This window comes from Sturnira hondurensis, unplaced genomic scaffold (genome assembly GCF_014824575.4).
Source record: "Sturnira hondurensis isolate 20B ecotype Veracruz unplaced genomic scaffold, ASM1482457v3 Scaffold0013559, whole genome shotgun sequence".
Classification (NCBI taxonomy): Eukaryota; Metazoa; Chordata; class Mammalia; order Chiroptera; family Phyllostomidae; genus Sturnira; species Sturnira hondurensis.
Genome location: NW_028086190.1, coordinates 4,636,844 through 4,708,932, shown reverse-complemented (window position 1 = coordinate 4,708,932; position 72,089 = coordinate 4,636,844).

The window sequence follows — 72,089 nt, the reverse complement described above, 5'->3', positions numbered from 1 at the left end:
GTCTTACTTCAATGAGTTCTTCAACACAGATCTCCTGTCCATAGTGAGGCCTAACCGAACAGGATAGATGAGTTTTGGTGGGAGGGAGAGTGTGGGGTACTTGCTGAGTCACAATAGTAACTGAGTCCTGAGGCCTGGAGGGTGGGGGTTCTGGGGGAGGTGGGCAGTGCTTCAGGGAAGACGGAGAATGCTTGGAAAGGATGAGGGAAAGGCCATATTTCTCCCTGAATCCATCCCTTGTGGAGGAAGCCTCAACCCTGAGTGGCACTTCAGGGCCCTGGGAGTCCACGGAAACAGCCCTCAGACATGTAGAGGGGAGATGGGAAAGTTTCATAAAAATTACCCTGAGAATTTGGACTTTAACGTGAATATAACCTCTGCCGGGGTTACAGCTTCTTTGCCGGGCGGGTGCTTACCTCTCGCAGAGCCACTCATTCCTGTCTCAGCCCTCTTGTAAGAGCCTGCGCAAACCCCAGAGCCCGTCCTGGTCCCACTAATGCCAGTGCTGGCTTCACAGCTCTTCTCTCCCAGTTCACGTGCCACATCTCAGCCCCTTCTGCCTGAACGTTCCCAGGGCTGCCCTGGCTTTTATTTGTCTTGGTATCTTGTGCAGCACCTTGTGTCTTGTGGCCTTTTTTTTTCAGCTAACATTTACTGAGTGCTCACAGTAAGCCAGGTGCCACAGGCTATTTATGGGAACCCACTCCTTAATCCTCAGTCCTCTGGTTCATCTCCGCCCCCAGCCAGGGCGAGGCTCTGCAGGCCTGTCCTGAGAGGGTGGGGCCGTCTGCTGCGCGACAACCCTGGCCCTCTTCATCCTGCTCCCTCCTCTTCCCTCAGACCCTCGCTGGAAGTAACCTTGTTTCCCCTGCCAATAGCACTGTGCCCTCAGCTACTTCTGCTGTTAAAAGATGTACCAGTTCCTATAAAGTTTTTAATGGAGGAAATGACTTCATCATGAGGCTCAGGTCAAGAGGCAAGAAAACAAGGGTCCTTGTAAAGGCGCATTCTAAGAAGAGGGCCCACTGAAATGGGTCCCGAACAGCCCCAGGGAGGAAGGCCTGATTGCTGAGCACCCACACGGCCGGATGGCACATCCGCTCTGGGAGCGGAGTTGCTTCTGAGGGGCGGAGCTAAATATTTAGGCATCTGACAGACCTGATACATGGTCTCTGCTTTGCCACCACCTCACTGTGCTGTGTGACCTTGAGCAATCAGTTAGTGTCTCTTAGTCTCAGTTTCCCCATCTGTAAAATAGGACCTTCATTCAAAAAGCTCCCACCTCATAGGTTTCTCTGGGAACACCATGAGAGAACTCACGTAAAGCACTGTAGGGGTTCAACAAGGGAGATTTAGAACAAGAGACCGGTTACGACTGTTCCGGAAGGGCTGTTAGAGCAAGACCAGGAAAGCAATGTTACCCAGAGAGATCAGCTACTGCAGGAAGAACGGGCCCTCTGGGACAGGAAAAGCAAAAAGGGAGGTGGGATTAACCACAGCTCGAAAGCTCTGTCCCACGAGGCAGCCGAGTGCCACCGCTACCCCTCCTGCTGGAGCCACCATCATGGCAATGAAGAGGAGGCCAGGAGCCCGAGCCCTTGGCTGCAGCTGCAGGGGCCAGGGCGCCCAGCAAAAACCATGCTGCACTCACCAAGCGCGCTACAGAGGCCTGCAGTGAGCTTCCACTGCCTGCTGCTGCCCTTCCCGCCCCAGACCAGGCACTTAGTTAAAACAAGACCTAGGGACTTCTCCTTGTTCCTATTTCTCAAATATTTCTCTGTGGCTTCCCAATGACACAACCTAATGTAAGCTGGCCACAAAGTCTGGGAAATATAGCTTTCAGGCTTCCAACCCGTGTATACAGAGAAGAAAATAGAATAGTGCGTGTGGAGCTAGTAAATGACTGAGAAATCATCAACACGAACACTACAATTCAAACACTTGATTATGTTCACTCTCATCAGCAGCAGCATCCTTGTTACTGTGATTTCTGCAACTTACAAGTAGTAGGACCTCGATTGAGTCATTTCACCTTTCCAGACTTTAATGTCTTCATCTCTAAAGTGGAAGAGTTGACCTGCATGAGCATTGGGTTTTCCTACAAACTATTTTCTTCTTTCCCTCATTTGTTTAATCAACAAATATTTGATGAGCACCAAGCCTGAGCCAGGCACTGAGTGGGCAACTGTGGGTGTAAGGCCAGCAAGGTGAGAGGCGTGCGAACAGGGGCAGACATGGACAGATAGTTGTTGAGTAATCTCAAGCTCATCCAGCTGGCTGGGCTTGAAACAAACTGACTCCTCACCCAGTGCTCCTTCCCCTTTCTCTCCTTACCTCCCTAAATGTTCTAGCAAATGCCACAGTCAGGGAAAATTTTTTCTTGCACCTTTAGGTGTGCATACAACTGGCAGTCCCTTTCACCAGTAAGCTCCACTTCCCATTGTCCATCATCTACCCCCACCCCAACCTGGGCCTCAGATCATCTCGTCGGTGGTGTAGCAGGGAGATGAGCTGCAGAGTGGCTGTCAGCCTGGGGCCTGGTCAGCACCTGCAGAGCAATCAGGGTACTAAGGGATGTAAAAATATGAATGCTCTGGGTCTCCATGATTTCCCTGTTTGCCCAATCCATCACTCTGCTACCCACGGATTTCCTTCTATTGCCTATGACCCTAATGTGGGGTGGGAGACCCGGTGTATCCCATCTCTCATTCCTGCTCACTTCGAATGCATTTCACATATTGCCACGGAAACGTCAATTCCCCAAGCCAAGAAGACCCGTGTTTCCCAGAAGCCACTTCTACAAACTCTAGAATATAGATGAGCCTGGCCCAATCACGCTCTCCATCTGGACCCAGCGGATTTGCAGCACACCTGCATTGGAGGTAAATCGATTGGTGCTTCTTAATCCTGGCTACTACCAGGCAGGTTCTCTCCTACTCATTGAAGCTTAGTAGCAACATGCCCTTCACTGTAAAGAGAATTTTTTGTCCTCTCACTTGGGACTAAAGGTCAAAGTTTAAATCTATATTTAATGCCATTTTCTGAAAACTGGATTTGTGATTCCCTTTATGTTGGTATTACATATCTTAAGGGATTTCTGGGGAGAAGTCTGGGAAGCCCAGTTTCTGCAAGTGACCTTTACTTTAAATGTGTAAATAGGATGGAGCTTGTGTTTCTGCTTTTTAAACCTTCTAATTGTGCTTCCAAAGACAGTTCTGGAAGCAGGGGCTGTGCTGAGTGGTTACACAGGAGCCACTTTGAAAAGAAGAGACTTTGATTCTTGTCTTACACAGCTGAAAGGCCGAAGGTTAATGGCGCCTGCTCCGTGGCCCTGATAGGGACAGTTCCTCCCGCAGCTTTGAGCATTGAGCTGCAGTGATCCTGCATTAGAATATGCAAATAGTACGGCCTTTCACTGCCTCAGAAAAGGGAAAGTTCAAATTTACTTAATTCTATTTTTCCTCTGAATTTTATAAAACATTATTGAAGTGGTATCAGAATATCATTTAGAATGTCAGTTTTAGAATATTTCAAATATTTACCGAAAGGTTTTTTTCAACGGCGGCTTTCACAGTCTGAATGTGGCACGAAAGACAGATAGAAAATTGACTTTGCTTGCACTTCATAAGCTCAAACTTGCATATTTAAAATGTAACAATAGGGATTTCTCAGTTTGCCAAGTGTCTCCAGGCATGGTCAGATAGATTAGATGATAGATAGATAATAGATAGAATTGCAATATTTACTAAATATGCCATGATAAGCTATTTGTTTTAAAAGATGGATCCTCACATTATTAACACATAATTCCCAGCACTCAGCCTCCTAAATGTTGGCATCTGCTATTCTGAAACAAGGAATCATTGGTCTTGTATGCGTACATCAAAAGAAGGGTGACTTCGGAATTAGATTTTTCATTGCTCAACAGCGTCATAAAATCTGGCCCTGGGGAGTTCTCCGAGTCTTTCCAGACTGTTCTGCGTTCACACCTCCTTGCCCTGCAACTTGCCAGCCCCTCTCCAGAGCCTTCTTATCTGTACCAGGTCCATCTGTGATAACATTTGAGAGATCACTTTTCTATAGATGAGGAAACTGAGGCTTGGAAAAGGACATAACTTGCCCAGATTCAGTTAAAAGTGACCAGGTGTAAACCCTAAGTTTGACTGACCCAGAACCACACCCTCCCCTTGATTCCACTCTGCTGCGAAATGAAGTTCGCTGGGCTCTCTCCTTTGGAAAAAATATACATATACATATACATATACGTATATGTATACGTATACATATACACATGACTCTTTAAAAAAGACAGCCATTTCTTACAGCATTTATTTTACTTTATTTAATTTTTTTGCTTTCGTCGCACAGGTCCTTCCGATGCCTGCTCCCAGCCCCCTGCCTCCTCCATCAGAAAGCAAACTCACAGACAGGTTGTGGCAGATTTGGGCTGGAGTTTCAGTCCCTTTAATCGCTAGAGCAGGTCTCCCTGTGGTCGACACTAAGCTGGCAAGATGGACCAAAGCTGTACATGCCTGGGGCAAATTTGTTCATAGTTTACAGCCACAGAGCATTTCAGTTTTCAGGGAGGCATCACAACTGGCACTTTCCAATCGCCCCAAACACTCTTCTGCCTCCCATGGTCGTCTATGCCTTAACCGTCCCCCTCCTCCCAGCCCCTGAATAGCCCAGCAGTTCTGCCTGTGTCCCCTCATTTTCCTGCTTTCTTCATTCTTGCAAACTGGGCTCCTCCCACTGTCTCCCCATCTTTGTCGCCTTACCCCCCCCGCCCCCCCAAAGATGTCACCGAAACCTCTGTGGCTCTTGCCTTTCCAGAAGGCCGCCCTGGTCTGCCCTGCATCCTTTATTTAACTGTGCTGCCTTAGGCAAAGCTGATTAAACTGGCATCCTCCACTGCCACGCTTCCTCCCTGGGGCTTTGTGCTACCTCTGGCTTTCTTCTTACTTCTCCTGTGATCTTTCGCCTTCTGTTCTCTGAGCTCCCTTCAATTCTCCCTCTGCACTTTGTTTCTCTCTGACCTCTTCTGTTCCTTCACTTTTAACTGTAGCAGACTTCAGGGAATGTCTTTTAAAAAACACCTGAACACACGATCTTCCCTCTATTCACTACCGGATCTCTCCCAGCTCCTCCTTTCTCTTTTGAAGCAAGTTGCCACCATGTCAAACTGAAATCGAGTTTTATTGTCTTTGCCTGAGGCCATTTCCTCTCTTGTTCCCAAGTCCTAATCTCCAGGCCTCAGGTACTCACGTGGTTTCTCATACCGAGACCGTCTCTTCCTTTTTCCCAAGGATCTCCAGAAGTCATTCTTCCACTCCATTCTCAGCAGAAATGTCTTAATTCAAATTCTGTGTCTCTTACACCTTGGCTAATGAAATTCTTGACTTTTCCAAGACAAAAACACCAAGACCGTCACATTTGGGGCAATGTTGGATGGCTTGCATAATTACAAAACACCCAAGAGGTGCCCTGTTTATTGCAGGCATTGAATAAATATTGAGCGAGGGTAGAAATAGTTGAGAGCGTGATTTCTGGAGTCAGGCAGACAAGGGTGCTTGTTCTGCCCAGTCTCTTACCACCTCTGGGCGCCCAGGAAGTGACCAGACGTTTCTGAGTTTCATTTTCTCTTCTGTAAAAGATAAACTATAATACAAGTACCTATCTCATGGGCATGTTATAGGGACTAAGTGAAATAATGTGTACAAAGATTTAGCCACAAGTCTATTATTTCGCCACAAATATATAATATTATTCAAAAAACATTAGTTATTAAATAGTATTCACGGAACAACGAACTCTGTGGGGCAAGAACATGCTTCTCACAGCTTAGCTTCTGACTCTAATTTAAAAAAAAATATCTGCTTATTTCTAGGTTTACTTGAGCCAGAGTGGTTCCTGTTGTCTCCTAGGCCAATTTCCAGTTCTTGATTACAATGCACATTTTGGATGTGAAGATCAACAGGAATCAGGTAGCCACCCAGCTTTGTCTAAAAATCTCTAAATTTGCTTCTTCATTCTCTGCCGACACCCACTGTCCGAGAGCTCTGAGGTGCCTAGGGGTCATCCCGGTGTGGTGTATGCCTTAGGAAAACATTCTTCCTGGCTGTCTTGCTCCCCCACCCAGCTCTACACATGAAGCGACACGCATCCTGTGTCCCTTAAGAGGGGCCACAAGAAAGGCGTGGTACATTTCTTCCATGGGAGAGGTTGCACTCCTTTAATTAAATTGGCTAGTACATTCAGTATTTTAAAGAAGGACCCGTTCAATCAAAGAAGCTGGGAATTTAGTACAGCCTTATGTTTTGCTTTTTTCCCCCCTTGGTTATTTGTGGGTGAGCCACCATGGCAATTGAGACAAAATGGCTAGATCTGAATTGCATCAATCTACTTTAAAGCACTTTCAAGGAAGCTGCCTTGACCCGAGGGCTAAGAAGGCAGCATTTCATTACCTTCTCAGCAGATGGTAATTTTTTCATCAGCCCTGTAAAGTGAAAGTCTAAAGCCGAAATGTTAGCCGTTGTTCCCATGAAAAGAAAAGGGAGCCCAATGTCACTGCCAGAGTTGAGAATTGGAAGCCAGGACTCTGGGAGCTTTGGTTCTGAAACATAATTAATTCGCTATGAAGGTGTTTCCTTTCCCTCAACTTCTGCATCTGTATAATAGGAGTGAGTGGTACCCTGGAATGGCCCGAGATTAATAGGCAGAAACAGGCATTAATGAGGTGGCATATGAAATATTTGGTGAGATTCTTGGATAAAGAATTACCAGGGATTACATACTTGCTTTCCACTTCCAGATTTAACTAATCTGTTATGTTAGTGCATACTAAAAATTTAATAGCAAGAAGTCCAAATTTTATTTTGCAAAAAGGGCCTCAAGTATTGCCAGGTTGGAAATGTCCCCGTGCCCTTCCGGCTTCATCCTGGCTGGCTTTTCCAGCTCAGGCACTGACTGCAGGGGGGGGGCTCAGTCTCAGGGGCGCCCGCTCCACACCGCGCCCCTCCCCCAGCTTTGTGCTATAGCCTCCAATCTTATTTCACAATCAAAGATCACACAGCTGCCTTTTTGCTGCTAAGTCTCAAATATGCCCTGACATTAACCCTTTGGAAGCTATAAGATAGTGTCATTTTTTTTCAGTGCTCTTTCATTATTTATATAAGTGGGTCTTCTAAGGTGTAAGCATATCCACTTTTACTCCATAAGACTCCATAAAGTTATTTTCCTTTGAATGAGGAAATACGTGGGTGGGTTTTTTTCCTTGTATGAGCTGTTGATGAACAAAGCTGTGTGTCATTTGTCCTGCCCTGATATGCCATCATCCGTGAGACATCTTGTAGGGACAGCCCTCCCTAAACATCTCCCCACACCTCCCCCGGCCCCCTCTGAAAAACCGAAGGGGCATGTTGTAGTCTTCAGGCAATGAAAGGGTCTTGAGCCGTTGCCTTTCCTCAAAAAAGGTACCTGGCCTTCCAGCTTCCTGAGTCTCACCCTCACTCTCCTTAATGTCTTCCTTTGTCTTGTTTCTTAAAAGACAAAACTCGGAACGTGTGTGAAGCTGGCCTCTGGGGAGTAGCGAGTTCTCACCAGTGAACCCAACTGTGGGGGAGGCCAGACGTGGTCATGCCCCCAGACCCCCCTAGCCAGTCGTCAGCTTGGAATGTCTAAGGAAGGAGACTCTGGCAGCCCAGCCAGTTGCACAACCCCACAAGTGCGCTGGGCTGTGAGTCACCCGCTCCCTGTGAGCCCGCAGTGCTTTGGTGCGGCCCTTCTCACAGCCCGGTCACATTGCTGACATGCCTGCCGAGCCCACTCCCCTTGGGATCCAGGCAGGCAGCGCTACATTTTCTCTGTGTCCCTCTGTGCCTAGCACCATGCCTGACACTGGAAGCCCTCACTAATTGTCTGTCAGTTGAGTGAACACAGATAAAATATCAGTTGACAATTAACCTGCTTCAAAGGATGGAGAACTCTATTTCTGGAAACTGTATTGAAGTAATTGGTTCGGAGATTAAATCACTGAAGTGCTTACTGGACACATGAGGGAGTGACTTTCTTGGCACACTTCATAACCAGTGACACATCTTTGACTAGCTCCCAGGAACATGGGTTTTCTCATCAACTATTTTACTGAGACCCATCTATGTGCCCAGGACCATTCCAGTTCCCTGGGGGAGAGCTGCAGGCGAACAGAGACGTAAGAGATTGGTGAGACTCGTCCTTGTCCTCAAGCACTTAATTCTGGTGAGCAAGGGCAGATTCAGAGAGCTCTCTGCCGAACCCTTTCGCCATTTCGAGCTGGCCCCAGAACCCTGGACAAATTTGCTGGTATTTAGACATGGCTCAGCCAGATAGATTGGTTTCGGTCACAGTGTCTCAAGACCACATCATGTCACAATGGACTATGGTCACATCACTAAAACATCCAGACATGTGTTCAGCCGTCCTGCGGCCAAACCAGTGTCTGTGGGGAGATGAGTGTTTTCAGTACAATCACAAGTCTGAGAGCAGAAAAGACACATGGAGAACGTCAATGATCACACCAACTGGAATCGAGATGGTGAGGTGCCAGCGGTTCCCATCAGTGCTGCTGCTGCTGCTTCCTGCCTGTCCAGATTTCCTAACTGTCTCTTGCTAAGAACAGTGTGGCTCGTACTTGTTTTTTTGATAACTCCACACCTATTTCCCACCCCATTTTCTTTCACTCCCCTCCACTACAGCAGCTGAAAAAGGGAACCATGGTTTTTTCCCAGCCTGCCTTGTGGGGCAAGGTCGTCATTTGATCTTACTGGCCAAGGAGATGGAAACCTAAGTCTGCTAGAGGCTCCTGGGAATGTGTCTGCTCTCCTGGCACAACCTCTACCCAAACCCCCTTTCTGTCTTGAATACAGATATGACCCCTCAAGTTGGGCAATCTTGTGACCGTGAGCAAAAGTTCAAGATAAGAGACGTCGGCACTGATGCCAATGAACTGCCAAAGCAACCGTCAGACTTCTTGTTGCATGAGAAAAATCCAGTTTTGTTTAGGCCGTGGTTAGGTTTTCTGTTACTTGCAGCTAACTGTATACCTAACTGGATTAGAGATTACAATTTTTCCTTTATAGGAGGAATGGCGACCAAAATGGCTAATGTGAACAGCGAAAAGGGAAGAGAAAAACAGTAGCTGAGACACTGGCATCTCCCACACAGGCATTTGTGGGAGAGGAGCCCACAGTGTGGGTGTGTGAGTGGGTCCTTTTCTTGTTTTGCCAATAGCGCAGCATGGAGCCTTTTGAAATAAATATTATTTTAACAATAAAACCTCAATTAGTCAACTAACTATCCTTGAGTACCTAATTAGAACTCTGAAGTAATTGGACAAGCTCACATCATAATGACTAATATTTAGTCCGATGCTTTAAAGTGTTAGAAAGCACTTTTACATACATTATTTGGTATGATTGGCACAACCTCCTTCCGCTGCGTGGATGCAGATGGGCAGAGGAGTGCTTACCTTTGTTTAGAGGGGCAATTCTCGAATCCTCCAGGAAAGAGGCCTCTTAGCGTTTTAGTCACTTTGTGTTTTTAGTAAGTTCGTGTAGTCACTGTAGGGCGCTGGTTCATAGTAGCATTGCTCATGGTAGAAAGTGGAAATTACTAAATGTTCATAAACTAATGAATGGATAAAAATGTACTACATTCATACAATGGGATATTATTTGGCTCTAAAAATCATTTGAGTACTGATACATACTGCCACATGGATGAACCTTGGAAACATGCTAAATAAAAAAAACCAGACACAAAGGATTATATATTTTCTGATTCCATTTATTCTGTTTATATGAACTGTCCAGAATAGGCAAATCCATTGAGACAGAAAGTAGGTTAATGGTTACCAGGAACTGGGCAGAGAACAGAGTGGGAAGTAATGTTCATGGATATAGGATTTCTTTTGGGGGTGGTAAAAGTGTTCTAAAATTAGATGTGGTGATAGTTGTACAACTCTGTGAATATACTAAGACTCACTAAACTCTACACTTTAAAAGAGTGAGTTTTATGTTATGTAAATTATATCTCAATAAAGCTGTCATCATATATATGTGTGTGTGTGTGTGTGTGTGTGTGTGTGTGGTAAAAAAGTTCAGAATGTGGAACACAACTTCTTGGGTTTGAATTCCTACTCTGCCACATACTGTGTGATTTTGGCCAAGTTACTTAACTTCTCTGGGCCTCAGTTTCCTCATCTGTAAAGCAGACATAATAAGACTCCCTATCTATGGGACTGTTGGGAAGATAAAATTCATTAAAATTGGTAAAGTGCTAAAATCATTCCTTACACATACAGAGTACTATGGTGTTGTTGTTACTCAAACCTGAGTATCTTATTTGAAATAAGGACCATCATCTATACCAGGCTGAGGATAAATCTGTTTGAATAATAGATAATTTTTTGTGTGCAGATTTCGTTGCCTTTTCTTTATGCATTTACTACTTAAGTGGATTTGGGGCTTGGTTGCTTGTAGACACAAAGATAGTAATTTGGAGCACAAATAAATATCCCTCAGGTCTCAGTGGCTGGTGATCACACACACACAGAGCTGTGATTTTGAATCCCACATAGGCTGGAGTAGGGAACTTCAAGGCGCCCCTCCTCTTTCTCCCTGGAGTCCAAACAAGGAACTGACATGAGCCTGTAGCCTGCCAGTGGACATCCATAGGTACCAGGTGCCCACGTCCTTTCCCTCCGGCTTGGCTCCGCAGCTTCCCAAAGGAGCCCTGCTGTCCCTGGGGCAGTGAGCATCTCCGGAGCACCATTGCCCACTCAGGCTGCCACCTCCAAAGTGCCCAGAGCAGGGCAGAGGACCTGTGCGGAACAGACAGAATAGAGACCTCACCAGCCACATTGTCACCTGGGCCCCAAAGCAACAGGTCCCTGCCAGGACCTCAGTGTCAGGAGAACAGTGCTGTCATACCTCTGGACATGGGTTCAAACCCTGTTCACTAGACTTGACTTAAAATAGTTGTTCCTGCCATTTGAGCCAACTTCCTTTCTCTCCTGCCTTCATTCTTTATTAGTTGCCCACCCACCTGCCCCCCGCCCCAAATTCCCCGTGCAGTCGAAGGGACAGCCACAAACGTATGAGTAGAAGGTACGAGCAGGCCTGTGTGTACCAGTGGCACCTGGGACCCAGCTGGGCCAGCAGAAGGCTCCATCGCATTGCTGTTAGAGAACCGCCACCTTAACACTGCAATAGGGCAGTTTTTCAGAGGCTCAAGCGACAGACTCATTCAATAAATGGTAGGTGCCTGGCATTGAGCATGGGGTACCATAGTGAATAAACACAAAATCTAGCCTAAACCCACAGTTTCCAATGAGGTGAAATACGGATGAATTTGAACATGCTTTTTTCCCAGTGAACGTCAGTTTTTGCTATCAGATTTGGATGAGTAAGGCACATTCCCAGCCTGGACCCTCCAACTCCTTCCATAGAGAATAGAAAGATAAACATTCTTTTATTTGCAGTTGACATGGTTTTATTTTCATTAACTAGGAGTGGCCTTAATAGACAACAGGCTCTGCTCTCCAATTAGTGCCAGAAGGAAGAGCAACGTACAGAACATCTTTTCTGAAACAGTATCTCTGGACATTTAACCCACTCAGAGTCCACAGTCCTGTACAGCAAGTTACCTTTTAGTCTGTAACACAACTAGACACATTTCATACCTTCTAATCTAAATCTTCAGGACAGCACACTGAGAACCTAGTTCCTAGGTGGTCATCCTACAGTATTCCTCTAGGATAAAGAGAAATTCTCCTAGGACAGTTTGTATACTATTCATCTAAAAAAAAAAAGAATAAAACATCTTGGGCAGAATTTCAGCATGAGAGGTTTGAACAAAAATGGAGATGTCCAATTAACCCTCCATTGACGAGAATGTCCTTTACTTCTGAGAACTGACATCACCTTCCAGTCTGCATTGGTTTTAGGTTTCTTTTTGCCCACCAGCTTTTTACTTTCAATGTTAGCATCCAGGTCTATGGAAAATACTGTTTTCAAGAAAAAAAATAGACACAGGCATCATGCCAGATCTTTGCATTTTATTTACTAAACTGGGCAAAACAGCTTTGATTTGCCAGCTGTAAGAATCCTGATTAGTGGAAGTTTCATTATACTCTCAAAGATTTGTGGACACCCACTCAAAGTATTGCTTAGCAATCCTTGGGGGCAGCTTTACTGCTTGAGTGGTATGTGCTTCCACAGCTACATATACACCCCAAGGAAATGGAGACAGGGGCTCGAAGCGGTATTTGTACACAGCACATGAAGAGGCCCTCAACATCACTACTCACTAGGGAAATGCAAATCAAAACCACAGTGAGATACCACCTCATACCCATTAGGATGGCTACTGTTGAGGGAAAAAATACAGAAAATGACAAGTGCTGGTGAAGATGTAGAGAGATTGGGATCCTTCTGCACAGCCCATGGGGTTGTGAAATAGTTTAATCACTAGGAAAAACAGTATTGCAGTTCCTTAAAAAAACAGAAATAGAACCATCTAATACAACGATTCCACTTCTGGTTATGTACCCAAAAGAATTACAACTAGGGTCGGTAAGAGCATCGATCCAAACGTGCATCAGCAGATGAATGAGTAAACGACAATGATACATCCATACGGTGGAATATTACGCAGCCTAGAAAAGGCACGGCGTGCTTGACACACGCTGCCCATGGACGGACCTCGAAGACATGTGCTAAGTGAACTAAGCCAGACACAAAATGACAAATACTGTGTGATTCCGCTCCCATGCGGTACCTGAAATAGTCACACTCAGACAGAAAGCAGAACAGTGTTTCCCGAGGCTGGAGGGAGGCAGGCAAGGGAGGCGGCCGAACAACGGGAAGTCCAGGAGGCGGAGGGTGGTGACGGTTGCACAGTGATGTGAACGCACCCCATGTTATGGACTTGTGCACTGAAAAATGCTTGATTTCATGTTACTTAGGATTTACTACACTAAAACATTAAATAAAAAAAAAGAACAGTTATACTTAGAGTGTCACTGCATGTATGTGCAAGAACGATCACAGGCCATTTGTCCTCTTTAAGACTCTTCCGGCCCGTTGATGCGGCGACAGAATCCTCAGCCTTGGCCGCGGTCTCCATCCGCACCATCCAGTTAAGGAGTGTCCGGTTAAATGGCATTGCTGTGTCCACGTGTGACTTTCAGAAATAATATTTCATCTTCACCCTCGGTACTGTTTGTGGCCTGCACACTGAATAGGAATAATTTCAGGAGGTTCCAGCTGGCCTTCCTCAAAAGGTAAAGAAAATCCAACATTTTTAAGGTCTCTCTAATCTTTTGTTGTTTCAAGTGAATGCTTCCTCTAAAGGACTATTTCAGCATTTCTGGGATCTATTAAGGAGAGCATAATGAATGTTACAGAACCAGCCAACTTAGAAAAAGGGAGAGAAGAAAATATTGCCGACTTGCAGAAATCCCTCCTACCCCCTTTATACCAAAGGAGCCATATCTTCCTGCCATAATAAATGCAAACTTGGAAAGGCTCACAAACCCGCCTGCCTCTTCAGCTAATGACAGCCTCAATTATGGGGCCTAATCCTGCATTCCTGACACTCCCCTTATCCCTGCATAACTTCCAGGGGAGTCAAAGGGCCCTCAGCCCTGGGCCGGCAGGGAGACATTAGTTATGCAGGAGCAGTGCCTGGGGCATGCTGGCAAATTTAAGGATCTGTTCCTATAACGACACACACTTGGAAGCCTTAAATCCTCGTGCTTTGACTCTTCACCTCATACTGAAATAAAAAGCCACAGTAACTCCATTAAAAAATATAAAATTCCTCCACAGGAAATGAACACTAGTTTGCTTCCAATTTACATAGGTTTTAGGTTTCGTCTTCCCCACCCCCTTTTTTACTTTGAATGTTACTGTCCGGATCTATGGAAAATATTTTCTTTAAGGAAAAAAATAAACAGGTTATCGTGCTGGGTCTTTGCACTTTATTTACGAAACTGGGCAAAACAGCTTTGCTTTGCTGACTCTCACCCTTCAATAAGTCAGTGGGAATCCCCCACAAATGCACCCATAGGCTAGTCCCTTAAGTCACCCTAGGAGGGCACCTAATGACCTCTGGCTTATTGAGAAGTGGCCTTGTTTTATACTAACCAATTATCCATCCAGCTATATTAATAACAAGACGATAACTCATTTTCATCCTAGACACACGCTGTGCATTATCACTCTCCTAATTAATCCCAGGCAATTCAGGGGGCAGGTATTATTACTTCCAATTTTCCTCACTGCTCTTTATGCCGGAGACTCAGCAAACAGAGGGTCATGCTCTGTGTCCCACAGGCAGGTCCCCGAGTCCCAGCCCAGAGCCCACTACCCCACACACGCTCCCTGTGGACTGGGGAAGCCCTGGGAGCTAATCTCTGGGAGCTAACCACTGCCAATCTCTGAGGCGATGGGACTTCCTCAGGGGAGACAGAACCTGAGGTCAGCAGACATTAGCCAGCCTGCTTAACGGACAGAGTCAACAGCGGCTTCCCTGGAGGGGCAAAGTAAATTCAGAGCCCCCGTGCACTGCGTAGCTAGGCCTGTGCTCTGGGCCGCTGAGACTCTGCACGATCACCCCTAAGCCCTCCTCATGGGCACCTTTGTCCCTCCTGGGATGTAGCTGGGGGTGGCTCCAGGGCCCACTCCCCAGTGCCCAGTGGCTAGCTATTTGAAGCTAAGACCTTGGGCTCAGTGTTTAAACCTCTGCACCCCGTGTCCCCCTCCTCACATCTGCAAAGTCATAATCCCGAGGCCTTGAATGACACACTCTCCAAAACAAGACATTCTTAGATTCACTGGAAAAGGAGCTTGCTTCCCCTCTCAATTCCCTGGTTCTGAGAGTCTGACGAGGCAAGTGTTCAACCACGAGCACCTGTAAACTTCTTCAGAAGAGGACCAGCTCCCTACTGGGATGACTGGGGCCCCTGCGTACTCAGAAGCCTTCCCTGAATGCATTTGAAAGAACTTAATCTGGAGACCTGCGTTCAAGTGCTAACTCTCCCATTAAGCTCATGGTCACTTAACCTCTCCAAGCCTGGATTTTCTCATCTTTGAAATGGGGAAAATAGCCCTGGCTCAGTGGATTGAGTACCAGCCTGTGAAGCAATGGGTTACTGGTTCCGTTACCAGTCAGGGCACCTGCCTGGGTTGCAGGCCAGGTTCCCAGTAGAGGGTGCACAAGAGGCAACCACACATTGATGTTTCTCTCTCTTTCTCCTTCCCTTCCAGTGTCTAAAAATAAGTAAACAAAATCTTTAAAAGATAAAAATAATAATAAAATGGGGAAAATAACACTTGCACTGCCCCTTTCTTTGTAGGTCCTTCTTGCTCTCCAGTCTCACTCTCCCGTGTAAGTTTCTAACCAGGCAGTGAGTGACCTTGGAGTTCCTCAGCACAGGGGACTTGACCATCACCCCTTCTCGCTTTCCTGAGGCTATCTTGCCCACCCCAATAGTGACATGTCACTGTTTCCCCTGTGGGCCTTAGGTCCCATTTTAGAGTTTCTGTGTCCCACCCCACCCTTTGCTGGCTGTGGTTTGCTCTCACGGAACCTGCAGCTTCTGGAGGAGGGGTGGAGACTACTGCCCTGTGAGGCAAAGAGTGGGAAATGCCTGGGGTTTGTATCCCCAACCAGTGAGCTTTCTTCTCCGTGGGTTGGGGAAGCTATGAAGTTTAACTTTCTCAGAATTCCCCTCGGAGATCAGGCTGTTGCCTGTCTTCTTCAAGGATTTGCCCAAGGTCACATGCAGGCTCACCTGCTCACCTGTTCTTCCCTTCCTATGCTTCCTGGAGCACAACCTCATCAGGGAACTTGCACACTACCCCTCATCTCAGGGTCTGTTCCAAAGACCTCCCCTGATAATAAAACTCATGGTTCCAGGCAGACTTCTCTGAGCTCCAGACCCACACATCTAAATCGCTCTTCATTCTTCTTGAATTTCCCAAAGACAGCCTCAAGGTCAATACCCAAAACAGAATTCATGGTCCTCCCATGTCCCAAAGACCAGATGCCTCTCGGTGGTTCCAAGCTCACCTGCCTCCCATCCCTATCTGTTTCACAAGGTAGACACTGAGCAATCTCCCTAGACTCTCCTTCCCTTTCAACATGCCATCCCCTTCACCACCCCACCCTGACTTGATACAAGCCATCTTTAAGCCTCTGTTGATTTTATCTCCTGAATGTACCTAAAAATCTATCAAATTCTTCCCGTCAACTTCTACCAGCACCCTGTCCAGGCTACCATTCACTCTTCTCAGGACACCTGCAATTCCCTCTGATAGGTTTACCCATCTCCTCTCCAGGTTCCAACATCAGTGGTTGTTCCCAAATGCTAATCTAATCATATTGCTTCCCTACACAAACCTCTGGAGAAGGTCTTCATTGCTGGTAAGTACCAAACTCCTTACCACTGACACCAGGTCCTTCATACTGGGAACCCTGCCTCTGTCTTCACTCCCGCCATGGGTATTTGCCTCCTTTGTTCTTCTACCCAGACTGCACCTCCTTCCCCCTTCAGTCGTGTCGGGCCTCCCACTCAGCTCACGGTACCTCAGTCTGACCTCCCTGCCTAGGACAAGTTCCCTATTTCGGGTTCCGGCAGAACCACTACCAACACACTTGCAAGGCGATGCAGTCAGATGATTGCAAAGAGGCAAACGATGCCAAAGAGGCATCTGTGTGATGTGACTCTGCAGTGCAAGCCCAGCTTCCATGAGGCCAGGGCCTACCTCTGTTTGTCACCACTTTATTCTCAGTAGCACACAGCAGGCCCTCAGTGAACTTCGCCGTGACTAAACTTAGAAACTCCAGAACCAAATGAGGAGGATTTTAGGAGGGCTATTTCCTGCAATACGAGCGGGGCGGGGCTTGTTCTGTCACTGAGACCTATAGTTACCTACCGGGCTGGCTCAGGTGCCTCTGACCAGGGAAATCATAGGACTGCACTGTAAAACAAGGAGCTGTCCTCTATGAAAAGGGGGAGACATAAAACAGATTGTGGGTATCTGTTTTAAAATGTCAAGCTGGTATTATCAGGAAGATACCAACACATTTTAATCATTTAGCTGCCTCATTTTTAATTTCTCCAATTAAAAGGAGAAAGGCGTCATTATGGTGCACCTGCAAGAGCCAAGCTCCCATTTTGTTGTGGTAGCAACTCCACAAGGAAAGCTTTGTTAGATCCACTTTACAGACGAGGAAACGGAGACACTAAATAGCTCATCAAGATTGCTTAGCTAGTGAGCAGACAAGCCGGGCTTTCGTGCAGGGCCGCCTGAGTGCACCGCTGTTTTCTCGCCCTGTGTCACTCCATCCTAGACTCCAGTGCATGCCCTAGCGAATACCCGAAGGCTCAAAGACTTGAAAAAAATGTTCATCTGCGAGTGTCTAGTAATCCTAGACGAAGTGTGATCACTTCTGCTTTATTTCTTGCTGTGAATCGCCAAAAAGGCTTATCTCTTGACCAGCATTTTGAAATAGTGAGATTTGGAGTAGAGGCCATGAGTTTGTGAAGGACGAGGACTGGGTAGTATTTGTTTCGGTGATACCTTGAGACTACAAGGTTCTCAGTCAGCAGCGGCGACATTAAATTTGACTTCCCTCCCCTTGGACTAGTGTATTAGGGACAAAGCCATAGTATCTCCTGGTTCCACTTCTAGTTTCTCTCAGCAACAACATCTTTGGAAGTACAAGAATGAAGTTTGTGTCTTTAATGGCTCCATGACCCAATCAAAATCACTACAGGTCGGGAATGTAACAGAATACATTTCAAATAAGGCTGATGATTTTAAACAGAGAAGCAAATCCACGGGTCTTCATTTTTGCCCCATATTCACAGCCCAGGTCTTGTGCCTCTGGTCTGGGGTCTTAAGGGAAAGAAAATGAACTTCTGCCCCCAACTTGGGTCATGCTGGGTACTCTTAAAAACGAGCACCCATCAGGGATCATTAGATGCCCAGAGTTTGGAGCATAAAAGTCCTGATCAAACCTGAATCTGTTCCATCTATCAGAGATTAAAAAGCAACTATAAGATAGGCTTAAAGGCATAGCCTGAAACTGCCTCCCATGCCGCAAACCCTCGCCCACCCTCTGTCCCCTGGCCTTGGACCTGCCCGGCCTCCGAGTCCCTCATTCCAGGAGGCTCTGGTCTGGCTCTAGACTTTCCGCAATTTTTTTGACGTCCTAATTTCTTGATCACCTGTGCTGACACGATCCTGATTTCCTTCAATATGTCTTTTTTCCACTCCTGGGAAATTTATGTCTGCTCTGGCATATGTCCCCATCTTCCTGTGTGAAAAGAGAGGCAGGGAGGGGAAAGAAAAAAGCCTTTTAATATTTTTAGCTATGTCTTCCTGTTCTGTCAATAAATTACCTCTGCCAGCTTTTAGAGGCCCTATTGACTCTTGTACTGACCTCTTGCTCCTTCTGTACTTGAAAAATGCCTTATTATTTATCTTAGCCTCTCTCTCAATCTTCTTTTCATTCCTCACCTTTGCTTTCCTTATCGTGTTTTTGCACTTTCTTAACTTTGTACTATAATTTCTCTAGCTGAATCGCTGTTGGATTTTTTTTTCATACTTTCTCGCTTTCCTAGTTTTGATTACTTCCCCTTGCACTAGCACATCCTTTACAGAGCTATTTGTTTGGCCTATTTTCAGTGCTTCATGTTGCTAGGGAGCATGCATTTTCTTTGGGCAGCTTCTATTCATGCCTCTCTGATTACACTCTTCCATTGGTGGCTGTTCTTTCCAATCTCTTAGTGCCCTTGGATTTTCTCGGTAGGAGCTGACAACTTTTGTTCCTTCTGGATATCCTGCATGTCCTTCTAAGAGAGTCCTGATTCCTGCTGGAATGAGCAGCTCCCCCAGACACTGGGCTGCAGGTCAAGAGGGAGGGAGGTGCCTCAAGTTACATGTTGCTCGAGTTTTCCCGAGTCAAGCTGCCTGTGGGTATAAGGGGAATGCTTTATGGTGGTATTCTGCACACACTGGCAGGATCTGAACTCCCACCAAGGGCTTGCCCAGGTAATCGGGTGCATCCTGTGTGCCCACCGACAAGGCCAGTCAGGTGTGGATGGGATCCTGCTGGGGCCCTTAGCCACTGTCTACCTTCTGGATGCCTCTCTGGCCACAGGCACTGCTGCTAAGGCCGGGCACTGCTGCCTCCTTTGCTGCGTATTGTGACACTGACTGGTGCCATCGTTATCTAGCTGCTGCCAGACACTCGTTCTGCTGTGGCCAAGACGGCCGCTCTCGGTATCTCAAAGCCAGACTGTGTTTGGGTAGAAGATGGCTTCCTTCCCAATTACACTTTGTCCACAGGTGCCTTGGTCTTACAGAGCTTTTAGGGAAGGAGGGGTATCATTTTTGTTTCCCACTCCCCTTCCCTGACTCTCAGACAGGAGTCTATCTGTGCATTTGGGCCAGGTAAATGCAGACAATGTCTGCCCCTTTGACACTGAGGCAACATTGTCTATTCAATTCCATCTCCTTAGAGTAAGGCCTCCTGCAAGCACTTCTCAGTCACCTGCAAAAGGACTTAGGATGAACATACCACAGTAGTCACAGTTAAGGAGTCCCACTGCACATGTGCGGACTTGGGATCCAAGCAGGGCCCGGTTCTGCCGTGGTCCAGTAGAAACTCTATTCTCGGTTATCAACTTAAACAGTGTCCCCACTCGGTGTCCCTCCCGCCACGGGAAGCTGCAGGTAGCAGGTGACTGCAGTGAATGAAAAGTAGAGGATGAAGGTGATGGCGAATATGACAATCGATGTGAAGTGTACTTAGCCTTACACAGGCCAGGCGCTGTGCTGTCTTCTAGAACTACAGTGAGAAACACGATTCAAGTTTTTACCCTCATTTTAGAATTTACATTCTGGTGAGGAAGGGGTCCACATGAAGATAAATTTTAATGATAACGGTTTTGGTGTTAAGATGAGGGTTAGCAGTGGGGGTAACAGGAGCACAGAGGAGAAGCCAATAGTCCATCCTGGGTATTTACGGCAGATTTCTGGTACTTACGCAGCGTTTAAATGAGTGAACTCACCGTAGTACATATGCCAGTCATCACCTCTCTATGCACACCCACTCACACCTCCAAAGGGTGACACTATAAATCATTTTTTATAGCAATGCTCCCTTGGACTCCCAGGGATCAATCCACAAGTAGACATTAATCTGGGCCAATGGGACTCTCTGTCATGGGCTTTGGAATGAGAACGCTGAGAGACTGAGTCAGGTGGACCCACAGGATGATAGGCACTTAACCTGAAAGGTCATGGAGAATTGCCCCTGAGGTTGATATGAGAGCGAACCAGGGCCCCCTGTGAGGCAAAGGTGTAGAATTCCGAGAACACAAGGAAACAGAGAGAGATGGACTCCGAAAGACAGGCAGAAAGAGGAGCAGGGCAGGTACACAGTGCAGCCGCAGTCCTTGAGCCCACGTGGGGATTTACATCAGCTCGTGATCTCCTAGTGCCGGCTTCGTGAAGTCCAACAGCACTTATTTCCTCTTATTCTTCTGCAAAACTCTCTGTTGTACTTCTGTAGTAACACCCCTCTGAAGTTCAACTAGTTTAACTAGATTTTTGGCTGTGTAACCTGAGCCTTAACTAACTTCGCCAGCTACAGCTTTCTGGTGCAAGTTTTCCTTCTTGACTCAGTCATTGCTTGCTCAGTCTTCATTACCTGGCTTGCATGTTGCCTCCTCTCTGAAGCCTTCCCTGACAGCTCCTGCCCTCATAATCCCTTTAGGTCTCTGTTCATAACCACGACATTGTGATGTACTTAATCTATTTAAAAACATTCTACTCTCCAGACCACAAGGTCCTCAAAGGTAGAATTGTGTCTTACTGCCTGTTACCTAGAAGGTGTTGTCATTTTGCAGAGTTGCCTCAGTGGCTCTGAATGGATTCAGAAACTGGCCTGCCATTTGGCATGTCACACCAGCTGCCGCTCGATCTTCCAAGCACTGGACGGGCCCTGAGTTTATGCTGACTTTGCTCACTTCTCCCTTCACTCCCAGTCCCATCTTTCCTCAGTCCTCCCCAATGACCAGGATTGCTTGCTTGCTGGGTAGCGCCTGCTCGTGCAAACTCAGTACCTTTGGATCAGTGACAATGCCAGGGCGACCTCCCCCTGAGGCGGAGCACATGCAGTTTCCCAGGGTTCTAGAACTCTTTGCTGAGTTTTGGCTCCTCTTAATGGTTTTGTGTGGTTGCCTGGGGCCCGTGCTACCTGTGTGTCTGCTCATGACAGCCTCCCCCACCCGATCCAGCCATCTGTTTATTTTGGCTGCATTTCCTTCTTTATGCTCTCTCTTCTGAGAGATGGTGAATGGTAGCTACTTCCTTTAATCAGCCAGAAGCCCTCACTGCCTTGTCCATCATAGAAAAATTGTCTCCAGATCTGTAGCAGCTTTCTTCCATGGGAGAGAACATCGGCGTTCGTTTGCTCGGGGAAAGCGGCAACAACAAAAACCTCTTGCTCTGTTTAGACCGCATTTCCTTTATGGATGGCAGTGCCCCCCTCAGCAAACCCACCAGGTTTCCCTGCCAACCGCCAGCTATATATCCAAGCCCCTGATTCACCCCCTGTCATCCTGGGGCAGGGGTGGCGATGGGAGGGTTTCACAGCCTTGGGGGTTTTATTTGATTTACTTTCTGTTCTCAGGGACAGAATGTTTTGTAAGACGGTTTCTGCCAGCACACCTGATGTTCTAACCTCGGTACTGAGAGGCACAGGATCGCCTGGGGGATCTGGTGGTTTAAATACACCGAGGTTGCGACACCTCTGTGCCTCAAAGTTTCACTTTTCTGACCTCTGCTCTCGGCCACAAAGACAAGAAATTCGGACTCAGCTCAGCCTCAAGATTTTCAAAATGGACTCCCTTGCTTCCCTCTGAACCCCAGGTCTCTCACGCTCCCAGAAATGGCTTTTATACATTCTGTGACCTTCACATGCCTTGCACTGGAAATGGAGCCAGAACCCTTGGCTAAAATAACACCTGCTGGGGACATGTACCTAGGTGTTTCTGGTCTTCACGATGGATACAGGAGGTCCACTCAGGACGGGCCTGTGCCTGAGAGGGCTCCTCTTCACCTGAGGTTAGAGAAGCAGCATTTGTACGCCAGTGAACGCCCAGACTCCTGACCTTCTGACCTCTTGCTGTGGGGCAGGCGTGGAGTGAGAAATGAAGGTCGGTCTCCAGCCAGGCCGAGAGCCAGGGGTGGCTTGCAGGGGAGGGGAGGGGGCGATGCTTGTCCCGACTATCCTCCTCTCCACAACTTGCTTCCTTCTTTATTAGGAGATCTTAGCACATCAGAATGTGAGTTACAAAGATACTTTAATTTGAGGATGAAATCAATCTCCTTAAACCTTACTTAATAAAGACAGCTGGAAGTTGTTTGCATCTGACCATAAATTACCCCCCAAAGCTGCTCTTCTAAAGTGAAAACATAGTTCTGTGATTTGGGGCGGCCTAAATACACGTGTAACAGAAGAGAAAGAGAACTTAATGGGGGGCACGCACCTCGATTTCTAATGCTAGACTCGTCACTAAGGAGTCCACTTTGGGAAAATCACTCTATTTCTCTGGCTTCATTAGTGACCTCAGCTGGAGCAGTTTCAGTAGAAAAACTGACATTCTAATTGCCGAATCCATAGGCTAATTTTCATCCCTCATCCGACGTGACAACTCTATTGCGGAGGACTGCTCTTTCTTTCTAAAACCTGTCTCTGCCCTTGGCTCCTGGGACCCCGCCCCGGTGAATCCTCCTTGCACCTCTCTTGCAACCCTTCCCTCGCTCTTCCCCACCCCCTCCTGTGCCCTCCCCTGAGGCCCTTCGGTGGCCTGCCTGCCAGTGCTCCCAGAATTCCCCCCTCACTTCTCTTCTTACCACACATCCATTTCCAAAGTGATCCCATCCACCCCCATGGACTTAGCCACCCTCTCTTCACTAATAACTTCTAGCGCTCTGCTTCAGAACTCTGTCGGCCTCTCTTCTGAAAGCCAGCCGGCCTTCCCAGCTGCCCACAGGATGCCCCGTCTCATGTCAAGCCCCTCAAACTCAGCCTACCCTAGACGGCAGGACTTCCCCCTCACAGCACAGCAGCCTGACAGCCTCCCAGCTTACTCATTTCAATAGTTCATCTGTGCAGTTGCTTCAGGAAGCTCACTCGGAATCTTCTAAACAGACTTAGAAGTCTCTCTTTCTCTCTCTACAGACACCATGATCAAAAAGGTCCTAAGACTGCTCGGTGTGGAAGGCAGGGTCCCCAGACATGTAGCCAGCTGAGTTTTGCTGGAGATTTGTCATGGTATTGAGCGCTTGTCAGACTTCTGATAACGGCAATGCCATGTTTTTCCATAAAGCTAGCAATTCTTGAGTACAGACAGTGGGGTCCTGATGGGTGTTTAACAACAGGCTCCCTGGGGGTGGGGGTGGCTGGGGAAGGCACGCTCTGGCTTGTGGCGTTTACCAGTTCCTGTGGTATAACTATTCCCAGCACGACCACAGTCAAGCTACCAGCATGATGCAGCTGAACCTGGAGTTGGAAAGAGGCACGACTGGCTCTTGAGAGCCATCTGAGGTCGCTGCAGCACAGCAGCAGGAGGGCCCAACAGAGAGAAGGAGGCGCGATGAGGTCGAAACACCAAAACCACACTCAGAGCTTAGCAGCCATCTCTTCAGCAACATCTCCGAACCAACACCTCCTCTCTTCAAAATAAAGATTTCCTCCCCGTCAGCTGACATTGCGGGTTGATGATTCTTCTCAGACAGTGGTGTTTTTGACGTTCCTCTCTGGGGGTGAATGAGTTCACTTTTCCACAGTGTGCATTCTCTCAATCATTTACTCCACAAAAGCATAATGAGGACACTCCATTCCCTGACACCCCCTTGAATCTTCTCATTGAAGAGGCTGCCGCATCTTGGGTTACCACCAGGAGGCACTCTTCAGCATCAGGTGCAGAAAGAGAGCCTGAACAGCACACTGCATAGAGTAGGCGGAAGTGCTCACTGGTTTAAAGAATGAAGGAGAGAAAGAACTGATGCTGGAGCTCAACCTCTCCTCCCCGATTTGCTCAGCTATCTCCTACTTAACCATTTGGGGCTCAATTATGTGTTTCCTTCTCTAGGAAGCCCTTCTAGGACTACTTTAATCCCCACCCACCCCCAAATATGGGTTAAATGCCCTTCTTTGGGTTCCCATGACCTTTGTCATCAGCTGAAGTGATCAGTCTATATGGCTGCATTTCAGTTTTGACAGTATTGCCTATTGGACGCTAAGCTTCACGGGGGCGGGGCCCTCGTCCATGGGGCCTGATACAGGGAGGGCCCGGATACACTTGTGGGATAGGGGATTGAGAAGAATGTGTAGCACTTTCATGTGTACCCTGGGGAAGTTCAGTTTAATTTCTTTTGTCTTTGCCTTTTTCTTTTGCTGTTTTTACTATTGTTTTTCCTACAAATTCCTGCTTTCCATATGACACTACCCAAAGCGGGGAGAGAAAGAGAGAAAGGGGGAGGGGAGAAGATTTCAATGAATTACAGCTTCCAGCTGGTTATCATTATTTAAATTTGGGCTTTATCTTTGTGGGCAACTGAAGCCTATGATTTAAGATATCTCTAGCTGAGCAAGGAGGCCGGGTGCACGCCCAACCACTCATATTTCCAGAGTGCACTTTGCTGTGTCAATACACATTACTTGTCACATTGCAGAGAGTCTGAGGAGAAGTTTGATCTCCGCTGTTAGATTGTTGTCATGTGTCAAATCACAGAGCCCAGGGGGAATGAGTACAATGCACAGGAAAAGCCGACACTCAGTCGTGGTCAGACTGCCTCAAAGATAAACACTGTTTTGTAGACCAGGAAAAGAAAGGTCAAATAACAACCTGAAGCCTCAGATACTGTGAAGCTTCTTTGCTTTCAATTTCTCACCACTCCAAGCCTTCAATTTTACCAGCACGGGCAAGTGTGCATCTTTCACCTGACGGACCGGCCAGCTGATCCTCCCACAGAGGGGACTGGATAGAGTTGGTGGTCCTGTCCTTGGCGAAACAGGGCGGCTGACGAAACAAGGCAGGTGTGGTGACTACAAGCTGCTCCCCACCGTGTCCTGTGGAATGAAAGCCGAGAGAAAATGTGCACATAAATACACCTAGACCTAGGGAAGAAAAATCCACTTCCGGGAGTATGAGCTACCCAAGCAGGAAGGCTGGAATAATTGTTGGCTGCTGCTGATGATAGTTTTTCTTTCTTTCTCTCTAGTTCATTTGTCCTTCCTTCCTTCCAAATTGTCTAAAAAACAAAACGAAACAGAAAACACCAAATGAGTACTAGTTATTCCATATTAAAGGAGGACTGGGCCCAAGTCCCTTTCCACACTGAAAGACGCCCCCACCCTTGAACGTGTCCCTGAAAGGCACACCTAACTTACCTGGGATAGCACAGTACACTCGCTGGGCATTTTCGCGGCACCTTCCAAATCCCGACCCGCTGATCCCGAGGTATGACAGTGGCACACCACATTCACTGCACCAGACAAAGATTAGGGGAGTAAAAGTAGTCATGTATGTAAATTGTAATCACATTGGACGGTTGTATGTGCTCATTTAGGCATTTTAACAGTGTGTGATGCTATCCTCTTGGAAGGACTAATAAGCATTAGCCATAATGAGGTCAGTCAGTCAGTCAGGCATTCTCAGGGGATTTAATTGGGACATGGGTCTCTGCTGAAGTGAAAATTAATAACTTTTGTCAATGTTCTGGTGAAATGTTCTGTCTTATTAAACTATGAGGGTCAATTAGAAAGCATTATGTAATAAAGTCCCCAGCAGCAGAACTCAAATTGAGTTATACCACAGTCATTATTCCAGGGCGAATGCATTTGAAAATGGAAAACCAGAGCGCCATATGGAGGATTCGGGTCAGATTTACAAGCATCGCATGTTAGGGCTTCAACAAGAAGGAAACAATTAAATGTAATACTGGAATAAATCAGCGCGCCGAGAGCGTGCTGTGCAGGGCCCGAAGCCTGGGGCTGACTGCAGCCCTCGAGCTGGGACGCTGCGCAATGGCAGTGTGGGGGAGGGGGGCTCTTCGGTCCCCGCCGTCCCTGCAGACCTCCGAGGGCTTGGAATCTGGGGCACACCTGGATGGCTCGGGCCTGCACACCGCCTCTTATAAATAAGTCTTTATTGTGTGGCTATTAAGACGAGAGATTGCTTTTATTAAAGTGCAAGTTATTGTGGTACAGCAAATTAAAGAATTTTAAAGCATACTAAACAGACACGGAGAGTCCCCATTCGGTCATGTTTTATGGTACTTTAAGTGGGCAGTATATTGTTAGGGAGATGTAAAGTCTATGCCAAGGCTGAGTCTGACAAAGCAGCGTCCCAGCACTTCCAGTAGGAAGGACTGGGAGGAGTGGGAGGTGCTGGTGGGGACCGCAGTCACCGCCTAGGTGTGCTGTGGGCCGGGGGAGGGTGCCCTCTCTCCTCTGGAAGACAGGGGAGTGGTTCCTGTCTGCTGCATCTGGTAGAAAAGGTCATCTTCAAGCCAAACAGATTTTTAAAGAGGCTCTGAGGATGAAACAATTAGAAGATGGGAGGGAAGGAGGGCGGGAGATGCAAGCAGGCTCTGCACAGTTCCATGACTACCTCTTCCTCACCTGCCCAACCCTCTCGTTTCTGAACTTTCTCTTCTTTAGTGAAGTGAATTAGAGTCTGATTATTTCCCCTTTGATCCCTGATGTGGACTGTGTTTCTCATTAAAAACAAATTGTGACGATGCCTCTTTCTGGGCTCCACACTATCAAGGAGCCCAGCACATTCCCGTCTCCCTCCTCTTCACCTCAGCTTCTGCAGTCTGGGAACCCTGTCACTGACCCCCCCCCCCCGCCCCCCAGCCTCTTTCCAGGCCAGCCGCCTCCGTCATTTTCTTCACACCAGTCACAGTACTCTTTCTAAAAACACAGGTCTGGCCATGCCACTCCCCTGCCGACAAACGCTTGCAACACCTTCCCTTTACACATAGAATAAAGTCAAAACCCTCATCGCAGATGCGTCGGGGACTCCCCTGGAGCCACGCTCCCTCACACAATGGCTGCAGGCTTTGGAACATAGGAAGTTCTTGTGCTACCTGGAGTACAGCTCATGGACTTGCACGTGCAGCTCACTGCGTCTGGAACGCTCTTCCTCATGCCAGTGCGGCTGGCTCCTCTGAGCTTGCAGGCCTACCCTCGGGGCGGCCTTCCCGCCCACTCCGTCCTAAGCAGCCCTCTCCCGCTCTGCATCCCCGCCCCCGTGTGCTCCCGCACAGTACCTACTGCAGTTCGCAGTCTGAAAAGCCACCTTAACATAGTAAAAGTTCAATGAGCGTGAGCTATTATCGTTGTTCCTATTATTCCATTCACTGGTAAAAAGGTCTGTCTCTCTATGTTGTTCCCAACACTAAAGGTGGTTATGTCTGGGTGATTTAAAAACGCAATGACAACTTAGTTTTGGCCTACTCCTCTTTCCTCTAACACCTTCTGAGTCTGAGAGCTCCGTGATGGCAAAGAACATATCTGTTTTGGTTCCTACTAAATTTTAGCAACAGAGCAAAAAGCAGGTGCTCGCTATGTGTTGAGTGAGCGAACAGCTCATTGATTTAAAGGGGTTGCCTTGGACGGAAACCCAAAATTCATCCAACTCTTTTGTTTTATGAAAAATGTGTTTCTGAGGATGGTGAAATAATATTCTCAGGAAACTGCTGGGCGAGTTGGAATCACACCTGGTACCTCAAAATATTTCTTACTTTCTTCTGCCTAAACAGCTAGTCCTACCCGACCAGACCTCATCTTTACCCCTATTTGAGTAAACACCACCCTAAATCCTGTGGTGAATGAAACGATTTAAAAGCTAAAGCTGCTCCATTAATAAGGGGCCAGATGATAACTTCTGGTACATTCACGCGATGGAGTACAATGGAGCAAGGATGGATGAACCAAAGCTGCAGGCCTGCACGGCCGAAGCACAAACGCCTGATGTGGAATAACAACAGCAAGTCACAGAAGCGCGCATGCAGCATGAGAGCACTGACGTGAAGATGAAGCAGAGAGCAAAACTGAGTAACGTGTGGCTATTGGCTAAAACTATAATGAAGAAGCAGGGATAAGGGACTTAAAAATGATAAAAGCAGCTTTCAGATAGTGGCCACTGGCCCAGTGAGAGGGAGGGAGGATGGGAAGGGGCTGATGTGAGAAAGGGCACCAGGGTTCCTTATCTGCACTTAGGTAGCAGTTTCATGGTTATCCACTGGTTTCTTATGCTTCGTAATTTATAAGGTTGTATGTATTCAAAACTGATCAGTTTTTAAAATTAACAGTGACTCAGTTTCAGCCACATCCAATCCCCCAAAGAAGAGCTTCTTCCCCCTTCATCGGGGCGCCTCAGAGGGCCGCCTTTGGGTGCCACTCCTCGTTAAGGCTGACAAGTTGGAGAATCCTGGGGGCCTGTCCCTGAGCCAGGACAACACTGTGCAAAAACCACACAGTAACTGTGCAGACTGTTGGCAGGAGATGACTTGGAGGACAAGGAGTAGGGCCTCCCTGGTCCTTCCACTGTCAGCAAACTCTTCCTCCTTCTTTTAAGACTTTTCCACCTGTTCCGACTCCACATTAAAACGCAAGCACCCTTGAGAGCATCCACAACAAACCAACACCCTAAATGTTTCTGACTGAGAGCCGGTGGGACCCCAGGGCCAGCACTTGAGCAGGGGTGGAGGGAGGGGCTGGCAGAGGAGGAGAAGGGGAGGCCACCCCACAGACAAGCCATGCCAACATCACCTCTGGTTCTGGGCAGCCTTGTCTGGTTTTCCGCACAACCCCATTGATTTCACAGTCTTTTCATTTTTGATTCGAGCCCCGGAGTTGTCACTGGCACAGAATGCGGGAGATGGCCAGGCAATATGCCCCTGGGGACGCTGCCACATGTCGAGATTGTCCTCCTTGAGCAATTCCTCGTTCTAATGTTAGCGAACGGGATCTCCACCATAAGGCTTTCTGGTTCATTTGTGTTGCTGGGTCTCCCAGGCCCGCACTTCTGTGTCGAGAGAGAGCTTTGGCATTAGGCTCTTTCCAACATGTCAGGCTGAAAAGTGAATTTAAGCCAAGAGTTCTGTTGCTACATTTTGGTTATTTATGAGAAGCTGGTATTTTCTGCTAACAAAGATAATGGGAAATTTCAAAACCTAAACATTTTCAAAGTATTGGGGTAGTGGTGGAGAAATAGAAGTTGCAAAGTATTTCTCAATCAGTCTGAGCAGCTTGCCTTTGGTATTTTTTTCCCAGGAGTAATTACAAACAGAAATGCCACTTTTTGCTGAAAAGTATGAAGCTATTCCAAGAAGATTCTGGATGGAGTGTCCCCATCACCACACCCTCCTGTAGAAAATGCAGACGGCCTGCACCACCATCCTCGGCTACTGAACAAACGAAAGAAATAAATTGAATGAAACCACTCAGCCACACAGCTGAATGCCACATGTCAAGTACTTGTTATTCATGCATGACTGTTTTAGAATGAGGCCAGTTGTTTCATTATCTAAATAATGTGGGGGTTTCCCCTGATTATAAAACTAATACATATGCTAATTATAAAATGCTTGGAAAACACAGAAAAACGTAAAGAAAAACAGAAGCATCCATAACCCTACCCCACAGAAAGATCTTATTAGCATTGAGGTTTATGTCACCCCAGTGTTTTCTGAGCCCATAAATGTTACATGGCTGAGATCTTGCCATTTATACTGCTGACATCGATAAGACACAGTTCGAAGGTGACCCTCCAGTGTCCTACACTTGTGGTTAATTTCCTCCCCACCTTGAGTGTGGGCAGGAGGAATGTGTAAATATAAGGGGATATTAGTCCCTTGGTTAGGTTATGTTTCCTGGCACAGCTGACTAAGTAAAGGTTATCTCAGGTGGGCCTGACCTGATCAGGTGAGCCTTAAAAGAAACTGGGCTTTTTTTTTTTAAAGATTTTATTTATCTTCAGAGGGGAAGGGAAGGAGAGAGGGAGAGAAATATCAATGTATGGTTGCCTCTGCTGGGGACATACAATGTATCGTGTGTCCCCTGCCAGGAACTGGCCTGCAACCCAAGCATGTGGCCTGACTGGGAATCAAACCGCGGTCCTCTGATTCGCAGGCCCACACTCAATCCACTGAGCTACACCAGCCAGGGCATAAACTGGGCTTTTCCTGGAGACTAAAAGATGAAGCATGAGAAGGATCTGAAGCAAAAGGTGTCCTCCCTTGGTGCTGTGAAGGTAGAAACACGTGGGAAAGAGTGCCAGAAGCCTCCAGAAGTTAAGAGCAGCTCTCCACTAACATCCAGTAAGGAAATGGGGACCTTGGTCCTACGACCACACTGCCAACACTTGAATGACCTTAAAAGAAGACCCCAGCTGCCGATGATAACACATCTTGCCAACATATTAAATTGAGTCTTATGAGACCCTGAGCGGAAAACTCAAACCAGAACCTCCAGAACTGACATGAGATAACAAATGGGTGTTGTTTTAAGTGACTAAATTTCTAGGGATTTGTTATGCAACCAGAGAAAATGAATACAGCATTCTACTTTTTCATTCACATTACAATGTAAACATTTTCTTCTATTATTGGTAATGAAAATTTTACATCTAAAGTGTGTGGGTCATCACTGATGTAACCAGCCTGTACCATTGAGCATTTAGTTATTGGTATCATAGGCAGTAGAGGTTGGTCCTTTAACGATCAGGTGTTCTTGTTTCATTTTTTTTGTCCGTGTTCATACAGAGAAAAGATGAAACATCTTCCTGGTGTCTGCTGAGTTACACCTTCTCCGACAGAGTGAGAGAGAGAAAGAGAGAGAAATGTTAAAGGATTTACTTTGCTCCCAGATGGAAAGAAAAAGACTTTGGGGGAGAATATGACCCTTCGTATTGTAAAGGGAAGTTCCCCGACACCTGAAGGCTACTTTGTCCGAGGAGGGGGATGAAGGCTGCGAGCTGCAGATATTGAAAAGAGGCCGGCCCCTCTCAAGACAGGGAAGAAAAACAAGGGTCGGGCTTTGATGCATTACGGCACTGTGGCTCCTCTGAGCCTGGGGCCATGGGTGACCTCAGAGAGGGCCTGGTGTGGGGCTTAGGGACTGGCCCCGCCCACCACGGCCTGGAAGGCTTGGCCAGGGTGCTCAAATCCAGCTGTAGGTGGAGGAATTGAGAAATCTTCTCACCACCCTGGGTTAGTATTGGCTTCAATCAGACTCAATTTCACTTTGAAAAATAAAGAAATGTGGCATTTCATACCTTTCTGGGATGTGGGGCATTCTACCTGTTATGTAAATAGTACTGGGATAAATAGTTCTACATAAATAGGTATTTGTGTTACTACTATTTTATTTGAACAGACTTCTAGAAATGAGTCAAAGGATATAAACATGTTAAGGTCCTTAACATAATTATAAAATTAACAGGTTCTTAGATTTCTCAAGCTAAGGGATATACAATATAAAACACTAGATTGATAACAGCTTCCACCTTCAGCCTCTACAAGAGCCCAAGCCCACCTGAGCAAGCCCAGCTGCCGTGGAACTTCTTCTGGGAGAAAGGCAGTGCGCAGCCCGCGCGGTGCGACAGGTCTTGTGGCCTGGATACACACCCACCTATACCGGCGATCTGCTGTGTGACCTCGTGGGTGCATTTCCTGGGATGGCCACAGACTGGGTGGCATGAACAACATACATTTATTTTCTCACAGTTCTGGAAGCTAGAAGTTCAAGATCAAGTAGATGGCGCAGTTGCTTTTTTCTGAGGGTTGAAGGGAGAATCTGCCCGGGCCGCCCTCTGATCTTCTGGTGGTTTACTAGCGATCGTTGCCATTCATTGGCTTGTAAATGGCTGTCTTCTCTCTGTGTCTTTGAGTGACCTGCCTTCTGGTCCAATTTCCCCCTTTTTATTCGGGCATCTGTCACACTGGATTAGGGCCCACCCTAATGATCATCTCCAAAGACCTTACTTCCATGTAAGGTCACATTCACAGGTACTGGGGCTTAGGACTTCAACACATTTTGGAGGTTCACAAGTCCACCCATGTAACACCTTGGAGAGCAACACGCGCTCTCTAGAGCTCTGTTTCTGATCAATAAAACAGGAATGATATTGACCTTGTTTAGAGGATTAAATTTACATGATAAATGGAAGGCTAGCACATGGTAGTTGCTCAATGAGTATTGGTTAACCTATCAATTAAAATGTTTGCTCTTATGCTTTGTGGCACTCACATGGGTACACATAAACCCGTGCTCAATGGGGTGCAGATGTATACATATGTGGCTACCCCAGTGCCCTAAAAGAGAAGATGCTGCCTTGTTTTTCCAATGTCTTGTGCCTTTTCCTCGTCCAGCCTTTGCAAGCAGATTGTCGGCCAGACACAGACCTCACCTCTCTCACAAAGCCCACTTTGGAGATTGGCGCCTGCCTTCTGCTGCTAGTTTGTTGTTGAAAAAGTGCTGACGTCTCTCTGCATCCACGGTGCCAGGACTCTGTGCCAAAGCTGCCCACAGGGGCAAGGCTTTCCCTGCACGCCAGGGTTTCGGAAGGTGGACTTGGCACCAACCTAACATGGCAAGAGAGGCCCCTGTGATACCACACACACACACACATGCACACACAAGCCAGAGATCCGAGATCCCAATCCATACTGAAAGCAACTTCTAAAAAAAAATAACAATTGTTCAGTCCCTTTGATGGTATTCCAAGGATATTTTTTAACATATGAGAAAGCACATTCTAAATTCTGAACACATCTGGTGTCACCAGCTCTCCCCCTCCCCCATCTAAACCCTCTTAATTCTGTAATTTACAAGGTCTTAGGAGAGAAAGGGATCTGTAATTGGTGTCCTGCGTCATCTCAGCTGAATCTGATGCTCCTCCTCAGCCTGGAAACTTTCACTGAGTCAAAGAGGAAGGTCTGAGGATGTCCGTGGGGGTGGGGAGGTGGAGGTCAGCGCCCTGCCTGCACAGGCTGCCTGTGATGGGATTTCTGAGCTGCCTGCAGGACAATGTTTGCTATTCACTTCTCCCTGACCCTCTGTGAGAGGAGCACACTTTCTTTTGTGATGGGAGGTAATGTAATCTACAGGAAAATCAATGTGGGCTGACAGGAGAATCGCCCAGCTGATCTGCAGACCAGAGACACTGAATCACAGCAGGCTGTGGGCAGCACTTTAGGGAGGCACTTCTTGAACGGGGCGTGGAAGGCTCACACCCTGGGCTGCTCCTGGCTCTTCCCTAGCCTGTCGACCGTGTGCCCGGACTGCTAGGAATTGAGGGACGAAGTAGTTGACTGGCTATGGAGCCAAGGGGCAAGTGGGCCGCAGCCTGCCCTGCTGGCTCCCTGAGAGGAGTGACAGAGACCCTGAGACTATAAGAGAGACACGGAGAGAGGGATGCACGCACACATCCCCCTCAGTTTTAGATTGTCTACGTGAACCAGCATTGCTCTACTACTTTTTAAATTAAAAAATTCAGATTATGTGTACACTGTTCCAAAACATGCATTACTTCAGGAATCAGGAGGGAAAATGTTGTAAAAAATAATCAGAAAGACTTAACAAAAAGATAACTCTCGCCACCCCAAAAACATCTGCACATCTGCTGGGCCCCTTGGCCGGCCCAGTTCAGCTGACTTCAGCACCCGCAGCCTCGGCAGCAACAGCAGCAAAGTTAGCAGGTGTCACCCCAATATGGCTGCGAACTGCTTCCCGTGATCCAGAGACATAAATCAGGATAATAGGCCCAGGCCGTCCCCTCCCCATATGTCCCCTTTAGCTGAGCCACAGCCCCTGACAGGCTTCTGGCCCCTGGATGTTTGCTTTCAGGCATTACCCACACACACATCCATTTGGGGCTGGAGGTCTTTTCTGGAATGTGTTTAACCTCTCCGTATGGTCCGAACGCCCATGTGGTCTATTGTGTGAAGCATGTGGAAAACTGAACTCGGAAAAGTAATGGGTTGCGCACGGGGAAACCAGAGTGAGAGCCCCGGGGCGGGAGGCAGGGGTGCCCATCAGCACCCACCGCCAACTCCAGGAATCAGGAGGAAGCTGGGTGGCCCAGAATGGGACATAACACTGCCTCCCCGCACCCCTGTGGAAGAACGGGCCTCTTCTGCCTCACACAAACTTTTTGGCAAAGGCTTCCTGTTTCACCTACTACGTTTCTGGCACAGACTTTTAAAGCCAAAGAGGCAGGAGCCTCGAGCAGTCTTTTCAAAGATTTGGTGGCAATTCCAGGCCTGAACTGGTTCCCTTTCCTTTCCCCCTTCACAGTCCCCACTCTGCAAGGAGCTGACGGGGGCCCTGGACAGCGGGACAGTGGGCTCCAATAAATCTGAGACCTGTCTAGGTGCTTCATTTATCAAGAGGCCTAATTTACCCAGGCCCTTTAGACTAATTGCAGATTTGCAAAAACTGCTGAGAGTGTAGAACCGAGTATTGTGTGTGTCCCTTGCCATATTTCTGCTAATGTGTTTCATCTGGAGTACATAAAGAGGCAGGGATGCTGAGTTTAGACACAGCACTTTGGGGCTAATCCAGCTAAATGATTAGCCCTAAAATTCTGCAGTGATGTCATTTTCCCTACAGTGCTCTGCCAGTCGGCTTGTTTGCTTTATAGTGAGAAATATGTACTCGCAGACCCAGGCTAGCTGTCTTGGCATCTCAGGGAAATCTGCCCTCTGTGAGTTCTTTGGGGCAACAACACAGCCGTGGGTCTCTCAGTCTCCTCTCAAGATGACACGTGTTGCCAGCAAGACAGCAATAACGGAAAATGTAACTTCTTTAAGGGACTCTTGAATAAGCTCTGCTCTACTTTGTGCCCCACTAGGCATGTCTGTAAGTGGGTTCTGTCTTCCTGGAGCCTCCAGTTTCTGGGTGCAGAGCAGGGCGGGGGTGCTTAAGACTGGTGAGCCTCAGCTCTGCCCCCAGCTGTGTGGGCACATGGCAGTTCCACAACCTCTCTGAGCCTCAGTTTCCTCCTGTACAAAACACACATGAACAGTTGCTTTGCCCCATGTCTGAGGACAGCTGAAAAATACAAAGGAGGGAGCTCTTGTGCAGGGCTACGCAGGGGCAGCCCTGGAGAACGTGGAGCTTTGGGGTGAGACCCCTCAAGTTCCAGCTCTGTCATGTCCAAGCTCTGAGACTCCGGTTATGCAATCTCTCTGAGCTTTCAGCTCTTCCTGCGTTAGACACAGACGACGAAAGTAGCTTTGCAGGGACACTGGACTCAGTGTTCATTCCCCCTGCATCTGCCTCTGTGCTCCAGGCATTAGAGTTGCTCATAGTAACTCAGGTTTGAGTTTATGCATTTGCCCAATACTGGACCTATGTGTTTATTTCAGAAAGAACTGGGCTTCAGTAGATGAAAGAACTGGGTTTCTTTCACACTTTTTGCACCCTAAAAATTTATTTTCCCGATAAGTGCAAATAAGTCTGCATTTGGCACAGTCTTGGGGTTCCTGAAGTTGATTAGACTTTCTGGATTTCTTTGATACATTTTGAAGGACGGGTATATGTGTGTATATATATATATATAATTTCACATGTAGCCCTAACCTTCATGAATTCCAAACTGCAGATCCTTGTTAATATTTATAACAAACATTTATTGAGTATTTAGTATACACCAGGCACTGTAATATGAGCATTTTATACACAATCGCCTGTTCAGCCTTAACCACAGCTCTCCAAGGCAAGCAGTATTAGTATGTCCAATTGACTGATGAGGACAATCTTTGCAAGATTAAAGACTTCCCCCCAGAGTGTACAGGTGGTGAGAAGCAGAGCAGAAACTCAGACCCTGGTCCAGCTGCCCCAAAGCCGGTGCTTTATCCAGGACACCACACAGAGGCAAACCCACAGAAAGGGAAGCCTGCAAACACAGGCTAAACCCAGAAGTTGTTTACTAAGTGCCAAGTACTCTGTTTGGTACTGTCAACACAGTATTTCTCATCTCCCCAACCATGCTGCAAAGTGGGAAGTAATATTGGCCCCACATTACAGACGAAGAAAGTAAAGCTTGTTTAATTCCTCCAGGTTAGCTTGGAATTGGAGGAGCTGGGGACGAAATCCAAAGCCAGCTGCCTCTTTTTTCTTAATGTATTTTTTTATTCATTATGCTGTTACGATTGTCCCACTTTCCCTGCTTTATTCCCCTTTGCCCTGCAACCCCCTCCCACCCACATTTTACCCACACTTAGTTTATGTCCGCTGGTCATGCATACATGTTCTTTAGCTTCTCCTTTTCCTACACTATTCTTAACCTCCCCCTGTCTATTTTTGTAACTACCATTTATGCTTCTTATTTTCTTTTTTTTTTACAATACAATGTACACATGACGTGTTGTTGAATTGTACACCTGAAAATTGTATCATTTTGTTAGCCAGTGTCACCCCAATCAATTCAATAAAAGGGGGAAATTTATATTAATTATTTTTTAAAAAATAATTTTTTATTTAATTCTTGTTCAAGTACAGCTTTCTGTCTTATATTCCCAACCCTGCCCGCCCCCCGCCCCATGCTCCCCGCCTCCCTCCCATATGCTTCTTATTTTCTATACCTTTTCTCCCATTCCCCACTCCCTCCCCAGTGATAACCCTCCATGTGATCTTCATTTCTCTGATTTTGTTCCTGTTCTAGTTTTTTGCTTAGTCTGTTTTTGTTTTTGTTTTAGATTAAGTTGTTGATAGTTGTGAGTTTGTTGTTATTTTACTGCTCATAGTTTTGTTCTTCTTTTTTTGTAGATAAGTCTCTTTAACATTTCATAAAATAAGGACTTAGTGATGATGAACTCCCTTAACTTGACCTTATCTGAAACTCACTTTATCTGCCCTTCCATTCTAAATGATAGCTTTGCTGAATAGAGTAATCTTGGATGTAGGTCCTTGCGTTTCGTGACTTTGAACACTTCTTTCCAGCCCCTTCTTGCCTGTAAGGTTTCTTTTGAGAAATCAGCAGATGGTCTTATGGGAACTCCTTTGTGGGTAACTGTCTCATTTTCTCTTGCTGCTTTTAAGATTCTCTCCTTATCTTTCTTTCATCTTGGGTACATAATTACATCATAATGTAATTATTTTTTTAATTTTTAAAAAAGATTTATTTATTTAGAGGGGAAGGGAAGGGGAGATGGAGAGAGATATCAATGTACGGTTGCCTCTTGTGGGTCCCCTGCTGGGAACTGGCCTGCAACCCAGGCATGTGCCCTGACTGGGAATTGAACCGTGATCTTGTTCACAGGCCCACGCTCAATCCACTGAGCTACACCAGCCAGGGCCATCATAATGTAATTATGATGTGCCTTGGTGTATGCTTCCTTGGGTCCAACTTCTTGGGACTCTACGAGCTTCCTGGGAATCCTGGAAGTCCATTTCCTTTGCCAGATTGGGAAAGTTCTTCTTCATTATTTTTTCAAATAATTTTTTCATTTCTTGCTGTTCCTCTTCTCCTTCTGACACCCCTGTGATTGGGATGTTGGAATGTTTAAAGTTGTCCCAGAGGTTCCTAAGCTTCTCCTCATTTTTTTGAATTCTTGTTTCTTCATTCTGTTCTACTTGAATCTTTATTTCTTCCTTCTGCTCCAAACTGTTGATTTGAGTCCTAGTTTCCTTCCCATCACTGTTGGTTCCCTGTATATTTTCTTTTATTTTACTTTCCATAGCCTTTACTTTTTCCTCTATTTTTTGACCATACTCAACCAATTCTGTGAGCATCCTGATTACCAGTATTTTGAATGGTGCAGCTGATAGTTTGTCTATCTCTTCATCACTTGGTTGTATTTTTTTCTGGAGCTTCAATCTGTTTTTTCATTAGGGCCATATATATATATATATATTGTCTGGTTATGTTGTAAGGGATGGAGCCTTAGCTATCCCCAGAGCCGGGCAACCCACATCTCTGCCATTGTGATGCTGTATATGGGGGAGGGGTCTGAGAGGGAACAATGTCCCTTGCTCAGCTCTCCGTGGCTTTCAGTCACTTGCCCCGCTACCTACAAGCTAATTGGGCCCTTTTGGCCCTGATTCCCAGGTGGGTGGTTTTGTGTACATTCTAGAAACCTGTGGGTCTCTCCAATGGACTCTCCTGTGAGGCTAGGATTTTATCCCACTGGTGCAACCCCACAGGTTTTTACAGCCAGAGTTTTGAGGCTTTATTTCCCCACCCAGAACCCTGGGTTGCATGATCTGTCTTGCTCCCCACTTGTTCTTCTGAGTTATCCACTCACAAATGTGGGACCGCCAACTCCACCAGCCGCCACCTTGCCCTCTTCGTCCTCCAGGTGCCACCTTGCCGCCCATCTTCTCAGTCCCTGTTTCCTGTCTCTGCCCCTCCTACCTGTCTGAATGTTTCTTCTTTAACTCCCTGGGTGTCAGACTTCCTTACAGTTCAATTTTCTGGAAGTTCTAATTATTTTTTGTTTTTGAATTTGTTGTTGTCCTTCTTTTGTTTGTTCGAGGAGAGAAAGTGTACCTATCCACACCTCTATCTTGGCCAGAAGTCCTAGAATCTGCCTCTTAATCTCCGTGCTACTCTGGGAGAAGATGAGCCCTGAAACTGAACTCATAAAGCAGACACCCATAACGAAGTTGCTGGACCCATAATCTTTAGAAACTGGCTGTGGTTCAGTTGTAGAATGATCTTCACAACTTGGCCAGAATAAATGAGGCTATGTCTTAGCTACCTTCACAAGGCCCTCTGCTTGCCTAAAAACTTTATGACATGATCCTTTTGCCTATAGAATATTTAAATAACAGCCTGGGAGAAGCTGAGGGCAAAGCACTCCTCTATGTTCTGAGCAGCCGGGTGTTAGACATCGTATTAACTGGCCTGATGGTGGGAACGATCATCCTGCTGCTTCAAAGCTTGAAGCTGAGACACGGCAACCAACACCATGGAGGCAACGTTAGCCTTGCATCTCCCATCTCTGATTAAGAAACCAGGAGCATGGGCCAAATTGCATGATGGATTCCTCACACATCACACCATAAATTTACCCTTGAGGGCCAGACACCGTGAGTCTCGCCTGTGTCAGCATGCTACCACACAGCCTCAGAACCATAACATAGTGTTCTAGGGGGAGGCTGAAATTAATGAAACTCTGCCTGACATTTTGAGCACGCACACACATATCTCAAGATTATCCCACAAGTATATTTCTTGTGAAGAGGGTCGTTTTTCCGTATTAAAAGGTGGCGTTAACCTTCCATAGTCCATCACGTGCTTTAATCCTTTCCACCTGTAAATATTTTAGATAAAAATATCACCTTGGCTGTGCCTGTGTCTTACAAATGCAGCTTATATCTGGACATGGGAGAGATGAGAAGTTGAATTTTTCACTTGCAAATATTCATCAAAACTAGAGTCAGAAGGTGGTGGTGGAGGGACCATGGAATTTGGGGTCTGCAAGCCCTGGGCTGCAATACCGTCTTCTTCCTACTAGCCCAGGGACTTCAGGAAAGTTGCTTAGCAGGTCATCCCCTACAGGTGTGGCATTTCCATCCTGCAAAAAAGGGCTTTGTGTAATTGATCTGTCCAAAAGGGACAGAGTTCATCTGCCTGAAGGTGTGTGCCTTTTAATGCCTACACCAGCGTAAGCATAAGTTGCAGCCCTACCGCTTGTCTTCTTCAAAGCTCGTCAGCCTCTTTCATAAAATCAAGAGAATGCCTCCTTTTCCAGGTCCTGAGCTTAAGAGATGTGGTGTGTATAGGCCCAGTCCCATACTCCTACCATGAAAAGGAGGCCCGGTGTGTTCATTGTAGCTCATCAAGGGTCAAGAACTTGGTCAAGAACCACGGGTACAGAATGGCAGGCTGTGAGCAGGAGCTATTCCACTTATGTGTTTGATTTGGCTCACACAGGGTTTTAAAAACTTCTGAGCCAACATTTAAAAACTGTAAAAATTGGGAGGTTAGAAAAACTTTAGAAATCAGGAGATTTTTTCCCCCCATAAAAAACATACTTCCAGTTCCTTTTGGTGAATCAGAATGTCCAGACAGGCAGATGGCATTCCCAAAGAGCACAAAGCAGCAGGGCCTGTGAGCAGATACGTCCTCCAGACAGATGAGCCCCCACGGGCCCATGGCCCAGCTCTCAGCCCTCCCATGGCAGCCATGGCAGCCTCACCAGCCAGGCCACCCAAGTCCTTTCACCTCTGTTCCTATGGTCACTGCCATTTGACCCCAGGAGACTCTTGCTTCTCAGAGTGTGGTCTGAATCTCAGGGCCCCAGCCCAGACCTACTGAGTCAAGATCTACATTTTAACAAGATCCCCCAGTGATCAGTATGCATATCAAGGCTTGAGAAACCCTGGTCTGTGCAGGGGAGGCAATCTAGGGCCTGCCTGCCAAACCCATCCAGCTGCCTGCTTTTGTAAATTAAGTTTCATTGGCACACAACCACACCCAAAAACTCTTGAGATAAGCAGGTCTTTCACAGCGCTCTAGATTCACGGTGCTTCTGCACCAGCACTTTACTAAAAGAATGTCTGTCTCCCGTTAGCCCAACCTTGTGGGTGATGACCCCAGGAAACAGAAAGGGGAAAGGAGGCTGAGAAAGAAACTTCCAGCAGGCTGACAAAGTGCCTGGTCCACGGATGCCACTCAGTGAGGATACATAGTGGGTCCTCTTCACCAGTGGTCTCTTGCTGTATTTCTATTTCTTTACTTATCCGAAGGTAGAAAACTCTGGGAAATTCTACAAAGTGAAATCATTTTCGAGCCAAAAAACTGTCTAGAGCCACTCACAATTTCCATATGCGGGTATGATGAATTTTCAACTGACCGGTCAACAAAGACTCTTCATCTTCAAAGAGGAATTCAGCATCTCAGAAGGTGTGCCAGCCAGCAAGGTGTTCACCACATGGGGCGCGTCCACAGGGATCGGGAACTTCAGGTGGGCCTCAGGGTCTGCACAGAATATCTGGTGTGTCAGGCATGACCCCAAACCTCCCCTCACAGATGAGGAGACTGGAAGCTTCTGAGGCATAGGGCTTCACACAGGTTTTTAGGGTCCCAGTGAGGGGTAGGACCCAGACCTGCATCTCCATCCCACCGGTGCTGACTCTTTGCCTATTCAAATACCGTCCCATCAGGATATCCTGAGATCACTGTGCAAATCTCTTGTATTTTTGAAACAGTGAATGGTTTCACAGCCCTTTCCGGAGCTCATAACCATCCCTGTTGGGAAATGATTCTTAAGGCAGACTGAAATCCCGCTTGCCACACTTTCTGCTTTCCATGTGTTCTATTTTTCCCAAAGAAGCATCAGTTGCCATTCTCTCTTTAATAATCTTTTCATCTCAGATAATGGCTCCCCTACCCCCTCAGCTATCTCTCCTCCAAGTTAATCATCGAAGTTCCTTTCATTTTTTCCCATTAGTCCTGTTTTCTGACTCTTAGAAGCATGATGCTCAAGCCATTTTCAATTTCCATGCATCCCTAAAAACCTCCTTCCTGCCTTAAAAATTATATAAATATGTGTTTAGTAAACATATGAATAGAACACCTGTAGATGTCAAACCTCATCACATCATAACATGACCAGAATCCCTTCTAAGAATACGATCAAAAGTAGAGAAACTAGAAACCTAGAGCAGGCATTTTTTCATTTATTTGTTGTTTTGGAGTCATGGGATGAGGGAGATGGTTGACAAAGACCTACTAAGAAATAATAATAATAAAATCTATTGTTATAACAATGGCACTAAATGCTTATGATATCCAAGGCTCTGGAAACATACTATTTTACTTAATCTTCATAATAATCCTGGAAGAAAGCACCATTATTGTGCCTGAATTTCAAACAGAAAATTGAAGCACAGAGAGATTAAAAAACAGGTTCAAACCCCTCTTCTAGGAATGATAGGTGATCTCCCCCAAATGTTTCCATCTTGCTACAGAAGGTGTAGACTTTCCCTCAGATGCAAGAGAGACTGTGGGAAGCCTATTTGGGGAAGGTCAATCTTTTATTCCCCACTGGACCCCACAAAACCCAGCCAAGTGCCTGGTACATGGTAAGCGTTCTGCACGTTTGTGGAATACATAGATAAATGGACTTTGTTGCCAGCTTTGAACATGATGTCAAGGTTCAGTGTACAGCTGGAAGTGAGATCCAGGTGATAACACTAGTTCATAAAAGTGTTGCTATGGCGTGAGAAGGGGTTATCCGCCCTGGCTGTGCAGCAGAACCCTCTCCGCACCACACACAAAGCTTTGCAAAGATGCAGCTTCTCAGGGCCCATCCCATGTGCCTTCTGGAATCTCCCAGCAGCAGCGTGTAATCCACACTTGTGACCAACCTTTTCAGGTGGTCACGATGCAGAACTGATTGGTGACTATGTCATTCCTGCTGTGCCAGGGGAAGGGGGACGTTACCTCCCATCCCCACCTGTGCCATCCCCCCCACCCTCAGGCTTACCACTGGGTTCAGCCCTGAGGAGGTACCAGGAGGGGATCGGGATGTGGGAGAGTGAAGTAGTGATTCTGTGTCCCAGCTCCCTTCCCACCAAGCCCCAGGGTGACCATGGCTTCTTCTCTACCAAAGGCCGCAGCTCATCAGAGAACCCCTTGTCAGGCACAGCCCTCCCCCAATTTAGTCATGGCTCCTTCCCTTTTCCCTTCAGCCTTCTGGTTCTCAGCTGTCATTGGCCTAGGTGCTTCTTCAGCCCGTAACTCCTGCCCACACATCTAAAAATGGTCTGTCACTAACCTCTTCACTGGCTCATCATCTGTGAGGTTGTTAGGTCACACACACACACACACACACACACATAGACACAGGGTGCAGTATAAAGGGCACACCCATGAGTTCCTTTCTAGGGAGTCTGTTTACCAAACCACGCTAAGGCCTCTGTCCTTAGGCTCAGACGCAGAAACTACCAGCTGATAAGGCCTTCCTGGGCTCCAGCCGACAGTGGCAGCCCAGATATGATTTGTCATAGTTTGTGCAAAGTGGGGAGGGAGATTCTAATACTGACTTTTAGCGTACCAGCACAAGCCTAACATTAAAAAGCATATTAAAATAAAAATCATTCCCTTCTGTGGTTTCTGTGTCCAGATTATTGGAAGTCAGTCTCTTTGAGGTAGCTCTGTTCACTGACTTCCTGCGTCTTGAAAGGTTGGAGCAATGAATAAAAGAAGTATATGAGCCTTATGGGAACGAGGGCGGGAGGAGAGGGTCAGACCTTCCTCCAGGTGAAAGTCAGGTTCAGTCACTTTCCCCAAAACCTCAACATTGTCTGCCTAAGCCCAGTAAATTGGTCTGTTCACATATCACCCAGACTACTGTCTGCTGGAATAGGCTCAGGCTTAAAGAAACCCAGTCCGAGAAAGTGCCCTCTAAACCCAGTCTAAAGTTGGCGAACTTCGGCCAACCTCTCCCAAGTGCCTGGCCCAACACACAGGTCTGAGCTGGGTTTAGGGTTTCAGAGTGTCAGCTTCAAAGCCATCTCATTATTGCTGATGGTCAGGGCTTGCTGAGAGCAATAGTGTTTTAAAGCCCACTGAGAGGAGGGCCCCAGGAGCTATGGAGAATCTGCTGCCCTGAGCTTGAACAGATACCCATTACAAAGGTGGTGGAGACCACATGCTCAAATGAAGCTGCCCTAAGTGAAGTTGGCAAAAATCAGATGGCCAACTCCCGTGCTCCCAGGCAGCAGCCCAAAGATGGAGCAGGGATGCCCAGGTGTGGCCTCTGCAGCACTCTCAACTGCCAGGCAAGGAAGCCATGGGTGACCGCTGTGTTTCTGAGAGCAGGGTTTGGTTCCTCAGTGAGTTATCTGGTGCCTGCAAGATTACTATTGTCCCACACTAGATGTATGTTTGCCCTCACCCCCTGGGCCATTTTGGTCAGACGGAGACCTCATCTCCCATTCTTTACCAAACCCAACTTATGTACTGTCACCTCCTGTTCCTTTATTTCCTGGGTCACAGAAGTCCTGAGAAAAACTAGACATGGAGTTTCAGGAAACAGAAGCAATAATATTTAGTGGAGTAACCAATAGATTTCATCTCTGAATTTCACATTCAATCTTCACAGCAATCCTAGTGGGCAGAGGCTGCAAATATGCTCATGCCTATAGTTAAGAAGGCTGCCACTCAGATTTTTAGGTAAAAGTGGCATAGCTAACAAAGGAGTTCCGGCTTGTCTGGCCCAGCATCAGGGTCAACCCCACTGCCCTGTTGTGCAGGGTGAGGACATGGAGACTCATCGATAGCCCATCCCAGCTCTGCTTTTTCTTGTAAATATGAAAAATGACAAAAGTAGATGTAAAATCCAGACACATTCTCACCAGTTTCTAAAATACAAATAAATGAGGATATAGCAGTCCTTTGACTACTATAACCACATCCCTTCTTACCAGTTAGGAGGCTTCTGGCTGCAAGGAAGAGAGTACATGTGGCTTCTGTTGACAATAGGAAGTAGGATGCTGATTATCTTACGAAATGTGCAGCCCCGAGGTAGTGTGGTTCCAGTGCTGGTTAACTCAGCAACTCGCAACACTGACAAAAGCCCAGGCTCTGCCCTTCTTCCCTTTCTGCCATCCTCAGGGCCTGCACTTGGTCCTTGGGTCTGGGAGCCTCTTGTTTCAAAATAGCCACCATGGGTCCAGTGTCACATGTAGAACATCCACAGAAGACGTGACTCTGTCTTTTAAGAACAGAGAAACCTTTCCCAGAAGACAATCAGTAGACCCCCTATCACTCTCACTAGCCAAAACCAAGTCACATGCCCGCCCTTAACCAATCACTGAAAGGGAAATGGAACTGCCGGGATTAACATAGACTAGTCAGGATTCACCCCAGAGCTGGGAATAAGACTCTTTCCTTGAGGGGAGGAAAGCTGGATAAAGTTATGTTTCCATTAGGAAGTAAGACACATGCTAACCAAGGCTACTCCATTTACTGGTTTGTACATGACTCCCCCAAAGTCTGTACTGTGCAAAAAAAGAAAGTATGTGTGTTGCTGCTTTTTTATTAAAAGTGGGATGCTGTATCTTCTAGTCAGTGATGTTTTATCATGCTAGAATTTACAGCTTTAATGGGTATTTAGGACATTTCTAGGGTGTGGTATTAGAAACACGGTTTTGGCTGAACAGCACCACACGTGCATCTTGACCGCTGCACACTGTCATCTCTATAGGATAGCCTCTTAGGGTAAGCCATTTTTTAAATTTATTTTATTTTTTAAATATAGTTTATTGATTATGCCATTACAGTTGTCCCATTTTCTCTCTCCTTTGGTCACCTCTGTCCTGTACCCCTCTCCAGTACTCACCCACCGTAATTCATGTCCATGGGTTGTACATAGAAGTTCTTTGGCTTCTACATTTTCTATACTGTTCCTAACCTCTCCCTGTCTCTTTCGTGCCTACCATTCATGTTTCTTATTCCCTGTACCTTTTCCCCCATTCTCCCTATCCCTCTCCCTGCTGGTAAACCTCCATGTGATCTCCATTTCTGTGAATCTGTTCTCGTTCTAGTTGTTTGCTTAGTTCATTTTTGCTCTTGTTCTTGCTTTTTTTTTTAGGCTCAATTGTTGATAGTTGTGAGTTTGTTGTCATTTTGTTGTTCATATTTTTTGTTCTTGCAAACTGAATTAAACCGTACTTTCATCAGTACTGTACGAGAGTGCCTAATTGTCCATGCCCTTGCCAGCAATTAAAACTATCGTCAATAAAAGCAGTTAAGATGATTTTTCTTTGTTTTAAATGATATTTCTTTAGTGTAGTCAGATGCCTTTTCAAGGCTTATTGGTCATTTGCATATCAGATGTGAATTGCCATTTAAGTCCTTGCCCACTTTTTTCCCGTTGGTTCATTTTTCCTGGCCAGCGTGCAGAAACCCACTGTTGGGTTCAGATCTGGTTCCACGGTTGCGGCATAGTCATCAGAATGCTAAGATCCACCCCCACTGAGGGTGGTAGCTCTTCTACCCCAAAGAAAAGGCCTTTGGCCTCATGTATTAGTCAACCAGCACCAACATTGTTTTGTTAGCTTCACGGCAGGTTCTAGTGTGAAGACTAGGGATCCATGTTTACCCAGACACTGTTCTTAGGAATCATTTACACAACCTTCTGGTGATTCACAAGCTCCTGTAACAGAATCCAGTACAGGACCTCCTGCGCTCGATAGAGTGCAAGTTTTCCCAGTGGACCCCAGAACGGTGGCAACTGTGACAGGATTAGTGAACAGCTGTAAGAGGAAGGCAACTAAGGCAATTAGGATGCAGAATGACTTCCCATCATGCCTCCGTATACAGGGAGGCGCAAAACAGGGTTTGGTTTTGGTGGGGCAGCCAACAGATTTCCCTGAACCAGCCTCCACGGCACTTGATGCCTCCCTCAGGTTTGAAGGTGAAACTGAGTTTAAAGCAGCAGCTCAGGCCTAGTTGTGCCTCTACTTTGCCTGCCTCGCCCTCTTTCCATCACCACTGACCCCTGGACGATTTAGAGAAGGGACTGTGAAGCCACATGCCTATCACCTACCAGCTGTGTCACTTAGGACCAATTACTTAAATGCTTGTTCTCAGTTTCCTTACATGAAAATTAGGAATAATAACACCTTCTTTGTAGGATTGTTGTGAGTTATTATACATAAAGCACTCATAACAAAATCAAGCGTATGGTAAGCCCTTTGTGAGCATTTGACTTTGTAATTTATGATATTATCATTGAAATTTATTTATCATTCATTAAGATGAATTAGCAACGGTCCTCACCCTTAAGAAGTGCACAGTCTGAGAGGGAAGGCAGAAAAGGGAACACATAACTACAATGAAGCATCGGAAGTGCTTAGGACACCCACTGGGCACTGGGGCAGGGGTGGTTATTGTACGTACCTCCCCTGCTTCTGGTTTTACCCCCTGCTGCAGGCCCAGCACCCAGCCCAGGGTCAGTGTTCTACTAAATTGAAACTTAGGAGCTGAACTTGAAGAAGAGCTTCATAGAGATAGGAGTTAGAACTGACTCTTCTGACATTTCTAGCAGGGCAAAGGAGGGGAAGGAACAACCATGATCAAACGTGCCATAGCACGAAGCAGCTTGGAGCATTTTGAGCACTCCAGGTTCAGTGGGGCTGACCACAGGGTGGCCCAGGGGAAGCTGAATGGGGCCAGGGTGTGAATAATAAGACAGAACACCAGTTAGCGAGCTTGGTGGTAATCCTGGGGAGACCTAGTGAGGACCTGAACTAAAGCAGGCCAGAGAGGAGTACGGGGAGGGCTGGCCAGGGCCACTGTTGAGGAGGCAGTAAGGTACAAACTGCTGAGGGAGGCCTGCCTTGATGTCCCAGAGTTCCAGGGGACACACAGATGAGAAGTACTTGGGACCCTCATGAATGACAAGCTTTGGCTCAGATAAGGCAGCACACTCCATCTTCCAAAGTAACAAAATCACTTGGTAAGACATTTTGTTCTACCACGTGTTTGTTTGTTTGTTTGTTTGTTTTCAGAAGAAAAGAAATCACTTTATTTCATGTCCTGAAAGAGGAATGAGTGTTCAGAATCAGGGCTCTGCCCCTGCTCTTCTCTACCCAGGGGCTGCCTCACAGCCACCAGACCCCATGCTTCCCCTGCTGGGTGTGAGACCAACACCTCATGGCCTCAGGCTAACCAGGGTAGCCTAGGAAGTCAGACGTGAAGCCAACCCCTCAAATCCGTGCTTCCTTAATTCAATCTGTGGTTTGAGAAATGTCTCAGGATTTTAGAACAAATCTATACTGTCCCAGTGTTGCTACTGGTCGCTGCTGGCCAAGGGGACGTAGCTGGGTGGCCAGTGGAAGGCACCCATCTGAGTTCTGCACCACAGAGCAGTGTCCATGATGCCAAGAGAAATCTCCTGAGCAGACAGTAGTCTTGGGTTCCACCGCCAGTGGGCACATCTTAGAGCAGCAAATGCGTCTTCTTTTCTCTCTCTTTTTTAAAAAGAATTTTATTCATTTATCTTTAGAGGGGAAGGGAAGGAGAGAGGGAGAGAAATATCAATGTGTGGTTGCCTCTCGTGGGTCCCCCACTGGGACCTGGCCTGCCACCTAGGTATGTGCCCTGACTGGGAATCAAACAGTGATTCCTTAGCTCACAGGCCCGCACTCAATCCACTGAGCTCCACCAGCCAGGGCTCTTCTTTTCTCTTGGTTGTAGTTTTATCTGTTATATTTCCCCCTCAAAAATAGGTGAAAACGAGTGTCCTAGTATATCACCAAGCATCACAAATGAACAGTTAGGGGACAGGATTAGGTATTAGCAAGCTTATTTTGTCCATCTTCATTTGGATATGAATTTTTAATTCATAAAGCAGTGCACCATTATAACAATTTTAAATAATCCACTAAATTGTCCTGGGCACTGCCATCCCTGAAATGTTTTTAAAGTAATTCTGTTAGTGAGAGCCATTGAATCGCATTGGCAGCATTGATCATCCCACCCATTCATTACACTCCAACTGAGATGTCCTTCAACCAGTGCATGTGGCCAAGGCTATCTGTTCCTGCATGTTTGATGCTAGTACACGATGACTTTTGTTAAAAGAAACTAATGAGGCTGTTAAACAGCTGGGTTCACCTTGCTTCATGCAATATGCATTCTCCTAAAAAGTTGCACCGAAGTAGCACGTTTTAGTGAATTGTTTTGTATTTTATATTCTTTTAGAGAATAAAAACCAACACTGAAATCTTTTTTTATACATAAATTGAGACTTCCCACACCAAGCTTGCTGGAAGTGAAGTACACCTATAAGAATTATTTATAAAATTAGATAAACATACACATACATTTGTTTATGAGTTCATTCAACAAATATTTATTGACACCCATTGGGCGCCGAGCACTGCTCCAAGGAGCTGGGAGTTCAGTAGGAAACGAGCCACAGTCCCTTCCCTTGTGGAGATCGTGATCCACTGGGACAGACAGACTAAGCAAGTGAACGATTGCATAACGTGGTTTCAGGTAGCAAACGTGCTCTGAAGAAAAATAACACAGGAGGGAGGAACAGAGGGTGCTGGTAGAGAGTGTATTTTAGACATGATATAGCTTTCTATTGAGGCATAACAAATCTCCTCAAATTTGTGGCTTGAAGTGACAAAAATATACTATCTCACATTATCCCTTATCAGAAACCAAGGCCTACAGTTCACTGCGTTCTCTGCTTAAGTCTCACAAGGCTGTAGTCATAGAGTCAGCCAGGCTGGGTCCAATCTGAGGATTGGGGTCCTCTTCCAAACTCATGTGCTATTGGCAGAATCTAGTTCCTGCAGCTGCCTAACCCGGGGAGGTAGAGGGACAATGTCTGCAAAGTTCAGACAAAGTTCACCACCCAGGGTAAACTCCACGCAGACTCAAAGACTGGAGCCTGATCACGGGAGTCAGATCCTGCTGAATCGCAGGTTCTGTCTTCCCAAGGGTGGTACACTGGGGGGTTGGAGGTCATGGGGTCATCTTAAAATTTTACTTCCTACAATCAGAATTGTCTCAGAAGAATTTTCCATGTTGGTTACTTTTGAGGAAAGACCTGGAAAAATTCAGGAGAAGTCTGAGGAGGCAATGGAGCCCATGTGTAAGTGGAGGGGATGCACACAAGGGGAGCCCCTGCCCTTCCTTGCCAACTCATCCACCTACAGCATTTGGGAAGCCACATGGCACAGAAGTCCAGTGGATCCATGATGGTGAGAGCTCAGGGAGACTCGACATGAGTACAAGGTACACTGTTATGTCTACAACTAAGTCAATAGGGGTGCTGACTGCACTGAGAGCTGGCATCACTTTCATTTGAACCAGATACCTTTTGGGGATCCTGACAACACCTGCACCCATGTGGCTCAGCCCAGGGCTAGTGACAAGGAAGGGAGTGAGAGAGCACTGGGACCGTCCCTAGAAAACTGGAAATGTATCAGAACCCTAAACCAATGACTGGTCTCCAATGAGTCTCCCCAAAGAGCGGCACATGATTCTACTGGAGCTTTTATAAAACACTCCTCCTCGGAGACAGTACAACCAAGTGCAGTGTGTGATCTGGGACCAGACTCTGTGGGGTGAGGTCCCTCGGTTGGTTGCATGGGGATCCTACTCTACCAAATGCCACCTTGGCCACCGCCATGGCTGCCTGAAATGCTCTGGGGAGAGTTTCATTACAAAACTCGGGGGTTAGATAAATGTAAAATATGTGGGATGATATTTTAAGCTTTTATTTCATTTATAACTTACTGAAAAAACTAAAATTGGTTATTTACTGTTCACAAAACTTTAAGTAAGTCTAAAGGAACTTTAAGTTCTCTACCTGGGTTCCTGTAAATAGGATTTGAGGATATATGTGATCCTGAGTGTAAAGGTCCGGGCACAAGCAAAATTTACAGGTAGTATTTCAAGGTAGTGGACAAGGTGAGACCAAATAAAGGTCTCCAAACATTGAAGGGGACCCAGGTAATAGCTGGGTTACAGATGAAGTAGGAAGAGTATTCATTAAGGTAAATACATGGTATTTTAAAAAGCAAATTGGAAAATTGGATAGCAGAGTAAGGCAGAAGGACCTAGAGGCCCAAGAAGGGTGGGAGTGGGCTATGGACACACCCTCTTGAAGGCATACCCTGCCCCAGCCTCAGAAACCCTTTATGACTTCTCAGTGCTGGGTGATGCAGGCCTGGCAATAAAGTCCAGAGTCTGTGCCCTCAGAGCTCAGTTGCGTCAAGCAGCCTTGCGATTCAGAAAATGGACCCCAACCTATTTCTGAATAGCCTTCAAGAGCTTTACCTGAGCTTCTTCCCAGAACCTGTAGATAAGACTCGCAACGTAATTTACATCACCTTGTTGTGGTTGCTCCTGTTGCTTTTCCATTTCCTGGTGGGAATCCCATCAACCNTCTTATTAACGAGACAAGATGCAAAATTAAAAAAAAATTATTGAAAGAAATAAAATGATATGTATACCTCTGCAAATGGTTAGCTACATCAGAGGAACTGACTATAAAACTCAGAGGAATTGACTAAAATCTATTAGAATTAAATTAAAAATTCAGCAATGTTACAAGTAAAGCAGGCCTTTCTAAATTTTACAAATCTTCAAAATCAGGGAACAGCAAGGCGACTGTAGGCCTCAGATTATATGCCCCCAGTGAGTACAGGACATCTGAGTTTGAGTGTAGACCTCATAGATAAACACCCATCCTTGAGTTTTTTTAAGAATGAAAAAGTAGATTAACAATTGCTTGCGTGAAAAATAATACAATAATTAAAAAATAATATTCAAGAATAAACTTTTTGTTTCAAGTATTCACAACTATAAACTCATTTTTGCTCCAGTGTATATTTGTTTATGAGTTCATTCAACAAATATTTATTGACACCCGTTGGGTGCCGAGCACTGCTCCAAGGAGCTGGGAGTTCAGTAGGAAAGGAGCCACAGTCCCTTCCCTTGTGGAGATCGTGATCCACTGGGACAGACAGACTAAGCAAGTGAACGATTGCATAATGTGGTTTCAGGTAGCAAACATGCTCTGAAGAAAAATAACACAAGAAGGAGGAACAGAGGGTGCTGGTAGAGAGTGTATTTTAGACATGATATAGCTTTCTATTGAGGCATAACAAATCTCAAACTTTGTGGCTTAAAGCAACGCAAATATATTATCTCACATTATCCCTGGTCAGGAATCAAGGCCTACGGTTCACTGCTCTCTCTGCTTAAGTCTCACAAGGCTGTAGTCATAGAGTCAGCCAGGCTGGGTCCAATCTGAGGCTTGGGGTCCTCTTCCAAACTCATGTGCTATTGGTATAATTCAGTTCCTGAAGCTGCCCAACCCGTGAAGGCAGAGGGACAATGTCTGCAAAGGCCCACCCAGGTTAAACTCCACGCAGACTCAAGGACTGGAGCCTAATCACGGGAGTCAGATCCTGCTGAATGGCAGGTCTTATCTGCCCAAGGGTGGTACACCAAGGGGTTGGAGGTCATGGGGTCATCTTAGAATTTTACTTCCTACGGTCAGAATAGTCTCGGAAGAATTTTCCATGTTGGTTACTTTTGAGGAAAGACCTGGAAAAAATCCAGGAGAAGTCCGAGGAGGCAATGGAGCCCATGTGTAAGTGGAGGGGATGCACACAAGGGGAGCACCTGCCCTTCCTTGCCAACTAATCCACCTACAGCATTTGGGAAGCCACATGGCACAGAAGTCCAGTGGACCCATGATGGTGAGAGCTCAGGGAGACTCGTCATGAGTACAAGGTACACTGTTATGTCTACGACTAAGTCAATAGGGGTGCTGACTGCACTGAGAGCCGGCATCACTTTCATTTGAACCAGATACCTTTTGGGGATCCTGACAACAGATGCACCCATGTGGCTCAGCCCAGGGCTAGTGACAAGGAAGGGAGTGAGAGAGCACTGGGACCGTCCCTAGAAAACTGGAAATGTATCAGAACCCTAAACCAATGAGTCTGGTCTCCAATGAGTCTCCCCAAAGAGCGGCACATGATTCTACTGGAGCTTTTATAAAACACTCCTCCTCGGAGACAGTACAACCAAGTGCAGTGTGTGATCTGGGACCAGACTCTGTGGGGTGAGGTCCCTCGGTTGGTTGCATGGGGATCCTACTCTACCAAATGCCACCTTGGCCACCGCCATGGCTGCCTGAAATGCTCTGGGGAGAGTTTCATTACAAAACTCGGGGGTTAGATAAATGTAAAATATGTGGGATGATATTTTAAGCTTTTATTTCATTTATAACTTACTGAAAAAACTAAAATTGGTTATTTACTGTTCACAAAACTTTAAGTAAGTCTAAAGGAACTTTAAGTTCTCTACCTGGGTTCCTGTAAATAGGATTTGAGGATATATGTGATCCTGAGTGTAAAGGTCTGGGCACAAGCAAAATTTACAGGTAGTATTTCAAGGTAGTGGACAAGGTGAGACCAAATAAAGGTCTCCAAACATTGAAGGGGACCCAGGTAATAGCTGGGTTACAGATGAAGTAGGAAGAGTATTCATTAAGGTAAATACATGGTATTTTAAAAAGCAAATTGGAAAATTGGATAGCAGAGTAAGGCAGAAGGACCTAGAGGCCCAAGAAGGGTGGGAGTGGGCTATGGACACACCCTCTTGAAGGCATACCCTGCCCCAGCCTCAGAAACCCTTTATGACTTCTCAGTGCTGGGTGATGCAGGCCTGGCAATAAAGTCCAGAGTCTGTGCCCTCAGAGCTCAGTTGCGTCAAGCAGCCTTGCGATTCAGAAAATGGACCCCAACCTATTTCTGAATAGCCTTCAAGAGCTTTACCTGAGCTTCTTCCCAGAACCTGTAGATAAGACTCGCAACGTAATTTACATCACCTTGTTGTGGTTGCTCCTGTTGCTTTTCCATTTCCTGGTGGGAATCCCATCAACCCCAACCTGCTGGAAAAATGGACACACTCAAAAGGTAAGGAGCCCTGAGTGAGCCCCAACAGAGATTCTTTACCATTGTTCCATTTCTGTGTGACTTTGGTTGAGTCAGAGAGACACTGAAGATGGGATGCCTGAAGAGAGACTAGAACATCACTCTCATAGGGGAAAAGACCAGGCAGGGTTAGGGTTCAGGGAGCACTCAGGTTATTACCATATGAAGCTCACAGACCATCTGGGGGTAGTGGCAGGTTTCTGGCTAAAATCTGGTTTCTGGCTAAAATTGGCAAACACAGTGATTGCCAATTTCTGGATGCCTTGGGATCTCTGCAGGACGTCAGAGTTAACCAGCACTTTAGCATGAGTCATATTCCCCTGTCAGGCAGGCATCACTAGACCAAGCCTTTGTGTTGGGCTGATTGGAAGATCAATCCTGAGCCTCTGAGAGCCTCTGAGCGCAGGCTGCAGCCGGAGCTCCATCCCAGGTCACAGGGTTTTGTCTGAGGGAACAGCGAGGTGGCTGTAGGCCTCAGATTATATGCCCGCAGTGAGTACAGCACATACGAGTATTGAGGGTGGACCTCATAGATAAAAACCCATCCTTGAGTTTTTCTAAGAAGGAAAATTGAAAACATTTAAAACTTTAAAATTTGGTTAAAAAAAGAACACAAAATTTGACTAATTAAAATGAGCTTGGTTGGCTCAGAGGAACATTATTCTTGGACAGTAAATGTCTGACTCTCCTAGAGAGAGGAGTGAGAGAAATGAGTTCCAACCCCTCACTCTTTTCTTCTTGTTCTCAGCATCGGGGCAGAGCCAAGAGGAGAAGGAAAGGTGGGACACCAAAAGGTAAGGTGCTACCCATCCCACCCAAGCTCCCCGAGGGGGACCCTCTCTCTATCTTTTCTGTGAGGTACCAGGTCCATGATCTCTGCTGGTTGGTAGATGGAGTCTCTCTCAGAAAACAGAGCCCTCAGAGGGGAGGCTCATGGAAAGACAGGCAGATCCTGAGACTTCTCAGATCCCCTGCTCAGCTGCCCCCGGGGCTCCTGATAGGAAGTGGTGATGGACCTGGGCAATGGGTGTAGCTCAGTAGATGTCCAGAGTCAGAACTCCTGTCCCTGACTTCCTGAAAGCACTGTGGCTTCAGGATGACCAGATTCCTCATTGTTGTAACCATTGACCTCTCTGCTTCACAGAGAGGGTTTGAGCATCAAGCGAGATAGTGTATATAAAAATAGTTTATAAATGAAGGAACACACACGGGACCTTACAAATATCATTGAGCATTTGGCCTCATCTACCAGATCTTGGGGCTTTCAGAGACTACTAACCCAAAGGTGTCCCATTAAGGGACTCCGGTGGAATACATATGCATCTGCCTTTATTACATGTGACCCACTCCCTTGGTTTCCCAGGGTCGAGATATTACCACAGGAAAGAAGAGGAGAGTAAGAGGCTGAATTCTATCCTGAAAAGGTGACTGGTTTTCCCCTATTCCCTGAGCCCTCTTTAACAGGTTCTTTGGAATTTCAGGGATATACTGTAGCCTTCCCCAGCCACGGGAGGGGGTTGCCATAGGAACAGGAATGTGAGTGAATGCCATGGGGTGAGTGCTACTGAGTGCATTGTGAAGTCACGGATGTGGGGCAAGGTGAAGGGGCAGCAGGCTTCAGGTGGCCCCACCCCCATCAGGCCAATGGGTCCTTCTTTCCCTGTTGTGGACCTGGCTACAGCTTTGTACCTCCTGTTTCCTGCAGGCCCCTGGGCCAGCATCATGATACCACCTGTTATCATCAGTGTTTATGTCTGTGCCCCTCCTGTGAGGTGTATAACGACACGACCGCTGAGCTCAGTCGGCTGCCATTGCCAGAGGCCCTGGAAGATTCTCCTCCCTCTGTGTTCCCTCTGGCTCCCACAGCTCCTGTGACTCAGCCATCACTGATTCAGTCTCCTGCCTCCTCAGCAGACCCTCCAAGAGACCTAATCCCACTTCGTCTGCCTGAGCCTCTCCCACCTGCCCCCTCTCTTATCTCCCCCAACCCAAGGACCCCCTTGGGTAATTTTTTGTCACCCTCACCATCGGGTCAAACTCTGCCTCCAGAGCTTTTTCCTCCCTCGGAATCCAAATTCCCAGCACACCATTCCCCACCTCAACCAAAAGACTCCTTCTCTTCGAACTTGGCACAATGTAATGGCCATCTAGAGCCTCCTGCCCTCCATTCTACAAAGACTGGTTTTGCGGGAGACACTGCTGCCAAACATATAGATCCTAGATGCTTCCTGTTTCTTGGCCCCAATGAGCATGACTCGGCACAGCAGTACTCGTATCCCAAGACCAAGGAGGACCATTTAAAGCAAAAACTTGTCCAGCTTTTCTGGGGTCTTCCATTTCTGCACAGTGAGTCCCTGTCCTCTGCTCTCCATGTCTTGGGTGACTGTTCCTCAGTCTTCATTTTCAATTGCATTTCTAATGCTTCCACAGACCAAGAATCCCCAGTACTTCCTTATTTCCTACCTCCTTCCTTGCTCACAGTCCAATCCCAGCCCCTACCTCTCACTCAGATCCAATCCCAGGCTCACCTTCAACCCCCACTCCCCATCCTGCCATCCATACCCCAGAACAGGGCCTGTGGAGTACAGTTCCATGGACCCCAGAATGAGTTAGACTGTCTCACCTCACCTGAAATTCAATGTCTAGAGTGGAATGTGTTGCAGAAGAAACAGGAAAGCTTGCGGGGCTTGCCCTCCATTGTTCAGAAGTCTAGGGAAGACTTCTGTCCTTCAGCTCCCACCTCTCCTCAGCAGCAGCCCCGTGAGGCCTATGTTTCAATCTCCGTTGCTCCTGTAGATTTTCCTCTCAGCAGTGAACTTCGAGAGAAATTTGAGCATCACCTTAGAAAGAGGCTCATCCAACACAGGTGGGGCCTGCCCCGCAGGATCCACGAATCTCTGTCACTGATGAAGCCTCGAAAGTGCTGCAAAGACACATGTGAGTCAAAGAGCTGTTACGGCCTCTCATGGATCTCTGCCTATAAGAGCCAGAGCAGCCAACCAGCAAGCTTCCATGAGTGGAGCCCAGAAACGTTTCAGCAAGAGAAGGATGAGGGGATGGATGAAGGACACAGCCAAGACAGTGATCCAAAAGATTTGTTGCGTGACTCAGAGAGCTCTGCAGATAAGGACATGGGGTCTGACTCTGAGAAAGACCTGGCTGCGACGAGTCGGTCAGAAGAAAACTCAGCGGTGGCAGGGCCGAGTGAAAGTTCCAGAGAACTGGGAGAGGTCCTGCAAGCACATCTGAGCAAGAAGTTTGAGGAGATCACTGAGGGTCAGCTCCCCAGGACTGTGCATGGTTCGTGGCACACCATTGAGGAGACTCGTTCCGTAAAATCCGACAATGAAGTAAAACAGAGGAGTTTGCCGCCATCAGTGGGTGGGGACTACTGCTTGAATACGTCTCAGGAGCTTTCTTTCCTTGAGCCTGGTACGCAGCAGATGCTGGAAGCTCATATTACCAACCCTCGTACAGGGATGTTGCAGGACCCTTCCTCCGAATTTCTTGAATTCAGAGAAATCTTTAAATTGAAAGATACTTCATCCCACTCCTCATCCCATCGCCACTCTTCCTCCTCAGCTAACCTGACTTCAACGATGAACTCCAAGTCGGGGGGCAGCACACTCTTGAGAGGAAGCTCTAAATCCCTTCATGGAGAAAAAGTAGGCCCAGAAAACTCAGCCAGGGTCCTGAATTCTTCTCTTTCTGCCACCTCACTTGTGGGTGAGGAAGGACAGGGCACCCTGAGACAATCACCCTCTGATCTCAGACACGGGCTTATAGAAGAGATTCAGAGAATCATTACAAACAGCATCAGTGGCAAAGCAAGTCAGACACATTTTCCAACAGCCAACATTCACCCACCAGAGCTGCCTGCAAGGCAAGCTGGGGATGGACATGAGCCAGAGAATAAGAATGTGAATTCCAGTGACAAAGCAGAAATGCAACTGGGCAGAAATATGGAGGAGAAAGCAGAACCTGCTTCCATGTCCAACATGTCCAGGAAGACAGTCAAGGCTGAGGAGCTTAGTGCTGTTCAGTACAAAACTAGTGACAGCTTGGAAACCAAAAAGCCAGGAGTTTCCCAAAGAATAAATGTGAATAAGACTATAGGAACAACTGCTCTGACCGCTAAAATGACCCCACTGAAAATATCACATCCCAAGTCATCAGACCTTAAAAAGCAACTCCTTGATGAGTTAAAGTCTAAAGTGGACAACAGAAAGAACAGACAGACCCAAGGTCAACCCACTGACATGTCCCATGAGACTAACCAAGCCTCCCTGCCTGGTGCTCAGGGTGTCTCCAGGGTGGACATGGGAGCTTTCCAGGTGCTGCATGTCCATTTGGGGGACCAAACAGTCAGTGTGGACAAACCGCATGAGCCTTGGGTCCCTGAGCAGACCTCAAGGTTGTGCCCAGATAAGAATTTCCCATCAGCATTAAAGGAACTGAGCCCCAAAGACTCCAAACCACGAGAGAGTGGTGGAGGGGATGCAGGATTGATGAGATCCCAAACTGGAAGAAAGAGAGTTCCTACTCAGGTGGGGTTCGAGCAGAAGGTTGGGAGCAGGTCTCCCCAGACCCCGTCACAGAAGAGACAGTGTCCTCCTGAGAGTCTTTTCATTAATAAAATGAAGAGTTTTTTCCAAAGTCTTCAACCTGGGCTAATCAGCAAAAATCACGAAAACCTCCAGGTGAAGGGCAGCCCCAGGTCACCTGCACAGAGCAGAGGTCCAGTTAGGAGCAGAGCTGCCTTTATAGGGATGACAGAAACCCAGAAAGCCGTGTCAGACATTGGGAAGTTCCCAGAGCAGAGACTGGGGCCTCGACACTCAGGAAACACCACCTGCCCTCAGGAGCCCCCTCCCTGTGCCTTGAGGTTTGAGACAGTGCAGCAGAGGACAGTATCGCGGGCCCAGGTGGAACCTGTCCAGCGGTCTGCTCTCAACCCCAGGGCTCCAGCCTGTCCTCAGCCCTGCCTCCAAGCAGCCGTCTTTGCTGGCCAGAGCCCTACGAGTATATACACCAGAAATGAAGGCAGACACCCCCACAAAGTTGGGACATTGAAGGATCAGCGCTTATATCACCAGCACACTCAGTCTCCGCCCTGCAGGGGGACTATGGCCCATCATCCAAACCCCACCTGCAGGCCTCACCCTGCCCAGGGGCCTCCTGCTGCTCNAGACTCCAAACCACGAGAGAGTGGTGGAGGAGATGCAGGGTTGATGAGATCCCAAACCGGAAGAAAGAGAGTTCCTACTCAGGTGGGGTTCGAGCAGACGGTTGGGAGCAGGTCTCCCCAGACCCCGTCACAGAAGAGACAGTGTCCTCCTGAGAGTCTTTTCATTAATAAAATGAAGAGTTTTTTCCAAAGTCTTCAACCTGGGCTAATCAGCAAAAATCACGAAAACCTCCAGGTGAAGGGCAGCCCCAGGTCACCTGCACAGAGCAGAGGCCCAGTTAGGAGCAGAGCTGCCTTTATAGGGATGACAGAAACCCGGAAAGCCGTGTCAGACATTGGGAAGTTCCCAGAGCAGAGACTGGGGCCTCGACACTCAGGAAACACCACCTGTCCTCAGGAGTCCCCTCTGCGCATCGTGAGGTTTGAGACAGTGCAGCAGAGGACAGTATCGCGGGCCACAGTGGAACCTGTCCAGCGGTCTGCTCTCAACCCCAGGGCTCCAGCCTGTCCTCAGTCCTGCCGCCAAGCAGCTGTCTTTGCTGGCCAGAGCCCTACGAGTATACACACCAGAAATGAAGGCAGACACCCCCACAAAGTTGGGACATTAAAGAATCAGTGCTTATATCATCAGCACGCTCAATCTTCACCCTGCAGGCCTCACCCTGCCCAGGGGCCTCCTGCTGCTCAGATCACTGAGCAAGGCACGGTGTTCAGACGTCCATGGCTGTTCATCACACCAAAAACGTCTCCCTAGTATTTCCAGGAAAGCCCTTCCTCGGAGAGAATACTCATTTGCCAAATAAATGGTTCTCTACTAACAGTGTTGTCTGTCATGTATAGTGTGTTGGGGGCATGGTTTTGGGTATCTCAGGGCTTGTGCTGAGGGAAAGGAAGGAGTTAGTTCAGCTGCTACTGATGCTTCCTTCACTTCCAAGAGTGACCAGTACCCGGGAGGGCTCACTGAGAAGTAGACATCATGTGCCCCCCCGCCCAGAGCCCACTCCCTCCCCAATGAAGTTTGAGGAGATGGGCTCTGGGTCCTATCTCATAGCTTAGCCTTAATGACCATGGATAGCAGGCCACACCTTCCTCCTCAGGGAATGTTTTATATCCTTACAGGCGGTAGGTAAGACAGGCCCTCTATATCTGAAAAAGGTCAAGGACAGGCATATTTTTCAGAAAATATTAGTGGAGTAGAGACAGTGGCTTAATCATTATTTAGAAGTCTATGATCAAAGGATCCCACAGGTGGGTGAACCCTGAATGGAAGTGCTTGGGGCAATATTGGGCTGGTTGGGGTTGGGTCTAGGGACAGCATAAACACTGCTTAAAAATCTTCCTTGTGGGTCATGTTCATGCGTTGGAGAAGCATACTTTAACCTTGACACTAATGTATATCTACTTCACCTTGGGGAAGTCGTGTTGGGGAAGTGGTTCCTGTGGCTGGGTATTTCTTCAGGCTTCTGGGTTGATGACTTTTCTGCTGCTGAACAAAAGCATAACTCAGCTGTCACTGGTAGAAATGTTAACCAGGCAGCCATCTGCCTCCCCGGGTGAAATAAATGTGAAAATAAGGAAAACCTTAGAGTGATGAGAAAGAAAGAACAAAAAAAGAGGGGGAAGAGTGGCCTTGCTGGTGGACAAAGGTTTCTGCCCCTTCAGCCCCACACGGGGACTCTGTCTTGCTCCCAGCTTCTCAAACTGATCTCAGTTCCACCTGCCGAGACTAGTCAAAGTGCCGCACAGCATGCTGTCGCCTTACACCAAAAATACATGGGCTGTCCTTGAGAACCGAAAGAGTATTTTCATGGGTGTTATCAGGCATGGCTCCCTGTCTTTGGGGAAGGGGAACTTGGTGCCTTCCTTCCACCCATGCTTGAAGGGAATGTAGGGGATCTTGCTGGTATTGTGTACAGTGCACCTGGCAGGGTGGAGATGCCCCCTCTGACATTCATGGCTTTGGTGGAGCTGCAGTCTCCCAAATACCTGCAGCTCATGAGCCAGAGGTGAGTTCTACGCTATGCACCAGGGTTACAGATAGTTCAGTGCTCACCATGGACCTCCATGAAATGTTTGTTTTCTTTTTTGCCAAACTGGCACACATACCCATGCTTCCTATAGCAGTCTGGAGGGAAGGCAAGTGCACTCATACAGACTGAAACACAAAAATAGAGTGAGTGTCTTAGTGAGCACTTTAGGCAGTTTTCCTAGTAAGCCCTGTGAACCCTGAGTGTAAAAAGGGAAAAACAAAATGCAGAAACCAGATGTCCACCACAGCCCCTCTCACTACCACACTCGTACCTGCTTGTCCAGAGTTAGACAGCTGACCCAACAGTGTCTGAAGCTGGGGTCACAGAAAAAATGCAGACTTCGTGAAAGTCCTAGTAGGGAGACAAAAGTGCAATGGGGCCCAAGGCAGGGAACAGGAAGAGGTGAGCAGGCAGGGGAGGCTCGAACATCCATCCACGTGGACCAACCAATCAATAGCTCGGCCCCCCAGTTCCTGTATTTTCTCATCTCAGGGTCTCTACCTCCTCCCCAGGGCAGTCACTGCCACATGGAAGCTCATTCCCAGGATCGCCTCTGCCATTGGGAATAATTCAGTCTGACCTTCCACACTGTGGCCTCATCCCTGTCCCCTCAGCATAGATGCCCCTTGTTCATTTTTCAACTCTAGCTCTTTCATTTTTCCACTTACTCCCTGTCAAAGGTCTTGTCTTCCTTCCTTACCAAGGTGGACTTGATGCTCTATCAGGTAACTCACATTTAAGCTCCCCTACAATGGGCCTCTTCCAGTCCCCTTTAATCCTTCCCGTCTGGCAAAACTTCAACTCTGTGTTATTCCAGAAATGTCTTCCTATAAGTAGTGGATCACTATTGGACAAAAACCTCCCAATCGATTCTATTGGTGCCCAAGAACTACCTGGAAATCATTCATTCATTCCACAAATAATGATCCCATGCTTACTAACGTGTGAACAAAGCAGTTGGAGTTTAGGTCCCTGTTTCCTCAGTCCATTCTCTCCCCAAAGCTACCCACATTTATTTCACATCTCACTTTCCTCACACCAAGGCCATCTCCAGTTGCTCGACAGCTGAGCTGGATCACCGTCCACAGAGGAGCCAGAAGCCATGAGATGGGAGCTTGTCAACAAAACACTGAAAAAAATCACTTTCACATCATTCCTTTTTTCCTTTCTATTATATGAACAGTTGTTTCCTTACCAATGTCAAAGAATGACACTTCCTGAAATCATCTTATGGAAAGATGGCTCAATGCCTTGTCATGACGGACTGATACACCTGCCAGTGGTACTTTGCCCACCCCCCCTCCATGAGATGCACAATATCTTTTGTTTCATTAAAGCTTCTTAACACAGAAATGTGTAAACATTCCTAAGTGCAGATAGAACAATATATCTTCCCATGTATCCTTACCCAACTTTCACAATTATCATTTTACATGTGTAATACATCCCATTTTTACAATATGATAAAGTGGAAAAGCCCATCAAAAACATCTTGCCATCCATCTCTCAGACATATGTTACGTACCCACATCAGCATCTTCATTTTTCTTTCATATTTATCATATGTAGAACACACTTATGCACCACAGATGTAAACAGCATTGAGCTTCAAAGGCTTTGGCGATCACTTCTGCTCTGCCTTTTACTCAGCCCTGAGGAGTCATTTGAATTCTTTTCTCAACTACATGCAAGAAGTAATCTTACAGAGTAAATACAGTGTACAGTATTGCTGTTCCTTAATCACACAGCAAACTGTACATGCTCAGTGCATAAATGTAACAAACTACAGAATTGGCATTGCTATTGTATTTTTGAATATTTAGAATTTTTTCCTGTCACACGTGAAAATAATTTAAACACAGGAGATCAGACACATTTGTTTATCTGTTTCTTCCCAAAATGCCATTAAAAGTAATCGATTAGATGAAAAGATACTCAACATCACTGAGAAAAAAAAGGAAAATCAGCCCTGGCTGGCGTAGCTCAGTGGATTGAGCACAGGCCTGCAAACCAGAGGATCGTGGTTCAATTCCCAGTCAGGGCACATGCCTGGGTTGCAGACCAGTTCCCAGCAAGGGGCACACGAGAGGCAACCATACACTGATGTTTCTCTCCCTCTCTCCTTCCCCTCTAAAGATAAATAAATAAATAAAATCTTAAAAAAAAGAATCACATTTTAAAAAATGAAAATCAAAACACTATGATATAGCAACAGACACAAAGAAATGACAAGAATGTAAAGGTCAGGTAAGTGTTGCTGAGAATGCGGAGCAAGCAGAACCCTCATGGGTTGCTGGTGGTGAGAAGAAAGGGTGCCACCACTCTGGCAAGCAGTCTGGCTCTCCCTGAGACAGTCGGAGAGTTACCACATGACCCAGCAATTTCACCTAAGAAATAAAAACACACGTCCACACCAAAGCTTGTAAACAAAGGTTCGTAGCAGTAGTGTTCACTATTCATAAAAGTGAAAAGGTGCAAACAACCCAAAAGTCCATCAGCTGAGGAATGGGTAAATAAAACAAGGTGAATTCATACAATGTAATATGTTTGACAAAAGTATAAAGGCATGCTACAACATGGATGAGACTTGAAAGCATTATGCTAAGTGAATAAAGCCAGGTGCAAATGATCACATATGATTCCAATCACATGAAATGTCCAAAACAGAGAAAACAGAAAATATGTTAGTGGTTGCTTGCACCTGGGTGTGGGGGAGGGAAGGAGAGAAGAGGAATAATACTCAAGGTAATAAGATTTCTTTCTGAAGTCATGCAAAAGTTTTAAAATTGATTGGAGATGCACATATCTGTGAATATAGTAAAACCATAACATTATACATTTTAATGGGGGAACTGTATGAACTATATTTAAATAGTTGTTGAAACAAGTAAAGGTTTTAAAAAGACTAAGTACTTGAGGAGAGTTCTGGCCAAGATGGAGGCATAGGTAGATATGCTTTGCTTCCTCACACAACTAAAAGAAGGATAACAACCAATTTAAAAACAAAAAACAACCAGAACTGCCAGAAAATTGAACTGTATGGAAGTTCAAGAACCAAGGAGTTGAAGAAGAAATATTCATCCAGAGTGGGGAGGGGCAAAGGTGGGCAGCCAGGGCAGAGGGAACAGGTGGCAAGGTGGCGGTTGGCAGACCAGGTGGGCCCACATTCGTGTGAGAATAAACCAGGAGGAACAGCTAGGGAGTGGGACAGACTGCACCACGCAGGGTTCCAGTGCAGGAAACTAGAGCCTCAAAACCTCTGGATGTAAAAACTGTGGGGATTGTGGCAGCTGGAGAAACTGCCAATCTCACAGGAGAGTCCGTTGGAGGGGCCCACAGGGTCCTAGAACGTACTCAAGCCAGCCCGCCTAGGACTCAGCACCACGGAAGCACCTCTAAGGCTGCAATTCATTTGTGAATAGAGGGGGACGTGACTAAAAGTGACAGTGTTCCCCCTCAGATTCCTCCCCCACATATAGAGCCACAACAATGAAGTGGGTCACCCGCCCTGGTGAATACCTAAGGCTCCACCATTTACAACACCACAGGTATGCTGAGACAAAGAAATATGGCCCAAATGAGAGAATAGATAAAAATTCCAGAAAAAGAACTAAGTGACAAGGAGATAGCCAACCTCTCAGATGCAGAGTTCAAAATACTGGTAATCAGGATGCTCACAGAGATAATTGAGTATGGCCACAAAATAAAGAAGTGAAGGCTACACAGAGTGAATAAAGAAAAATATACAGGGAACTAACAGTGACAGGAAGGAAACCAGGACTCACATCAACACTTTGGGTCAAAAGGGAGAAATACACATTCAACCACAACACAATGAAGAAACAAAACTTCAAAAAAATGAGGAGAGACTTAGGAAACTCTGAGACAACTTTAAATGCTCCAACACCTGAATCATACAGGGGTTATCAGCAGAGGGGGGGAGGGGAGAAAAGGGGAACAGGTAGGGGAATAAGAAGCGTAAGTGGTAGGCACAGAATAGACAAGGGGAGGCTAAGAACAGTATAGGAAACGTAGAAGCCAAAGAACATATATGTACTTCCCATGGACATGCACTAAGGGTGTGGGGATGTTGGAGGGAATGAGGGTACAGGGTGGAGGGAGATAAAGGGGAGAAAAAATGGGACAACTGTAATAGCATAACCAATAAAATATACTTAGGAAAAAAAGAATAAGTACTTGAGCAGGACACATAGAAGAGAGGAAAAGACAAAAGCTGTCAATGCATTTGGGAAGCTGGGAGTGCAGGTAATAAGCTGGGAGATGAGGTAAGTGACCAGCAGAGCAGGGAAGGTGCCGGCAAACCCATTCACAACACAAAACCCCACAAGACAGATGACACCCGAGAAGAAATAAAGGGTTGCATTCAGTAAACATCTTGATTTTATTATTCTTTTTGTTTTATATTACATATAATTTAAAAAAATCTTTTGTTGTTTGGGGGGCCTGGTGACCTTCTCCAGTAACTGGTGAAGTCCTTCGGACAGTTGGCATGCTTCAAATGCGCAGCGGATGCCAGGCCCCGCCCCCGGGACAAAATCAGACTCTGTTCTAGCGTTGGCGTTGCCTACTTCCGGTGTCTGGGTGCTGAGGTGGCGGCAACTGTGGGATCCAAGCTGGAAATCTCAAGAACAGGCAAAATTCAGGAAAACAGCCCAGTTTTCAAATGTATTTATTTGAAAATAATTAAACTTGTGGGAAAGGTGCATTTGTGGTAAACCATAAACTCTTTATTCAGGCTTACCTAGTAACGTTTTGACACATTTGCTATTTCTCTTCTGTCTCTTGGTATCTTGTTTCTGTCTCCTTCCCTCCCTCCCCTTCTCCCTGTGTATGGAAAATGCATGAAAAATGTGCGTGCATTCCTATACACCTGAGTTCACGCATCATGCACTTTTTTCAATATTTTACTGTATATTTTAAGAAAAAGATTCTCTTACATATAGTATAATTATTCCCTTCAGTAATTTAATATTTGGCATAAAACTTTTACTTAATCTCCCATTCATAGTTTTTGTCAATTCATCGAGTAAAGTCCTTTGTGTCTTTTTTAAAACCTCCATTACAGGATTCAGTCTAGAATCACACACTGTATTGAGTTGTTGTGTGTCTTTAGTGTCCTTTAATCTGTATCAGGTTCTCAGCCTTTTTATAACAATATTATTTTTTGAAGAACATATTCAGTATGCTATTTTTTAAAGATTTTATTTATGTCTACAGAGAGAGGAAGGGAAGGAGAGAGGGGAAGAGAAACATCAATGTGTGGTTGCCTCTCATGAATCCCTGACTGCGGACATGGCCCACAGCCCAGGCATGGGCCCTGACTAGGAATTGAACGAGTGACCCTTTGGTTTGCAGGCTGGCATTCACTTCACTGGGCCACGCCAGCCAAGGCTCAATGTGCCATTTTTATAATGTCTTCTCAACTGGAAAATTTTTTGATGTAGCTTGTCTTGCTCAGGTCGTAAAGCGTGTTTTTATGGCTGTGAGTCCTGGAGACCTTAGAAAATGATACCGAAGTACAAAGCTAAGTGGAGGGATTTTTCTGAACAGAGATGCCTCTGGCAGTCAGGAGAGGATAAGGGAGAGGGTACCTTGCTTTGGTGGGAGACTATGGCGAAGCAGAAGAAGACACACAAAGAACGAGCTGTCGTTGCAGCTAAAACAGCCTCATACAGGAGAGAGAGGAAGGGGATTGGGGTCCAAGACTGATTGATCAGACTCAGCACGGAAATGCAGGCAGGAAAAGTAAGGAAATGCCCAGGGCTTCATTTCAGCAGCTTATCATCTACATAATGAAGCTATAGTGGTTATAACTGTTAGAGGATTAGCTGGCACGGGGAGATGGAATAAATACATACACGACAGCAACAAGAACTACATTCTTTCAAAAGGTATAAAAAGCCAAAAGGAATTTTGGTGGAAAGTTAGTAAGTAGATGGGAAAACAGCCATTAACTTCTGGTAGAAAAAGTAACCATCAGTGAGATTCAAAAAACCCAAAAATGTATAGCTAAATACAATCACATTGTGCTCATTAGAAGTTATGCTAAAGAGAAGCGCATTCTAAAATCAAGATGAGTTTGGCCCTGTGTGTTGTGGACTAAGCACAATGGCTAGATAACATAAAGAATTAAAAATGTGGGGAGAGAAGGAATTTGTCACAGAGAAGAAAGGTGGTGGAGCTGCAGGGCTAGGCACTATATGGGGAGAAGGGGCCACATTTGAGAATCTAGAGGCTCTTTAGGTTATTACGGCTGAATAGCCTAAAAGGGATCTGGGCAGTAAAGTGTTACTAACGATTTTGGAGGTGTTTGCCATTGGTGCATGAGCGTGCCAGGCCTTTATCTCCTTGTTTGTCATGCTTTCAGTTCATTGGTACAGGCTGCCCTTCTCCCACGCTTTCTGGTAAATGTAGAGGATTTGGGGAGATAGGGAGGTAAGGCTGCTGCTCAGTGTATTTCTGGTTTTGTACACGTAAGAAGACATTGTGTATAAAGGGAAGCTGCAGTTGAGGACAGAGTACATCTTGGGGATGTGAATCCTTGGGCACAGCAGACTTTCAAAGGTCAAGTAGGATCCAAACAGAGATCACTGTGTGGGTAACAGGTGGAATAAATAGATAACATCACTAAGTTGAAATATAGTCTATGGTGAGTGGGTGGAGTGGGAAGTTAAGTTGGAAGGGTCTGAAAGACCCTTAGGGATAGATGGATCTTCTGGGCTGGATGGTGGGGGGATGGATGATGAGTTTGTTGTCCCTGAGTTGAACAGTCACCCGCCTTCAAAATTTTTGAGGTCTGTGTTATTGCTCTGTGATGTGGGCCTGAAAATCTAGTCTAGGCAGTGCTCTTAATGTCCATCTACCTCAGGTACCAATGCACTTTTGAAGATGCAAACCAACTTCTTTTTTGAGATGGCGTACTGCACAGGCTGCACTGCAGCTCGACTTCCTAGGTGTTCCCATGCTTGTGGGATGAGGCTTTTCCTTCTGTCACTGTACTGCCTAAAAGGGAATCTATGTTTCCCAATATTTTGCAAACAGAGACATCAATCACTTAAGTAAACCAGAGTCTTTGAGAGCTATTAAATTTTTCTTTACAAATAGATGCATCCAATGCTATCAATTTCCCTCTAAGTACAGCTTTTGCTGAATCTCACAGATTTTAAGTTGTATTTTCATCTTCATTTAGTTTAAAATTATTTTCTCTTTCAGACCTTTTCCTTGACCCATGTGTGAGTAGTGTATTGTTTAACCTTCAAACATGTGCGGATATCCAAGCTATCTGTTATTGATTTCTAGTTTAATTCCATTTGGGTATAAATGCATACTTTATATGATTTCTATTCTTTTATATTTGTTCAAGTTTGTTTTATGGCCAAGAATGTGGTCCCTCTTGGTGATTGTTCCATGTAAGCTTGAGAAAAATGGTATTGTGTTGTTGGATGAAGTATTCTGTAAATATCAATTAGATTAAATTGATATTTCCTTTCTGTCGTTCCTTACTCAGCAGTTAGCCAAAGGTAGAGAGTTGGTAGAACGTGTGCCTATCAGGAAGTGAAATAAAACAGATGAGTTGGTTTTGTGCAATGTCTCCACTCTTCTAGTAATAATGGAATACATGTGTGAGCTACAAAATATGAGTTGGGGAGTTTGGATGATTCTGCATGAGTTAAGTGCTCTTATGTTCACATTACATTCCACAACATAAATTTGAATGGTAAAAAGTGTGCTAATAACTTAAGATTTTAATTTCTCTTTGTAAAATGATATTAAACAGCCAATAAAAATATATGACATGTCAAAAGAGACATCACAGAAAGAAAAGGCATTGTATTTTATGTTTATATTTTAGTAGTTTTAATGGCATTTTTTTCTGCTGTTTGAACAAGGGAGAAAGATGAAAATTGTTTTCATCTTGCACTGGGCCTTACCACTGTTACTGGCCTTGGAAGGGAAGTTCTAAAGCTGGCTCCATTAGCTGCTACGCTGCAGCAGATCCCCAAGACAGACCCCATTTCCAAAAACACTGCACATAATTGGTGCTCAGGGCTGTGTTGACCACCATGACTCCTCTTACTAGGTATCCATGGGAATTAAATGAACATGCTGCATAACTGCTATATATCTATGCTCACAGGAGTTATGACATGTGTCATGTGTACGCGCCTAAGGAGGGGCAAGACTGTCACTGCAGCCCAGGTTGAACCAGTCACTGGAAGAATCAATGAGCAGGGCTGCTGGCCGGTTGGTGAGCAGAGATCAGCTGCTCTCTTCTTAAGGCCTGTCATGGAGAGTTCATCCCATCCACAGAAGTCTGTGGAGGAAAAGTGGCTTCCTGTCACATCAAAAGGACAGGAATGAGAATGCTGCCCAGAAGGTTTAAGAGGAAGGAGAAGATACCATATACCAAGAAACTTACTATGCATATTGAGTCAAAATCTTCTGTCCAAAAATAATTGAACCTGTGATGAACCCCCAGCCACATTCACCAGTGGGAAACACCTTTGGGGTTTTGTTGACAGATGTATAATCAGGACAGGTTTCAAGCCCCATAGCAAAGTTCTTCCCAGCCTGGTGACCACAAGCCAGACTGACGTTCATGCGTGCATTTTCACGGTAAGAGAAGGTGCTGCTTCGTTGCTTTAGAATTGTGCTACACTTTGTGGGAGAACACCGACATGACTAGAAAGGCATGAGGCAAACTCACTGTTCTCTGTGCTATGTCCCTTTTCTTTGGGGTCACGGTCGTTACTGTGGAGACAACATGCAAAGAAGAACTAGAGTTTACTCGGCGAATGGTAACCAATTCGGCAGTTCTTCCTTAGTAATTGTCCCAACAACCACCCAGTTTGTTGCTACCAAACCATCCTACTTCCTTCCAGTCACGAGGATTAGAATTCTGTTCTCACAACGTCCTTGTGCGTTAGGAGTTCCCAAAAGGGCAGGGCGTGCAAAGTAAGGAGAGAATCTAACATGGTAGAAAAAGAGCAAGTAGGTAGAGATAGCATTTATTGCTGCTTCAGTGTTGTGTGTTAAGCAGAAAAATAGAGAAAGAATGTGGAATAAAATTCTTCAAAGACAGTCTTTCAAAGTTCATACGACTCTAGGGAAAGTGTTTTAGGAAGGAAGTCGAAAATTATGGATGTTTCAAACAGGAAAATCATATAAATGGACATTTCCTAAAAGGGGAGTGTTTAACTGTGCCTCTTGAAAGCTCAGAATCATATTTCTGTAACAGGGATAATATTTTGCAAATATTCCACTTCCAACTTTTTGGTTTCCTCTTCAATCACCTTCCCCTTCAGTCTTCCACCTCCAAGGCTGAGGCATGAGGCTTCTGGCCCCAGGGATACTGCCTAAAACAAAGAGACCATTGATCAGTTTGAATCTCAAAGCTGACTTTCCTGACCTCTTAAGCAGGAAAATCATCTTCAAAGACAGGCATTGTTGAGAAGGAAAGGGATTTTCTAAATTCCTCTAGCTGCCACTAGTATATCAAGATCCATACCTGGTGGAATAGATTCTGGAGATTTATTACTCTCTGCCATCAGGATGGAAAGCAGAGGGGTGGAAGGCTGCCTGCTTTGGCCTGAGGGGTTGGAGAAGACTTGGGAACTGGGCAGGCAACTTCCCTCCTGTACAAGGGAAGACAGGTGGGTCCTGAACTCTCCGGTCAGGTCCTAAGTCCTGGGAGCAGAGAGCATCGTAGATAGACTGAGGGGAAGACTGACGACATCAGGAGGTGGGAGACTCACTTCTTGCCGTGTTTCTCTGAGGATTTGCGCGGGAAGCTCCAAGCCTCAAGAAGTCACCTGTATGGTCACTGCCAAAGTGATGTGAGGCAATGGGACAGCAGTTAGAAGTGAAAGGTACCCACGCCTATGGGCCTGAGGCCATGCTCTAGTCTCTGCTGCCCCTGGCAGGGCACAGGGGGTGATTCCAGGGTAGAGGGGTGTGGAGGTGGGAAGATGAAAACCACGATCAGGATAAAGAGGCCATAGGCAGGCTCTGAGACAAGGAAAAATGGCCAGAAGTAGGTGCCATTACCTTACCACAAAAGGTCAGGTGGACTGTGATCCCAGTACAGGGAGCAGATCAGACCTGCCACTGCAGAGGAGACCAGCCGAGATCAGGAGGACCCCGCACGGCCCCTTTTTCTCGCTCCTACGGAGTAACACAGAAGTCTCTGTAACCGCCCTGAAATCACCCTGGGAAGGGAGTGAGCTTTTCCCTGCAGAGGGCCAGATGTCCAAAGGGGAAAATTTAAACTCGCCCTAGAAAGAGATTGAATTTCTAATAAATAACATATTTAATTTAAACGAAGACTTTTAAATTGGAAGAGACTCCGATATTGTTCATTGGCAAGGAGGGGGTGTCAGAGGAAGATCAGACCAGCTTTAGGAAGGACAGCAATGATCTGATATTGCCCATCTGAGTGGAATGTGAGTGAGTTTCCAACCCTGCCTCATCTTTATTCCTCGCTGCTCCTTACGATACATGTCATCTGCCTTCCAGTCAAAGCAAATTTGGTGTTTGGAAGTGTCCTCCGGGAAGCCTAGGGGCACGAGAAACTTTCTTTAATGTCCCAAAAAGGCAATAGCAATTTGAAGTTTGCAAGATATCCTCTTGAGAAGTCCTCAATGCTCTCATCACTTGAATTAAAATCAAAGCTGCTGGAAGACTTGCTGAACCCCACTGTGCTCCCTGCAAAAGTGGAGGTCGGCACTCTTCGGGAGTGGGGAAGAGTTTTGCCAATGATTGGGAGGTACAGGGAGATGTGGAATGAAAAAACAATCACAAGACCCTGTCTTCCTTAAAAAGTCTCAACTGAATCCATGATGTGTTGAAGCAAAGCAGACAGACTTATGTTTCCATAGGAAAGAAAGGCTAAGATGTGCACTAAGAGGGAGCTAGCAACGGTTAGAGAGCGGGGCTCCATTCACGTCAATATCTGCTCCCTTCACCCAGGACCTGAACAGGGCACTGCTTCTATGGCTGTAAGCACGTGTGTACATGGTCCAAGTAGGGCCAAGAACTCTTTAAGGGTGTCTAAAAGCTAAAGTTCAAGAGCAAAGCTGAATCTGGGAAAGAGTCTGGAAAATATTTGCACGTGTTGGGTCATGTCCAAAATGCTTGTCACTGAATGTCTACTTTATGATCACAGGCTGTTTTACCAAGGTGCCCATACTGAGAAGACACAGTCTCCTGCCACTGCCAGCTCTCACTGATTTTCAGCAGTGTCTAAAAATCACGCCTCGTACACAGAGAGGCTTGAC